The sequence below is a fragment of the Cyclopterus lumpus genome, chromosome 18 (assembly GCF_009769545.1).
Source record: "Cyclopterus lumpus isolate fCycLum1 chromosome 18, fCycLum1.pri, whole genome shotgun sequence".
In the NCBI taxonomy this organism is placed as follows: domain Eukaryota; kingdom Metazoa; phylum Chordata; class Actinopteri; order Perciformes; family Cyclopteridae; genus Cyclopterus; species Cyclopterus lumpus.
Window position 1 is genome coordinate 15,014,733 of NC_046983.1, and position 69,297 is coordinate 15,084,029.

Here is a 69,297-nt window from a genome sequence, read left to right on the forward strand (position 1 = left end):
AGGCCCCCTGTGACTTTAACCTCAAGGACTGTGAGTTTTGTCATCTGTACTGCTGAATTATCATCATTAATATCACGTAAATAGATCAACAGTTACTAAATATTTCCCACAGTTAATGTTGGCGGCTACATTCAAGCTGTGCTGGACAGAAACCTGGCTGAGAACATCTCCCGGGTCCTCTACCCCAACGACAACGTAGGTTGACTCATTATTGGAACCGGATCCCTTTTCTGGGGAGGGGGGATCAGAGGGAGAGCAAGAACATGAAATGTTGCTCATAATCTCTCATTGCAGCTTTAACTCGACTCAAATCATTTATTTCTCCAGAGTTTCAAGAATAAAACATGTCCGTATCGCGTGTATTCTCTGAGATGAGAGTTTTCCATGTCGTCGGTGTTCTTCAGTTCTTTGAAGGGAAGGAGCTGCGTCTGAAGCAGGAGTACTTCGTGGTAGCGGCGACTCTTCAGGACATCATCCGGCGATTCAAAGCCTCCAAGTTTGGCTCCACCGAGTTTGTACGACTAGACCTTTCTACGCTGCCGGACAAGGTGAGAGCTCCATAAAAGATGAGGACTGCAGGGCTCCTCTGGGAATGTATTTGGTCGTGTGTGTGAACTATTATTATCTTTAAATCAGATTGCAGTGTTGCAGCTTGAATCCCGTTTTTTCTGCTATTTGTCTGCCATCACTCTTTAAAGCCCGATCCTGTTTTCTTTACCTCCGTCTGGTCTGCAGGTGGCCATCCAGCTGAACGACACCCATCCTGCTTTGGCCATCCCCGAGCTGATGAGGATCCTGGTGGACGTCGAGAAACTGACTTGGGAGAAGGTGTGTGTCATCCCAGCAGTGCAGTAACACACAGGCCTCAGTGTGCTTCAAACAGCTGCTGAGTGCACACTCTGGTGCTGCTGCACTTTGGCAGAATTGTCCTGTCGCGAGTTGTAGAGCAACTCCGTCTCTTTGCATCCTTTAATGCTGCAGAAACGATGACGCAGCAGCACGTCGACAAAGCTGCAGTCGCACACTGACGAGTAAACTTCTGGTGTCGTGAAAAAAAATATTGATTAAAATATAAATATTTTTATTTATTTTGCGAATACTTTTTATTTGGTTAAATGAGACGCGCAATTAAGTCAAGAAGTGTAGAAAAAAACAATTAAAATGTACATGAATATATCAACATCACTGTTGTAGAGTACAACAAGTACTACCGGTAGTTAAGTTATATTTCCATGTCAAAATACACAGAAACATATGTGTGTGATGTCAGCTGTCCTGGTCCTGTCCTCTGTGTCCAGGCCTGGGACATCGTGGTTCGTACCTGTGCCTACACCAACCACACCGTCCTGCCTGAAGCCCTGGAGCGCTGGCCCGTCGACCTCTTTCAAAACCTGCTGCCTCGTCACCTGGAGCTCATCTACGAGATCAACAGGAGGCACATGGAGGTAGGAGGGGAGCCAGATGTACAATTCTGAGCATTTGAGGCATTTAGATGACAATTTCTATGAAAACTCTATTGCGATTTAGAATCTTGTTTGCCAAGTTACCCACATTAAGATCCAAGGCTGCTCTCTCAGTGCACCCTTACGACCCCAACCTGACTTGAGACCCGGAGCTGTTATTTTTGCTTTGTCAACTATTATTGACTGTAAACTCACCAGGCATAAGGGCTACAGTATGTTTTACTCTTACACCATATTATAGCCTATCTATTTGCAGCACTTGACACACATGGACATAAATGATTGTCCCAGTCAAATGACATAATAAACGTAATAAGCAAACCTGACCTCGACCCAGATGTATTTCTCTAAAAGAAAGTGAATGTTGGACTTAAACTCAACTCTGTGTGCTCGACATTGAAATGGGCAACTGATTGTAGCATGGTGGTTGTTTCCGTCATAAGTCCTTGGGGGATTATCTCCACACGGCTCTCAACATGGCGACGGCTGAGCCAGGCTAGGAGCTAACGGTGCAAACGATCTCAACAGAGCTAACACATGATCAGCTGTCTGAGCGCAGTGCCAGTGGAGCGCCGCACTAAGAGGCAGTGACGTTACTCCTCTATATCTTTACTCGGACAATAGTTGTTTGATGCTCTATTACTGCTCTGAATGTAGAATTTAGCACCAGTAAATAGATTTGTTTAGATGGAGGGGCACACAGGCTTGTGTCCACTAAAAGGTTTAACTAAAAGCCAATATCATAATTCTCTCTGAGATGTCTCTCTCCTCCCCTCCAGCGCATCGGCAAGCTTTTCCCTGGAGATCTGGACCGCCTGCGCCGCATGTCCCTGATCGAGGAAGGGGACGTCAAGAAAATCAATATGGCCCACCTGTGCATTGTGGGATCTCACGCCGTCAACGGAGTGGCCCGCATCCACTCTGAAATCATCAAAGACACGGTGTAGGGAAACCAGTTCACCCTCATGTCTTCTCTGGCTTGTGCTGGCGAATTGTTACTGTGAAGACGCCTCAGCCATGTTTGTGTTTGACGCTTTCTAAGAACTGACTAAAGGCTGAAGAGTGTCACCAAAACGTGTTGGTCTTCCTCTGTCGCTCTCCTCCTCCTCAGGTTCAAGGATTTCTACGAAGCAGACCCTGACAAGTTTCAGAACAAGACCAATGGCATCACGCCCCGGCGCTGGCTGGTCATGTGCAACCCCGGCCTGGCTGAGGTCATCGCAGAGGTGTGTTTGTTGTTGTTCATACAGACTGAATGCAGAGAAGTGAGAGGACAGTTAATATTCTGCCGCTACAATGTCAGAATGAAATATTTACACTGCAGAGCCACTTGTCCCAAATGTCCTCATGTGACCTTTTTATTTAGCGGATTGGTGAGGACTACATCCGTGACCTCGACCAGCTGAAGAACCTTCTGGACTTTGTGGACGATGACGCCTTCATTCGGGATGTTGCCAAAGTCAAACAAGTGAGGGCTTAAAGAACGCTGACGGCTGTGTCGTCTTCTCCCCGTTTGGTTTCTAATCGCATCTCGCTGTGCAACCTCAACTTTTAGGAGAACAAGATGAAGTTTTCTGCCCACCTGGAAGAGCACTACAAGGTGAAGATCAACCCCGACTCCATGTTTGATGTCCAGGTGAAGAGGATCCACGAGTACAAAAGGCAGCTGCTCAACTGCCTGCACATCATCACGCTGTACAACAGTGGGTGCTTTTCTTTTCTTTTTAACTGGCAGCTTCGTTCAAAATGGATTCCGAGTTCAGACAAAAAAAGCTTTTGTTTGTTTTTAATCAGGAATCAAGAAGGAACCCACCAAGTCATGGACCCCCAGGACCGTCATGATTGGAGGAAAGGTGAGTGGCTGAAGTGTTCATTACATAGTTTTTCTATTTTGAGATGTGCTTGTCTTCTGTTTCCATTACAGATGTTGAGTTAGTACTCTGTACCTTGTGTATGATCTTGTAGACTGAAACAGGCGCAGGAAGCTTGAGTGCATATTCCTTCCATTTGAATTGCCTCTTTCCATTTAGCTAGTTATTGTAACAAGTTTGCACCATTGCTAATACCTTTACAATGTGCACATTTAAAATATCATCGTTGTGATTCCTGTCATCCATTTAGTCTTCTGTGATCATTCTAGATATATAGCTCTTATTCTGTACTGATTTTAGAGTTTTTGCAATGGCATTTTCTGTAAAAAAAACAAGAATAAAGTAATTCCACACAACTGTTCACTTCACATCCTGAAACATTACACATGGGTTGTACTCCAGCCTGGTTTTAATGTAGTGTTCCTCAAGCTGAAGTCCTCTGTGTTTTCAGGCGGCTCCCGGTTACCACACTGCCAAGATGATCATCAAGCTGATCACATCAATTGGAGACATCGTCAATAATGACCCTGTGGTGGGTGATCGCCTCAAAGTCATCTACCTGGAGAACTATCGGGTGACTCTGGCTGAAAAGGGTAATGCATACTGTTAATTTGTCATTTGGAACTGGCCTTTTTGGAACATATTATGGGCTTGGAATCTGCAAGCCAAGGACCTGTAATCGTATATATGTGTAACCTGGTTAGAGAGAAAAACTGGATTTCTGAATCTCCTGTTTGCAGTCATCCCTGCATCTGACCTGTCGGAGCAGATCTCCACAGCAGGTACTGAGGCCTCTGGCACCGGGAACATGAAGTTCATGCTGAACGGAGCCCTCACCATCGGCACCATGGATGGAGCCAACGTGGAAATGGCGGAGGAAGCTGGAGAGGAGAACCTCTTCATCTTCGGCATGAGGGTGCCCGACGTGAAGGCTATGGATGAGAAGGGGTGAGAGTCATAACTGAGTGTTATAATACCTGTTAAAATGTATGTTCATGAATGAATTACTGAACGGGCCTAAAGTGGCCTCCCCCTGGCCTTTTCCCTACAAAATGTCACTCAAAGGGACACAAAAGGACAACAAAAGGCCTTAACAACGATACAGTCTGTGTCTCCGATGTAGAAGAGGTGGTGGGATCGTTAGCATGTCTGTGTCCCATTGTCTCATAATCCGCCCTTGTGTCTTTTGGCCTCAGCTATGACGCCGAGTCGTATTACAACCGTATCCCCGAGCTGAAGCAGGCAATGGACCAGATATCTGGAGGCCTCTTCAGCCCCAGCCAGCCGGACCTTTTCACAGACATCGTCAACATGCTGATGCACCACGACAGGTGAGTGCACGCTGCTGACGCTCAGCCTGCCTTTTATGGCCACGGTCAGGCAGTGTCATCAACGTACTGTCAAAAGATTGAGACTGTTCCACTGTAGTGCTACACAACGCTGATGTGAAGCTATCCTCTGTGCTTAACGTCCCAAATGAATGTTGGTTTCTCGTGGAAGGCTTCATTGCGTCTCTTGAACCGTCTGTGCTGCAGGTTCAAGGTGTTTGCAGACTATGAGGCCTACATCACATGTCAAGACAAAGTCAGCGCACTCTACAAGGTCAGCACCAGTCATTTGTCCAGCAATGATGACTTCTTCTATTTGTTGTTTTAACGACATACATGTAACATGTCTTTGCTTTACATCCATATTAAATATGCACCGTTATACTGTAGTATATTGCACTTTACTATATTATACTGTCGTCTGTGTATTCTACTGTTTATTGGTTATGGTTATGTGGTATACTGTATTATAATGTAGCTCAGGTTAATCCACATATTCAAAGTTAGTGTATATAGTACTTGTAAGTGTCTGGTAGTATACTATATTTTACTGTTAATACCTGGAAAAATAGTGGTATATCAAAGTTTCATCTTATTTTACAATGTAACCCCCTCACACCTCCTCCTCTCCTCCTCCCTAAAGAACCCTAAAGAGTGGACCAAGATGGTGATTCACAACATCGCCGGCTGTGGTAAATTCTCCAGTGACCGCACCATTACCCAGTATGCCAGGGAGATCTGGGGCATGGAGCCCAACTTGGAGAAGATCCCTGCTCCTGATGATCCTCGCTAAACCACCTCACTGTAGCTCACCATGTGGTCCAAGCACTGGAGAACCACCCCCCTGTAGCTTTTTCACTGTGTACTGTGGCGTTATTTCTTTACATTATTGACCTCCTATAGCACCTTTATTACTTCCAGTTCATGTTGCAGTAACGTGTATCGAACTAATCCAGAATCTGAATTCTGTATTTTCCCTCTATGTACCAGCACTGCTGGGTAAAAACCTCCGTCACCTTGGAATCGTGAAAACATTGAAGACATACTTCCTGATTTTGTAACAGCGCCCACTAGTCCTCTATTCCAAAGTTTCCACACCACTGAAGTTTGGAAATTCAAAGCCAAAACATCATCCAGGAGCTGAGAGAAATCTTGTGAGCATGATGGCAAAATCAGAAACTATGTCTTTAACTTAACAGGGATTCAAACCACAATTCTACCATGTGGCTCCCAAAACCTTGCAAACCCGCCAATAAACCTCAGCACTGTTATGGTCCTGAACCAACCTGCCTACGTCTTCCATGGAAGCTCAGTGGTTGACTGCACCGCGGCCTCGGAGCAGCACTACGGCTGGACGGTGTCTCCATAGTCACCACAGAACAACATTGAATTAATGTTTCGTCTTTAAAAAAAAGTGTGTGTGTGTGTGTCTCCGTGTGTCTCCGTGTGTGTGTGTGTGTGTGTGTGTGTGTGTGTGTGTGTGTGTGTGTGTGTGTCTGTGTCCCCGTGTGTGTGTGTGTGTGTGTGTCGGTTTAGCTGTGATGTCCTCAGCATGTTGTGTCCCATTCTGCTGTGTCCTCTTCATAAAAGTGACCTGTGTTAGAAGATAACCAAGCCTTCTCTGCCTAAAAACCCAAAGTGACTGAATTAATCTTTGCAAGAAGTGTGTATTCTGTAGTTAGTTGTGTGTTTAGCATATGTGAGTCCATGACACTGGCGATCAGCTTGATCGGTGTATTGTAAGAGCATGCTGTCCTGCTACTGTCTGACTGTGGTGCTGCAGGAAAGAACCCCTCACTACGCTGAACCTCGCATTTAACTTTGACCGTTTTCATTCAGTCAATAAAAGAGAACTACATCAACAGCTCAGACCACTTTCTGTCCACTTTTGCACCTGAAGCACAGACACAGTTTTCCATGTGAAATGAAGGGTTCGGTCCACATTCCTGGCCCCAAAATGAAAGGCTCCACGTTCCTCCGATGCCTGCACCATAAGGCCTGTGCTGTGGTTTTAGGTGATGTAAGTTGACCTGATTATTCTGGTTTTTTTGGGGAACGTCAACCTGATGTTTCAAAGCTGACTGATGGATTCTGTCCTGTGACTATCAGGTAGTGAGGCACTTTGTACTGACTGCCAGCAGAGGGGGATGTAGGTCCTCTATAGTTTTTAATAATTGAAATATACAGTTTATTTTGAAATCACCACCAGAACAAAGGAATGCTGTATATCTTCCTCTTTCTGCAGAAATACAGTGAATTAAGGATGCTGATAAATCAAACGGAAGACAATTGCTAATTACTTGGCAAATTACTTTAATTGTCTCTTTCTGTTTTTGTATGCAGCCAAAAGTTTGTTCTATCAATCCAGAATCGAATCCTCTTCATCTAACCCTAAAAAGTTACTTTACAAAAAAGATAGACGACATACGCTCTTCATTTACTAATCCATCTTCCTCAACTACACATCCAGTAACTTCACCTTCTTCCCCCTTGTTTTCCTCTTTTATCCCCCTGTCTCCTAATCAAGTTCTTACCTTGGTAACCTCTGCCCGCCCAACCACCTGCCCCCTTGACCCCATCCCTTCTCACCTTCTCCAGTCCATTGCTCCTGACCTTCTTCCCTTTCTCACCCATCTCATTAACACCTCCCTCTCAACCGGCTGTTTCCCTAACTCTCTGAAGGAGGCAAGAGTCAACCCTCTCCTGAAGAAACCCACTCTCGACCCATCTGAAGTCAACAACTACAGACCTGTCTCTCTCCTTCCCTTCCTCTCCAAAACTCTAGAGCGAGCTATCTTTAACCAAGTCTCCTCCTTTCTTCACTGTAACAACCTTCTAGACCCCCACCAGTCTGGATTCAAGACAGGCCACTCAACAGAGACTGCCCTCCTTGCTGTCTCTGAGCAGCTTCACACTGCTAGAGCAGCCTCTCTCTCCTCTGTCCTCATCCTTCTAGACCTTTCCGCTGCCTTTGACACAGTGAACCACCAGATCCTCATGTCCTCCCTCCAGGACCTGGGTATCTCAGGCACCGCGCTCTCACTCTTCTCATCCTATCTCACCGACCGCTCTTACCGGGTAACCTGGAGAGGATCTGTGTCTGAGCCTTGTCCTCTGACTACCGGGGTCCCTCAAGGTTCAGTCCTTGGTCCTCTTCTCTTCTCTCTGTACACCAACTCTCTTGGCTCTGTCATTCGCTCGCATGGCTTCACCTACCACAGCTATGCTGACGACACCCAACTGATCCTCTCGTTTCCCCAATCTGAAGCACGGGTAGCAGCACGAATCTCTGCCTGTCTGACCGACATCTCTCAGTGGATGTCCGCACACCACCTGAAAATTAACCCGGACAAGACTGAACTTCTCCTCCTTCCAGGAAAAGGCTCTCCCACCCACGACCTGACTATTAACTTCAACGACTCAGTGCTGGTTCCGACTCCGACTGCCAGGAACCTCGGAGTGACGCTCGACAGTCAACTCTCCCTGACTGCCAACATTGCCGCAATAACACGCTCCTGTAGGTACATGCTGTACAACATCAGGAGAATACGACCCCTTCTCACTCAGAAGGCGGCACAGGTTCTGGTCCAGGCTCTGGTCATCTCACGGCTGGACTATTGCAACTCCCTCTTGGCAGGTCTTCCTGCTAATGCCATTCGACCTCTACAGCTCATCCAGAATGCAGCTGCTCGACTGGTCTTCAACCGACCGAAATTTACCCACACTACTCCGCTCCTCCGCGACCTTCACTGGTTACCGGTGGCCGCCCGCATCCGCTTCAAAACACTGGTACTTGCGTACCGTGCTGCGAACAGATCGGGTCCGGTCTACATCCAGGACATGGTCAAACCGTACACCCCAGCCCGTTCACTTCGCTCGGCTTCTGCCAATCTGCTTGTAGCTCCTTCACTTCGAGCTAAATCACGACTGTTTGCTGTGCTGGCTCCTCATTGGTGGAACGAGCTCCCCATTGACATCAGGACAGCAGAAAGTCTCTACATCTTCCGTCGCAAACTAAAAACACATCTTTTTCGACTATACCTTGAATAGGTAGCACTTAAATGCCGTAGTAGCACTTAAATGTCCCTTACCGATAGCACTTTAGTAGCACTTAAATGGCACTTATGGATAGTACTTTGTAGTTTAACTTTATTGAAGAAATTGTACTTGCTTGATTCTTGTTGTTCTGAGTTTGGACTCACGGTTTAATGCACTTATTGTAAGTCGCTTTGGATAAAAGCGTCAGCTAAATGACATGTAATGTAATGTAATGTAATGTAATGTAATGTATGGTTTTGTCTGCCACGTTCTTTGTACATTTGGCCAACAAAAAGAGAGATGACTGAATGGTCTGATGAAAGTATATGAATCATAAGCGATGGCCTTCACAGTCTTAAGATGTCGAATCAACAGGAGAGATTTTGGACAGCCCCCGTCAACAAAGCATCGAATTAGTGAACTTCTTTTGGTAGAAAGCTCCAGTCGAGATTCACACAGTTTGAACATCCGAGAGAAGAATCAGTTCAGCTGTTCTGGAGCCTCGTGATGGAACAAAGCCTTATGCTATGTTATGAAAACCAAACTCAAGAAGTTAGTTAATGAAGTTCACGTCACTGAAACTACCCACAACCTATTTTACAGCTTTGACAGAAAACAATCGGAACTCAAGGGCCACTCACCACATTTCTTCAAGCACTTAACATCTGGTGCCTGTATCGTGGGTGCCGCTTAATCAGTTGTCATGGAAATGGTTCAGTCATAAGACAGCAAACAGATGCTGAAGGTCACAAGATGTGACTGAAAGCTCCAGAGGAAGTAGTGTGAGGACCTTGAGTGAAAGGGTTTCTTTAATGACAAGCGTGCTATCATATTCCTCTGCTCATGTACCCTGTGTGTGTAAATGGATCTATACTCTCTTTTCTGGTCTTCTGACCACTTTAACACTACTTGTCATCATTCACTCATTTACATTCATTCACACACTGATGGGAGGAGCTAAGGTTCCACCTGTCCATCAGGAGTAGCTAACATTCATACACTGATGGGAGGAGCTAAGGTTCCACCTGTCCATCAGGAGTAGCTAACATTCATACACTGATGGGAGGAGCTAAGGTTCCACCTGTCCATCAGGAGTAGCTAACATTCACACACTGATGGGAGGAGCTAAGGTTCCACCTGTCCATCAGGAGTAGCTAACATTCATACACTGATGGGAGGAGCTAAGGTTCCACCTGTCCATCAGGAGTAGCTAACATTCATACACTGATGGGAGGAGCTAAGGTTCCACCTGTCCATCAGGAGTAGCTAACATTCACACACTGATGGGAGGAGCTAAGGTTCCACCTGTCCATCAGGAGTAGCTAACATTCATACACTGATGGGAGGAGCTAAGGTTCCACCTGTCCATCAGCAGTAGCTAACATTCACACACTGATGGGAGGAGCTAAGGTTCCACCTGTCCATCAGGAGTAACTAACATTCACACTGTAGAACAGCTACAGGAGACATTTTGGGGTTAAGTGTCTTGCCCAAGGACACATGGATCGAACCACCGTTCCTCTGATTGAAGGACGACCCTGCTCACCACTGAGCCACAGTGTGTGTGTGTGTGTGTGTGTGTGTGTGTGTGTGTCAGTCATCATAGATTATGTGACTCCACACTTGGCCTCAGACCTGTACCCTTTGGCCCCTCCCACACCCACATGATTGACAATTGTCCATCACAAGCGGTCCCCTCCTCCCATCCATCATATTAAAGCTCCGTTCCCCCCTTTGTGGTCTCAGTTTCCTCAACCTGATCCCCCATTTCCTCACACTCTGGGATGGACTGCAGTGCTTATGGTAAGACAAATGTATTTTAAAATCTCTTTAGTCAACTTCCTGACGCATTTATTGTTCGTTCCAATCTGCTCATTCTCTGGTAAATATTGAACTTATTAGACGTTATGGCAACAACTTACTTTCACCACCCTTTCTTAAGCAGTATATGAACGTCATGACTGGTGGATGATACACTGTAATGTAGTTGTGAACAAATAATAAATTATTCATACTTACGTTTAATATTATTTAATGATGTGTTGTTGCTCTTTTAAAACCTGTTACGCATGTACATACAAATGTATGGTCTATGGTAAAATAGAGTTTGACAAAAATATTGAACCCAATGTCACTTGTCCTGGAGAGTAAAGAAGTATTTCTAAATAAATATATACTTCATAAGAAATACATATAATAAACTAGAGCGGCATCTCTTTCAGAAAATGTGCGTGGCTGTTGTGTGCTGTGATGTACTTACGGATGACTTCTAAACTCACTGACCTGAAAGGAATAGTTTGGACTTTGTGTAGTTGTATGAGGTACTTCTCCACAGTCAGTGTAGTACTACTAGCTGGAGTACAGACAGGAGTACACAGCACTGCTGTAGATGGGGACAGCAGCACAACAGGATTAAGCATATGCTATATTTACAATATTTTCACCTTTTCACTTCATACAACCGCACGTCAAAATGCTCAGTGTGTAATATGAACACTTGTATGGAGTTTAAATAATAACTCACAATGTGTTCATGTCATCATTATGAGCCTATGTTGATCAGTGAGGTAGAGTTTGTACTATATGCAATGGATGACAGATAAATACAATGTATATCTGTAGGATACTGTTTTAAGAATAACACTTGATGAGAAAAGAGGAGATAAATATTGTAAAAAATGTCTGCATGTCTAATAAGTGTGTGGTGTGACTATGAAATAAGGGTCCTGATATTGTGTCGGTGTCCCAGAGCTGGATACCCTGGAGGTCCCACCTCTCACCCCGACCAGTAAGGAGGTCCTCAGCCAGGCGGTGAAGGCCAGTTTCGCTGGATTTGCCCAGGAGAGAATCAACCATCACTTCCCACAGGGTACAGCCTGATCCATCAAAACAGCTTCCATCATGGAAAGTGATAGAGCTATGTGTGGTACATTGGGAGCTGTTGATTTATTCATATTTGCCTGTGTCCAGAGCCTACCCTGTGGTCTGAGTGGGAGGTGAACTACTGGCTGGACTGGTGCCAGGCTGAGTTTGGTCTCCACTGCTTGGGTTCAGACCTGAGAGGCCTGCAGGGCAGTGAGCTGTGTGGCCTGGAAAGAGATGCTTTCCTGGGCCTCATGTCTGACTGCACGGCAGGAGAGATCCTGTGGGAGCATCTGGAGACCATGAGGAGAGGTGAAGGCATCTTTCAATCAACAGACGGATGCCCACGTCGTCCTTGAAATGTGCCATGCGACTGCTTTGCTCATTGAGCTATAACCCTACTTTGATAAAGTTCTTTTGTTCAAGTATTGTTATCATATTCCTCTTAGTCATTGTCAGTGATCATGGAGTAATAACACAATATTCTTCTGTTTGAATTTGATTCTCCAGAGAATGAATATGACTGCACAATACCATCTTACTGCGAGCTTCTAATCAACAAAGGTAATGTAATAACGTCTTCTTCAACCTCAGGCTGTAGGAATTACCATAACATCCACCACTATGAGCACATGTCATTACTGCATTGTTAATTATTGTGGATGATCTGTGTTTCCTCAGAGTGCTGCTCAGACTTTATTCAGGAGCATCCAGACAAACACAGCTACCATGTTCCGTACCATCCCAGTGAGAGGACGGACCTTCTCCCGCTGCAGCCTGTAACGGATCAGGACTACTATCTGATCAAGACCCAAGGTCCCAGCAGGAACATTTGTTTTCACTATTCAGATGTGTTGAAAGGATTTGTTTGAGTCTCTTCAAAAAATAGCTCCAGAAGACTTTAAATCACAGCGGTTTGTAATCCAATATGGCCGCCAGGATCAATATGGATCCTCACCTGAGAGCCCTCCATCCTCATTCACCTCATTAACCTGCTCTCTCTGGTGTTTCTGCTGCTGTGTACTTGCAGAGACCGACTCAGAAGTGGACATTGCTCACAGTGACGACTCGGACATCGTGGGCTCGCTATCGTGGACCGCTCCACTCCAAGATCTGGAGCCAGTGACGGGGGAGACCATGTCTGGGGATGTCTTCACCTTGCCACTCCCACACAAGAGCTTCAGAGAGTATGTGGGCAACAAAACAGATCTGGGCAGAGCCGTGATACCAGCAGCTATCCTTGCCGGATACACTGGTACGTTTTTATATCTTTTATGGACTTATATCAGTTGTAAATCAATGCAGCAGTTCTTCAATCTATTTCTCCCACTATGTTTTAATAGGAAGTGGTCCCATTCAGCTCTGGCAGTTTCTGCTGGAGCTTCTCACAGACCGCAGCTGTCAGTCATGTATCAGCTGGACAGGAGATGGGTGGGAGTTCAAGCTGACGGACCCTGATGAGGTACTTAACACCTGAAGGTTTGAGCAATACGGGACGTAAAATATCATCGGCCAAGTCAAGCATCGCTTATCCACGAGACCACAGGCTAGCCCATCTCTGTCAAATGTTTTCAACAACTCTAAAAGTTTCACATTATGTCTAGTTTATTATAACACATGTAAATGTTGGCTGCTGGTTTGGGTTGCAGTAGTTAGCTACTCTTCAAGTACTGCGTCGCAAACCCTTGTGGAGAGGTTGTAAAATACATGCGCTGCCTGCTGACAAGAAAAACTTGGAAGTATAACAGTATAACGGATGTGTTCAGTCAGCTAGCTAACATTTCTCTCTGCTTTAAGCCTTTGTGCTAAGCTATGCTAAGCTAGGCTAGGTTAAACAAACCTTTTGGCGTGTTTCTTTAAAGGAGCAATGTGCAAGATCGGCAGTATTTCACCTCTACTCCTGGGTCCATTTATCATTACACACAGTCACCAGTTATACAATTACAAATGTAAAAGCCAACTACTAACTAACAGCAGTGCAAGAATATGCAACATTCAACCAAACTGCTAAAACAATTACACTGCTATCTTATAATCTTCACATGCTGCATTGGCCTAGTTAACATAAACCATCTTTGTGTTTGCTGCAACGCTACATGAGTGTACGTCATACACTTTATGAACTGTGTACATTTTGACGGTTTGTTTCTTTCATTGAACCTATGGGTCAGAAAAGAGAAAACACTTTTTTATTTTTTGCTGAGGTTTTAACTGGCTTAATTCAAGCTAAATGCTAATTGGAAACTGCAAACTAAAGGTCCGTCTCCCAGAGACGAAACAAATATTTGAGTCGTCTCGTTTCTGACACTTTGGATTGAACCCAATTAACAATCTATCAAAACGTACACAGACCCTATACCTTCAACATGATTGACAAGCCCTCTATAAATCTAGTTCAATCCTGGCTCTTTTATTGGTCTAGCTCGACACGTTTGTGTCACTTGGTTACACACTTGATGGTGTCCATCATTTTACAATGCTTCGACATGAAATCTGTGGCATAAAATATTGTTCATCCTCATTCTATAGCGGTAACGAGTGGTGTGTGTAGCTCAATAAGTTGAGATGTAGCGCTGTCTCTAGGTGGCCCTGCTGTGGGGTCAGAGGAAGAACAAACCCAAGATGAACTATGAGAAGCTGAGTCGCGGCCTGCGATACTACTACGACAAGAACATCATCCGCAAGACGGCCGGCAAACGCTATGTCTACCGCTTTGTCTGCAACCTGCAAGGCCTGCTGGGATATGAGCCCGGGGAGCTGCACGCCATGTTGGACAGCGGTAACAAGAATCGCTAGCGAGCTCAACAAACACTGGCAACAGAGACACTATTGATATAGGATCCTTCAGTTGATACCTTTTTACCAGTTTCCTTGTTTATGAGAACTGACCATCAGAGGCTCACAAGGTGATACACAGAGTGTGTGTTGAGGGAGGGGGAGGGAAGGATGATGTTGGGGTTTTCTCCTAATATAAGTTCTGAGCCTTAATGGATGAAAGCACTTTATCTTGATTGTTATTCCTGTCAAACAATTAAACTCACCAAATAAATCCATGTCCTTTCCTCCTCTGTGATTACACAATACTGGGTTTGGTTTATCAATGAACTGGAAGCCACCAGTTGTTATTTCCAGTGAGAAACTAAGCAGACAGGACAGACATGTGTCTGTTGAACACAGAACCAGCTCAAGAGAATCCCTGCCAAGAGGTGTTTTTTAACAGACATCAGCTGGTGGCTGGACTAATGGAACCTAATTGATGTATTCGCACTCACTCACCGACTCCTTCGGCCTTTCACTTCACCACAAATGTGAAGTGGGCAGTGTGTGGGTGACTGGACTCGTTGGCTCCTGCAGAGAAATCAAGCGGCCAAATCCAACATCTCTGACCTCACAAGGCTTGTTTTATTTGATTTATTGCCTTCTTAATTCCTAAACCAGCAGGGGATCCATTTCTGCTCCTGTGGATTTAAGAATGACTCCTTTCAGTTCAACCCTGCAAAGTGGATTTATGGTGTATACTCATGTAAATAGAACACACGAGTCTTGAAGAAATGTGTCTATTCAGGTTATGTAATTTAGTGTGACAGGAAACATAAACTTGTTCATCTTCTAATGGTTGGTAGGATGTTTAATTTTTTTTAAATAGTCCTAGTATTGTGGAAAATGTACTGTGGAAAAAAAGGTTCCACTATACAGCATCAGGTCCAGTGTCAGGCACCTCTGAATAAGTCTAGAAAACCAGATATCATATGACAGCAAGTTTTCTGTGGATCAAATATTTTTAAATTGTTTAAGTCAAATGTATCACAAGTCACAAGGCCTACTCGCATAACTCTGTGGAGAAAACAATGTGTAATGTTTAATAGTGATTAATTGGATGGAATAATAATGCCTCAGATAGCAGAATTATGTCCCCCTTTTTGGTCAGAGTATTTGATTGATTGATTGCCGTCAGTTGGACTGCAGACGTGATTTTGCTGGACAATGAGTAACATGCTCTAGAGAAATTATTCCGATTGTATAAATAATGCTTGTTTATTAATAAATTAAAGGCCTAATTGCAGTGGCGTTGGAAGTTAACCTGGAGGTGGGCTTTATGAAAGAATGAAATGAACACCACGGGACCTATTGAATTTAATAAATGTAATGAATGTAATATAACAGGCTACAAATGTCCCAATCCCAGTTTTAGAATAGTAGAGAAACAATGCTGAGCACAGACAGGTGTGTGTAAAGGGATGGCACGGGGTGGAACCGCCCCCCTGCCCCTCAGCTCCATAGGGCTACAGTACCAGATCCTGTTGTGCATCGCCACTTTTCACATAATACCGCTGACATTAGAACACAGAAGACAATGGGTTCAATTTTCAGGCTCTTGTGCAGTGCCCTAAGCCAATTTTGAACACCTATACTGTGTTTTAATAGAGTCAAATAAAAAATATAATTATTCTCTTACGTATCTGTCTATTTCTGTTATCTGACCGAGTATGAAATTGATATTTTATCAAGTATTAAACTACGACATAACCTTCTTAAAATCCTTGTTTAATAATCCTCATCAAGCTCTGTTTCACCGTACAGACCGAAACACCAAGCCAGCGTAATAAGTAATAAATCGTAAAGAAATCTTAACGATTTATTACTTTTTGGAGGCCATTTTGGATCAGAAGGGGCTGAAACCGAGACAAAAAGATGCGTTTACAAAGCAGAATAAGGTGGATGGAATAAAATTACTTTCCATGATTCTATTTAGTTTTCCGTCTGCTACTGTTGTTACTCACAGCCCTCGGGGGGGAAACTGCTGCGGGATAAATTACAAGGTTAATGTCATATTCTCCAACCCTGGAGAGAGACAAGCCGTCCCAGCCAGCGGGTAAACTCCCCCATGTTGGCTCTTCCATTAGCGGGCCTCGGGAGGGTAAGTGGTGGAAGTAATCTTCACACACTCGATGCTCTCGCTCCGGTTCTGTTCCCCTGCTCACTGAGCGACAAGATCAAATCAGCATTCAACCCCGCTGTAAATGTGTGGATGCAAATGATATGTCGACACCTCAACACAACAAGTTCTTTCTTTGTGTCCAACGTTACCCGGAGGTGAAACAAGGTGTTCTCCCACATGTATAACATCATCCGACCAGGGTTCATCACTGACTCCAGATCAGGGAGGCCGCTCACATCCAACGTCAACTTTGAAGTCCAAGTTCCTTATCAAAAGAATACCAATCATCACTTACCATGGAGAGAGAACTGTGGACTGTTCAGAGCTAAATCCCACTGAAAGGTTACACTCTCCCAGTTTAGTCATAACCCATGTTTATTAATGGTTTATTCACAAAGACAAATCAAATGGATTTCAGCTGGCAAACACAGTAAACACACACTCATGCTCAGCTGCACGCCTAATGCTTTGTCGCGCGTGCGCACACACACACACACACACACATACTTATATCTGTCTCGAGCCCTTTACCTTAACTTTGACCATCATAGCCAACCCTTACCTAGAGCTTGACGATGTGGACAAAGATTTTATCACCATATGTTTCTTTTGATTGATATCAATAATTATCACTATATATATTTAATGATCATAATAATGCTTATTGTACAGCTCTAATAGTATTCTCCTTCGACAGAACTCAAGAAACCAAAAGATTAATTGGGTCATTGATTACATTTGATTCATTGTTGGCCATCTCTGCTGCATGCTACTTTTGAGCATGAGAACCAGAGACTTACACTGGAAGTAGACTAAAATAATCAAACTAATTATGGAATATTTGACTGTATAAAAAAAGGTTAATTAATAACAAGCAGTAGAGGGCAGCAGTATGCTATTGCGGCTGCTAGTCTGCCAAATCCAAAGAAAAAGAAGATGGCTTTCCGTTTTCGGTCATTGCTAACTTTAAGGGGATAGAATAGTTCATAATGCAGCGGATAACTTTATCTTAAATAAATCTAATTCACTTCTCCTCGTTCTTGTGAAATATTTTAATGTGTATTTTTTCGAGAGCGTTTTATCTCCCAACCCTTACTCGAACCTAAAGCTTTAAACCACATCTGGACCCAAACAGGTCTTTGAACTGAGGACCGGCCAAAATGTCCTGACTTTACAAACATGTCCCCACTCTGAAGGTCTAAAACTCTTCATTGGTCCTCACAAAGATAGCTGTACATGTACACATACTGTACACATACACACAAGCATGTTCAGTGTTTACTCACTGACCTCTTATTGGTTGAAACAAATATAGTGAAAAAAACACATGGAACATGTTTCTAACCAAGATAATCCTAGTGTTTTAATGATTATATTTTGTTGTACGGAAGATTTCACCTCCACTAAATAATGATATCAATGATTTCACTTCTGTGCAGTCTGTGTTATTGATCCCCAGAGGAGAGAAAAACAATCACAAATGTGTGTTCGCCCAAAAAGACAAAGCACACAGCTGTGATGTGTGACCCTGACAACCACACAGCCACGTGGGGGGTCCGCCGGCTCTTAATAACTCCTCATGGAGACCTCTGTGCTTCATGGGCTTCACTAGACACACACACACACACACACACACACACAGAGAATACATGTTTTGTGCTTTACTACAATGATTTGTATTGTAAATATATTCATTTAATCTACATTCACATTGTTCACTTGGCTACGGACCTGTTCATCTGTTGTGAGGGGCTGTTCAATGCAGCTCAAGATTCACACACATGGACCTCTTGTTGGGCTTTCATGGGACTGAACCCTGCTGATGATCAGTGGAGCTCCCTCTGTTATGGTTTGTCTCTGACCCCAAGCGCACGACAACAGGAAGGTTCTAGTCTTAGCCGAACACACGGCGTAGTTTATTTGAGCACAAAAGAAACACAAAAAAACTCCTCTTCTCCAGGGGAAGGGAAATAAGGTAATCCACTTGATGGTCGAACAGAAAATAATCTATACAAAAAAATCCAAGAAAATACTCAGCAAAGACATGAGGGAAACCAGCACAGACCCGAGGAGGGCAAGTCCACAGACATCATGGCACGAACTCGCAAAGTCAGCACAGACAGTCCTGATCTTTATTCCACGTAGACAACGAGCTGACGAGCTGCAGCTGTGAGACGAGCTGAGTGGCTTCAGGTGTGAGTTGGAGCTCACCTGGCTTGTCCCCGCCTCCAAGCCCGTAGCTCCCTGGCAGCGCTCTGAGGTACCGGGTGTCACTGTGTGAACGGGCTGAGGAGGGAGTCCGGCTGGCTGAGTCCTGACACCCTCTAATGTTTCACAGCCCCTGAACACGATTAGGACCAAAATAAGACTTGGAATAAGGTTCTTCTTCCGGTGAGTAATGTACAGTAATGATTCTGCTCTGGAACATTCAGAAAGGAATGGCCAGATGTGCAGCAGAGATTCCTTGTGTTGCCATCCATCCTGTTCCTCTGAAGGTGGGGGGAAGACATTGTGATGGTGAATATTATTCAATTAATTGTGCAGCCCTGTAACTGAGTTTCTGGAATGTTATTGTGCTGTTGTAGTTAGGCTCATTGGAGACTACGCCAAGGAATCCCATATCGTTTATTTGACCGTTAATGTTATTCATTATGTGATGTGCATGGACTAATACAGGCAGTGGTGGTATGTAACTAAGTATATTAACTCAAATACACATACAAGGTTCATATTTACTTGACTACATCCATTTTCTCTGACTTTACTTATCCTCCACTACATCTCAGAGGTAAATCTTCACTCTTTTCCTCCCCCTTCCTGTCCAGTGAAAAGCTTGTATCTCCAGATGTGTTGACGTTGAATGTTTGCGATTCTCTCACTTCAATTCAATTCAATTCAGTTTATTTTGTATAGCCCAATATCACAAATTACAAATTTGCCTCAGAGGGCTTTACACTCTGTACACATACAACATCCCTGACCTCACTTCAGATCAGGAAAAATTCCCCAAAAATAACCTTTCACAGGGAAAAAAGGGAAGAACCCTTCAGGAGAGCAACAGAGGAGGATCCCTCTCCCCGGATGGACAGATGTCATGTGTACAGAATGAACAGAGTTACATAAACACATTACATGAATATGACAATGTATGAATGGAACTCCAATCTATGAAACAGAAGGAGGTAGAGAGTAGGGGGGGCGGGGCATCAGCAGGGCCAACGCGGGAGGCCGGCTCACCAGGCATCAGACACCGCCAGGTCCAATGGACCCTATGAGATGTGAAGTCACAACGACTCTGGGGAGGAAGCAGAGTTAATAAGGTGCAATGGAGAGATGTAAATTCATCCATAAGGAGAGAGAGGAGGAGATAGGTGCTCAGTGTATCCTAAAACATCCCCCAGCAGCCTATAAGCCTATAGCAGCATATCAAGGGGCTCGACCAGGGCAAACCTGATTCAGCCCTAACTATAAGCTCTATTAAAGAGGAAAGTCTTAAGTCTACTCTTAAATGAGGTGACTGTGTCTGCCTCCCAGACTGAAAGTGGAAGCTGGTTCCATAAAAGATGAGCTTGATAACTGAAGGCTCTTGCTCCCATCCTACTTTTTAGGACTCTAGGAACCACGAGTAGCCCCGCATTTAGTGAGCGCAGCTCTCTAGTGGGGCAATATGGTACTACAAGCTCCTTAAGATATGATGGTGCATCACCAATCAAGGCTTTGTAGGTGAGGAGAAGAATTTTGAATGTGATTCTTGATTTTACAGGGAGCCAGTGCAGAGCAGCTAATACAGGAGTCATGTGATCTCTTTTCTTAGTTTTTGTGAGTACACGAGCTGCAGCATTCTGGATCAACTGGAGGGATGTAAGAGACTTATTAGAGCAGCCTGATAATAAATAGTAGCAGTAATCTAGTCTGGAAGTAACAAACGCGTGAAGCAGCTTTTCTGCATCTTTTTGGGACAAGATGTGCCTGATTTTTTAAATGTTACGTAGATGAAAAAATGTTGTCCTTGAGGTTTCATCCATATCTTTGGCAGAGGTCGCTAAGGTAGTCAAAAAGCTCCTTGGTCCCAAGGCGCCAGGGGTGGATGAGATCCGCCCTGAGATGCTGAAAGCGCTGGACATTGTTGGGCTGTCTTGGTTGACACGCCTTTTCAGTGTCGCATGGGGGTCGGGAACAGTGCCCATGGACTGGCAGACCGGGGTGGTGGTTCCCATCTTCAAGAAGGGGGACAGGAGAGTGTGCTCGAATTATCGTGGTATCACACTGCTCAGCCTCCCGGGAAAAGCTTATGCCAGGGTGCATGAAAGGAGGCTCCGACCGCTTGTCGAACCTCGGATTCAAGACGAACAGTGCGGATTCCGTCCCGTTCGTGGAACAGTGGACCAGCTCTTTACCCTCGCAAGATTACTGGAGGGGTCCTGGGAGTTTTCCCAACCAGTTTACATGTGCTTTGTAGACCTGGAGAAAGCTTTCGACCGGGTCTCTCGGGGGTTTTTGTGGGGGGTGCTGCGGGAGTATTGGGTGACGGACCCGTTGGCACGGGCCATCCGGTCTCTGTACGCCTGCAGTAGGAGCTGTGTTCGTCTCCTTGGTAGTAAGTCAGACACGTTCCCGGTGGGTGTTGGCCTCCGCCAGGGCTGCCCTTTATCACCGGTCCTGTTCGTGACCTTCATGGACAGGATATCTAGGCGCAGCCAGGGGGCGGAGAGGATCCGGTTCGGGAGTCTCGGGATCGCCTCTCTGCTGTTTGCGGATGATGTGGTCCTGTTTGCCTCCTCGGACTGTGACCTCCAGCATTCACTGGGGCGTTTTGCAGCCGAGTGCGAAGCGGCAGGGATGAGAGTTAGCACCTCCAAATCTGAGGCCATGGTGCCCTGCCGGAAACCGGCGGCTTGCTCCCTCCAGGTGGGGACAAACTGCCTACCCCAAGCGAAGGAGTTCAAGTCTCAGGGGGTCTTGTTCACGAGTGAGGGTAAGGTGGAGCGGGAGATCGAAAACAGGCGCTGTACCGGTCCGTCTTGGTGAAGAGGGAGCTGAGCGTGTCCTCGGGGAAGACCGAGGACACGCTGGAGGGATTATATCTCCCGGCTGGCCTTGGAACGCCTCGGGATCCCCCAGAATGAGCTGGAAAGTGTTGTGGGTGAGAGGGAAGCCTGGGTCGGCCTGCTGAACCTGCTGCCACCGCGACCCGACCCCGGATAAGCGGCTGATAATGGATGGATGGAGATTTGCTTAACGTGGGAGTTAAAGGACAAGTCCTGATCAAAGATAACGCAGAGATGTTGGATGCTAGGGCAATGCCATCTACAGAAACCACATCACCAGATAATTGATCTCTGAGGTGTTCAGGGCCCAGTAAAATAACTTCAGTTTTGTCTGAGTTTAACATCAGGAAGTTGCAGGTCATCCATGTTTTCATGTCTTTAAGACATTCTTGAATTTCAGCGAGCTGGTTGGTCTCCTCTCGTTTGATCGATAGATATAATTGAGTATCATCTGCATAGCAATGAAAGTTTATGCAGTGTTTCCTGATAATGTTGCCCAAAGAAAGCATATAAGGTAAATAAAATTGGTCCAAGCACAGAACCTTGTGGAACTCCGTGATTAACTTTGGTGGTTATTGAGGCTTCATCGTTTATAAATACAAATTGAGATCGGTCTGATAAATAGGATTTAAACCAACTTAGTGCGGTACCTGAAATGCCAATCGACTGATCCAATCTCTGTAATAGGATGTCATGATCAATGGTGTCGAACGCAGCACTAAGGTCTAATAATACCAGGACGGAGATGAGTCCTTTATCTGATGCAATTAGGAGGTCATTAGTAATTTTCACCAGTGCTGTCTCTGTGCTGTGGTGTTTTCTAAATCCTGACTGAAACTCCTCAAATAAACTATTCTGATGTAGAAAGTCACACAACTGATTTGCGACTACTTTCTCAACGATTTTAGAGAGGAAGGGAAGGTTAGAGATTGGTCTGTAGTTAGCCAACACCTCTGGATTAAGAGTGGGCTTTTTCAGGAGAGGTTTAATTGCAGCTACTTTGAAGGAATGTGGTACATGGCCTGTTAGCAAAGACACATTAACAATATCCAGCAGAGAGGTGCCAATTAAAGGCAACACGTCTTTAAGCAGCCTCGTTGGGATGGGGTCTAAGAGACAGGTAGACGGTTTAGAAGTAGAAACCGCTGGCTACAGTGCTAAAGAGAACCCTGGGGTTGTTCTTATTTTTCTCTATTACTGATGAGTAATAGGCTGCTCTGGCATTACGGAGAGCCTTTTTATATGTTTTAAGACTATCTCGCCAAACTAAGCGTGATTCTTCCAGATTGGTGGAACGCCATATACTTTCGAGCTTTCGTGAAGTTTGCTTTAGGGTCTGAGGGTTCTACCAGGGAGCAAACCTCCTTTGCCTCACTGTCTTTTTCTTCAGTGGGGCTATCGAGTCTAGTGTCATTCTCAGTGAGCCTGGAGCACTATCGACAAGATGATCAATCTGGGACGGACTAAAGTTAGCACAGGAGTCCTCCGTCACATTGAGACGTGGTATTGAATCAAATGCAGAAGAAATCTCTTCTTTAAATTTAGCTACAACACTGTCAGTTAGACATCTGGTGTAGAAACTTTTGACTAACGGTGTATACTCCGGGAGTATGAACTCAAAAGTTATGAGGTAATGGTCTGACAGAAGAGAGTTCTGTGGGAAGACCTCCAAATGCTCAATGTCAATGCCATATGCAAGAACAAGGTGGAGGGTGTGGCCAAAGCAGTGAGTGGGTTTCTGTACTCTCTGACAGAAGCCAATCGAGTCCAACAATGAGATAAATGCAGTACTAAGGCAATCATTATCAACATCCACATGAATATTAAAATCTCCTACAATAATAACCTTATCAGTTTTAAGGACTAAACTTGATAAAAACTCTGAAAATTCAGATATAAATTCTGAATATGGACCTGGTGGCCGGTACAGTATAACATATAGGATTGGCTGTAATGTTTTCCAGGTTGGATGTGAAAGACTAAGAACAAGGCTTTCAAATGAGTTGTAGTTTAGTTTAGGTTTAGGATTCATTAATAGGCTTGAGTCAAAGATGGCTGCTACTCCACCTCCACTTCTTAAGACTACTTAACTTCCCTCTTGGATCAGCTGGTCACAAAGTGGAGGTTCTGGTGAAATCTAGAGGCTGCAGTTATGTCTATTTGTCAAGCAGAAGCCTGGAGAGTTGCAGTAGAGGGAGTTATCTTCATGGCCCACCGAGGCATGCATGCAGGTCCAGGCTGTAGCTAAACAGGGGTCTCTGGAAGCTCCCGGGATCCGCAACCCTCAAAGTCATCCAAGAAGTTCATAAAACCAGCCGGTTCTTGTTACTCCCTTTTAGTTTGGTTTACATCAACTATTTTATTGTCCATAAACTGAATATGACTCACTCCTCTCTGATCTCCTCCATGCTGCTCACAGGTGTGTCTCATCCATCTCCTCACTTTCACCTTCTTTTCCTGTCAGAGTGTAAAGGGCTATGATGTGCATTTCTTTCTTTTCTCCCTTTCTGTTGCAATATGCTGCTTCTCATTCTGGCTTTTACGCTTTCTGAAATATTAATTCATCAGAGTGGAGAATGCAATGATGATGTTAAGTGGCAAAGACAAAACATGTGTCCAATACTCACAGACTTGAGATGACTTACAGGAAACAACCAACACGGACAACATACAGCATCCACGTGTTTTATTGCCACCAGAACATTGCATTCATATCAATTCTGTTGATTTACAGAGATCACTAGTATTCTTTCTACATCTTAGAAGTACAAGGCCTGTTTCAAAAGGAGAAACTCTGAAGTGATGCGAATGTGATATATTGAGAGTGTGTGTGTGTGTGTGTGTGTGTGTCATTGTGATTTCTGCTTCTCCCACTGTTCTGGTGTGAGGGTCTTCTGTTCAAAAGCGTGGATCTCTTTCAGCTCCTCTGCTAGGCACGTATTCACCATCCTGTTACGACACAACACACAGGGTTGGAGTGCGCACTACATGTGCTTATGTCATCAATCTAGTTGATCTTCATATGTAAGGTGGGTTAGATAGAGACACAAGGTGTGTATGTTCTGGTTGATTCTTTTTCAAACATAAATTAAATTAGATGGGTAAAAACTATATCTTGGCAAAATGATGAAGTGTATAGTTTTAGTTTTTAACTTTTCTAACAGCATATAAACCAAACAGCTCATCTCTACATACACTACACCTTTAGATACTGTATGAGGATCTTTCCAAACTATTTGAGCTGTTGTAGGGAATATGATGGTATGTTTGTTTGTGTAACTTAGCCAGTCTAACTTGTTCTTTGGCAATCTTGTAGTTGGATATCTACGCAAAAAAAAAAGAAAAAGGAGGAAGCCTCACTGAGAATTATTTTGTATCATTTAATGGTGAGGTTCTAGGTTCTACATTTTAGTTTTTGGCAAGAAATTGGATTAATAATACATTTACAAAAAACAGTAATCAAATGGTAAGTGTATGTTGAAGTACATGGGATTTAATCTATGACATTGAATTTCTGGTGTTGTGACACACCGATTTATAGAGCCTTCTAGCAACAGAGGCCTCGACATTTACAGAAAGCACAGCATGGCGGCCTTGATTCAGCTTTGGTTAATAAGGTTCCACTGTCACACTTCCTTTTTTCATCATCCGTTTAAGTTGTTACTCCTAAATAACTTACCTGGTACAATATGAGTTATGACTACTGTCCCTGCTTGTCATTTGTTTGAAACTAAACTGACAATACAGATTTGAGAGCAAAGTCCCATCATGCACTATGTTACTACAGTGTGTACTACCTGTGTCTCTGCAACAGCGGCTTGCCCTCGAACTGGGTCGACACCACCAGGACTTTGTAGCTGGCAGCACATCTGTTGGATGACGTGTCCTCCACATCCTGCAGAGACACATGGAAGAGTGTGTGATGATGTGCTCTGTTCTTCTACTAAATCTGACTGGTTCTAGTGGGAGGGACTCATTTGTGATTGGTTTAGGTAACTAACATCCGGGGCTGCGTCATTCAGTCATTTCAGTAACAAAAAAGGAGAGCAGTTTCCGGGTTGACATGATTTCACATTTGCTTAAAGCTAAGCTGGTTCGACCATGTGTTATGAGTCCAGAGGCTGCTCAGCACCGAGTATCGCACAGGTTGACCAACCTCCACTCAAAAAACATTCAATTCAGTGGCGCTATAGTTGTTGGCCTAATATTACGGCAACATTTACATCAAATATCAGTTTGACATGCGTTTCTGCTCATTGCAGCACACACGTGCATTAACGTTGAGCTAGAGCATGTAACTAGGTTAATACAAATAATAAGCAGAAACCTACCACGAGTACAGCCGCCAGCTCCTTGATTAGTTTGTCCCGGATGTGATCCGCTGTAATAGCCATGTCTGCGTTAACAAAACATATGCTGTAAGGTTAGTAGAGCTGTATCATTCGGGCTAAATCTGTTCAGATTTCTAGTCAGATCACATAGACTGTAGACAAACTGACACCGAAAGTACTGTAGTATTGTTCAAGTTTAAAATGTCTATATCACAGTTCACATATCCACAGTGTCGTTTTAATTTAGAAGTTTATCATTACCAAAGGTTGTGTATTATACGGTGTTCTCCCTAATTTCAGTCACCGTGCTTGAAGGGGTGGGCATCAGTGGCTGCATAACTGACCGAGGATTGACCAATCAGACGCTGTCTGTACACGTTATGGGCGGGCAACATCTTTTTTAAGTAGCGAATCACAAGAGTGGGGGTCTTTGCAGAAAGACGAACTAAATGTTGATAGTGATTCATATTAACGAAAATATTAATTAAAAAATGACACCGTTTTAAATGTATCACTATTGATTCATTGTTATACATGATGTGAGCGTTTTATTGGCCTCGCAGTGGGACCCACTGATTCCTTTTCAAACATATTTTATCAGGCAGCGTCGAAGACAACTAAGACATACAGTGTTTACACGCTAACTCATTTCATTTGTTGGAAGTCAGCTATGAACTAAAACTACGCGTCAACATGTTTGAAGCATATGCATTCGGTACAATGTTTGTAATAACTTAATAGGCCAATATTTTATCATATTTGTTATCTTTTTAGTTTTTGTTCATGGTGTTACTAGCTGAAGATGTACATTAGTCAGCTAACGTTATGCTAACGTTACTTAGCTGATTCCATGGAGGGGCTCTATTTATCGTTAAAGCAGGAGCTGCATAACAATACCGCTCTTAATTCCTTCTGCAATGGTTGTCGAGGTAGAACACTTCTTTGGTGTGTACATGTTGTACTGCACCAATCCTAAATTCAAAGGCCGGATTTATATCGGCTTCACGGTGAACCCGGAGCGCAGGATCCAACAGCACAACGCCGGACGGCACCGAGGGGGAGCCAAGAGGACCAGTGGGAGAGGACCGTGGTAAGCCCTCGTGAAACTGCTCTGCTCCGCGATGAGCAGCGTGTGATCACAGCATCACTTCCATTCTGCTTCTGCTTGTCTTTTCAGGGAGATGGTCCTCATAATTCATGGCTTCCCCTCGGATATTGCTGCCCTTCGTGTAAGTATGTTTTTGGATTGTGACTGGACAATATTTGGTCAAACGTGGAGAGCCAACATAATTCACCTGTTTGTTTGTCACGGTGTGAACTTCAGGTGCTTAACGGATCAATGGACAGTTACTGTCGTGTATTTACAATCAAAACAAAACTCTGCTTCCCAACTAGTTTAGAACGAGTGTGACAAACAGATCATTGGTTGTTGAATGAGAAACAAACTTTATGAGCTGATGTTTTCCTTTTGAAATACATAATCAACAAACATCACATGAATCGCTTCACAGTTAATTACAAAGATCACAAAACACAATAGATTCTGTGTTGCTGTTTTCTCATATGCAAACATTATTTTCCTCAAATGCTGCCACTGTATATTTGTTCGTCAGAAACAGTCAGGAATGGACGACGGGACCTTTGGGCCAACGTTAGATCTCGAGAGTTTAGTTCTGTCGCTCAATGGCTCTTGGAAATATTTGGTCCAAATGAAGTTCATCTCTTCTCCTCTACATCCAATTACACAAACACACACTCTCACTCACACACACACACACGCACGCACGCACGCACGCACACACACACACACACACACACACACACACACACACACACACACACACACACACACACACACACACACACACACACACACACACACACACACAGCTTTTTGGAACAGACAAATGTAAAGAAACAGTTTTATTTGGTTACTCCACAGTCTACATTACAGTGATTGGGTCAGGGACTCAACAGGGTTTCTTGTTGCGTTCCGGACTTCAAGTCACCTGGAATTCTTATCAAATTATTAATCTAATAGTGCAAACTATGTCCCTTGAACATTAAATTCATAGTGTTCCTTTTTTCACTGCTGATTTACCATATAATATGAATTTGTTTGAAGAAAAACAATCTAACCCATTATTTCGATTTTTCGATTTGATTAAAAAGACCTCATCATTCTATTTGTCAGTTTGAGTGGGCGTGGCAGCACCCCCAGTCCTCCCGGCGTCTCTCCCACGTCCCCCAGCGCTCCAGGAAAGAGTCGAGCCTGCAGTTCCACTGGCGCGTCGTCTCCAACATGCTGCGAGCGGCGCCCTGGAGCCGCCTGCCTCTGACGGCACGCTGGCTCAAACAGGAGTACAAGATGGACTTTGAGCCCGGCCTGCAGCCGCCGCTGCACGTCCCCATCGCCTTTGGGAGTGTGAGAGCCAAGAAGAAGCTGCAGTCTGCAGGAGAGGAAGTGGAGGAGGAGCAGGAGGAGGAGACATCCAGGTGTTTTCTCTGCAAAGAGCTGGTCAAGGTGGAGTTTTCAGATTGTTTAGTTATTAATTGTGTAATTACAAATAGCCTTTATTTCAATACATTCCCTTAGTTTCGGGCAGCATGGTGAACATCTTCTTACAGCTCTTCTTCTCCGCAGGCGTCCGAAAAGCTGAGCTGTTTCCACCCGTCCTGTGGAATGAGTGGTCATGTGATCTGCCTCGCAAAACACTTCCTGAAGTCGGAGCCGTCCCACCTCCTGCCTGTGGAGGGTGAATGTCCGGCCTGTCGTCGCTCTGTGCTGTGGGGGAGTCTCATCCGCCACAAACACTGCTGCTCTGGAGACCTGGAGGAGATCACAGCGTCTGCGTCCCAGGTTGTAGACGATATACACATATCTGTTTAATAAGTCGATATGTGATATTGAAATGTGTCTCTACCTGGATAGATAGAAGTATTACCAGTGAATGTAGGTTCTGTTTTACTAATTGCTCCTCTGATCTCCCACAGAGCCACTGGGCAGATGAGCTGCAGCTGTGAGTGGAGCCGGCACACCTTTTATTTCCTTGTTAAATGACTGTGTCAGAGAGAATGTGTATTGGATGTGCCTTTCTGTTCACAAAGTATCATGTATGTGTAAAACATTCCATGTTTGTGGGAAAAACACTTGTAATGTGTGTCTTACAAATAAAGCGAGGTTATTCTATAGAGTGAATCAAACATCCTTTTCTGTCTATTAACATACTTATAGTATGACTTTTATTAATATGCTATAGTATGGCTTCTTCTTTTGACTTCTTATCTCGACTTACGACATGACTTATGATTTTTAAAAAAAATCATAGTTTTTAAGATGACATTTTAAGGACTTTGTACTACACTACATACTATACTGACATTTTTATATTTGTGATACTCTATACTATGACTTTTTAAAAGATATTTTCAACATGCTACTATGCCATATTTTAGATAATATACTATGACTTCTTCCAACATGTGAACATCCCCCACCTGCCTCTGAGACACAGTCCAGTGGAGCAGCATAATGGAAGAGTGTGTGTTTATCTTATGTTACCATCTCTTCTTCACGGTCCAGCAGAACAACACAATTGGCAAAAAAAAAAGGCAAAACTTTTATAACACAGCTTTTATTTTCCCTAAATGTTAGTTGCAATCCCAAAGGAATCATCTATAAAGCATAAGATAGATAATGATCATCATAAAGTAATCAATAATCTGCTGATCCCCCTCCTCTCTTCCTTCTGTTTCATGGATTGTGGAGGTCTGGATCGTGGTCCATGCCTACTACTAATTATTCATAATGTCTGTCATATTCATGTAATGTGTTTATGTAACTCTGTTCATCTGGTCACATGACATCTATTGCTTCTGTCCATCCGGGGAGAGGGATCCTCCTCTGTTGCTCTCCTGAAGGGTTCTTCACTTTTTTTCCCCCTGAAAGGGTTTTTTCTATTATTTGGCAGTTTTTGGGAGAATTTAATTTAATTAATCTGAACAAAAATATTTTCAGAAAAGCATTAATGTGTATATATTTGTGTGGACGCGTTAGGTTCATGTGTTGCCTCTATGGAGGTGCAGGAATGATGGGTTTTTGTTGGCATCGTTCCGGTTCTCTCGACAAAAAGCCAATGCGGTTTTTCTATTTCTGTAACTGAACACTATTTTTTTAAGACGCGTAAAAGCTTCAACATTCTCAAGTGGGATATTATCTTGAATATATGGTTACATGCAAAGTGTGAGAACATTGTAATTTAACTAGAAATACTGAAATTCTTTCTTAAGCTCCTCCTCAGATCATTAAACCTCCGAAGTTCATGATTTTTCTCTCTTTTCAACCACTTGAGTGTAGTGGAACACCTTTCTAAAGTTGCTATGAATATTATGTCAAAAAATACATAAGTTACATATTTTCCAAATCCAGCAGATCAGAGCAGCATTAGCATTCCGTCGTGTTCTTGTCCATCTGCTGAACGTCTTTTAGCTCTGGTTTGGTCTCCATTAACTCTGCCAAATGCTCCTCCATGTTCAGCACATCGGCTCAAACTGTGTCTGGACAGGCAGGGTTTCACATTACACATCGTCATTTGATCCATTGTTAATATAAAAACATTGATTTAAATGAGTAAGGGGCTGAAAAGGGGTCTTTGTCCACGTTGCCTCCTCACTGCTGGACCGGGGGTGCATGCACAGTGATCACCGGCTGACGGGACAGAACAGGAAGAAGAAGACATTTAAGACGTGGAATGCTTGATTAAAAGTTACTGTCACAAACATGTTGGACTGCATCTTTCTCTTCCTTGTGTGGTTGCTATATATTTAGGCATTAGTAGTAAAGCCTGTTGTCCAGCGGTATCCATGATAGAACCACATGTGGACACAGCTGTATTGCTAGAACAACGTCAGCCTTTACTCACCATTTTGGGAGCTGGCGAGCAGCAGTTGACCACCTTGCAGCAGTAGGCGGCCAGAGTGACGGAGATGGCCAACAGAGCCACCTGGATGACCACAACCTCAGCAAAGAAATGGGAGTGGGTGTTCTGTGATAGGGATACGATTGGCAGAAATTATGTTTGGACAGAATATAGAAAGACAAAAAGAAAATAATGAAAAGCGTGAACAGACATGATAAGGTTGCTCAACATGGACACAAAAATATTCATTTTAAAGATACAGATATTGTAAGTGATGAAAGCACTTACAATTAATCTGCTGTCTTATGTGAAGTGACATTTGAACTGCCTCCACCTGTTACTCTACAACTGCTTTAATCTCGTCATCTTAAAGTGCTTTAACACTGACATCATTCACCCATTCATACACTGATGGGAGGAGCTAAGGTCACTAACAGTCATACACTGATGGGAGGAGCTAAGGTAACTAACATTCATACACTGATGGGAGGAGCTAAGCTAACTAACATTTATACACTGATGGGAGGAGCTAAGGTAACTAACATTTATACACTGATGGGAGGAGCTAAGGTCACTAACAGTCATACACTGATGGGAGGAGCTAAGGTAACTAACATTCATACACTGATGGGAGGAGCTAAGGTCACTAACAGTCACACACTGATGGGAGGAGCTAAGGTCATTACATTCACACACTGATGGGAGGAGCTAAGGTCACTAACAGTCAAACACTGATGGGAGGAGCTAAGGTCACTAACATTCATACACTGATGGGAGGAGCTAAGGTCACTAACAGTCACACACTGATGGGAGGAGCTAAGGCTCAACACGCATCAGACACCGCCAGGTCCAATGGACCCTATGAGATGTGAATTCACAAAGACTCCGGGGAGGAAGCAGAGTTAATAAGGTGCAATGGAGAGATGTCAATTCATCCATAAGGAGAGAGAGAAGAGGAGATAGGTGCTCAGTGTATCCTAAAACATCCCCCAGCAGCCTATAAGCCTATAGCAGCATATCTAGGGGCTGGACCAGGGCAAACCTGATTCAGCCCTACTTTTTAAGACACTAGGAACCACAAGTAGCCCCGCGTGAGCGCAGCTCTCTAGTGGGGCAATATGGTACTACAAGCTCTTTAAGATATGATGGTGCATCACCAATCAAGGCTTTGTAGGTGAGGAGAAGAATTTTAAATGTGATTCTTGATTTTACAGGGAGCCAGTGCAGAGCAGCTAATACAGGAGTAATGTGATCTCTTTTCTTAGTTTTTGTGAGTACACGAGCTGCAGCATTCTGGATCAACTGGAGGGACTTAAGAGACTTATTAGAGCAGCCTGATAATAAGGAGTTGCAGTAATCTAGTCTGGAAGTAACAAACGCGTGAACCAGCTTTTCTGCATCCTTTTGAGACAAGATGTGCCTGATTTTTGAAATGTTACGTAGATGAAAAAATGCAATCCTTGAGATTTGCTTAACGTGGGAGTTAAAGGACAAGTCTTGGTCAAAGATAACGCCGAGATTCTTTACAGTGGTGTTGGATGCCAGGGCAATGCCATCTACAGAAACCACATCACCAGATAATTGATCTCTGAGGTGTTCAGGGCCAGTAAAATAACTTCAGTTTTGTCTGAGTTTAACATCAGGAAGTTGCAGGTCATCCATGTTTTTATGTCTTTAAGACATTCTTGAATTTTAGCGAGCTGGTTGGTCTCCTCTGGTTTGATCGATAGATATAATTGAGTATCATCTGCATAGCAATGAAAGTTTATGGAGTGTTTCCTGATAATGTTATCCAAAGGAAGCATATATAAAGTAAATAAAATAGGTCCAAGCACAGAACCTTGTGGAACTCCGTGATTAACGTTGGTGGTCATTGAGGCTTCATCGTTTACAAATACAAATTGAGATCGATCTGATAAATAATTATTAATTAAACCAACTTAGTGCGGTACCTGAAATGCCAATCGACTGATCCAGTCTCTGTAATAGGATGTCATGATCAATGGTGTCGAAGGCAGCACTAAGGTCTAATAATACCAGTACAGAGATGAGTCCTTTATCAGCACTAAGGTCTAACAAGACCAGTACAGAGATGAGTCCTTTATCAGCACTAAGGTCTAATAATACCAGTACAGAGATGAGTCCTTTATCTGATGCAATTAGGAGGTCATTTGTAATTTTCACCAGTGCTGTCTCTTTGCTGTGGTGTTTTCTAAATCCTGACTGAAACTCCTCAAATAAACTATTCTGATGTAGAAAGTCACACAACTGATTTGCGACTACTTTCTCAAGGATCTTAGAGAGGAAGGGAAGGTTAGAGATCAGTCTGTAGTTAGCCAACACCTCTGGATTATGTTGAGTTGTAGTGGATTTTATATACACTTGCACATGTAGATAAGGTTATTTTTTAAATTAATACATAAAGAAAGTTATGATAATTAATTTGAGCAATATTCTGAGGAATGTATTATAAAGCACAAGAGAGGATCACTGTTTTATTATTCTGTTTGTTGATGACAAATGTAATGATTAACTGTATGATGCATGAGAATGAATGGATGTTTTATTGTTTAGTTAAAAGGGATGCCGATTGAAACCTGAGATGTTGCTTTTATTCTGAAGGCAGGATAATAGGTTTTATTCTGAAGGGGAACTTCCTGTCCTTGACCGGAAGTGTGAGCTTTGACCCCGCCACAGTTTATCGATTGGCTTAGTGAACAGAATGGTGGCATTCTTTGAACTGGCCAATGGAACTAACCCTCAGGTGTGAACCTTATGTCTTATTCTCTGGTCAGCAGCATGCTGTGTCTCTGAAAGGTATTTGCATGAATATCTCCACTAACCAATGGGAGCTTAGCTCAGCGAATGGACTGCGAATAAAACTAATTGTGAGACGCGAATTTGGTCTCTTACGGGATGACGCCAGACAGAAACTGTTGGCTAAGTCAGGAGACTGTGGAAGCGAAGCCTTGTGAGCGCGTCCAGGACGGGACTGTATGTATACTGATGACTCTTGTTTGTTATGATTAAATAATGATTATTATATATCTCTGGCTTAGGAGCTTCTTCTTCCAAGCACCAGGCAGCTCGAGATTCTCAGAACTTTTACAATTAAGAGTGGGCTTTTTCAGGAGAGGTTTAATTACAGCTACTTTGAAGGAATGTGGTACATGGCCTGTTAGCAAAGACACATTAACAATATCCAACAGAGAGGTGCCAATTAAAGGCAACACGTCTTTAAGCAGCCTCGTTGGGATGGGGTCCAAGAGACAGGTAGACGGTTTAGAAGTAGAAACAATTGAGAACAATTGGTCTAGGTTAATGGGAGAAAAGATATCCAAATATACACCAGGGTATACAGCCGTTTCCAAGGCAACACCACTTGATGACAGATCGGCAGTAGTTGAGGGCAAGAGATCATCAATCTTGCCTCTAATAGTTAAAATCTTTTCATTGAAGAAGTTCATGAAGTCATTACTACTGAGGTCTATAGGAATACACGGCTCCACAGAGCTGTGACTCTCTGTCAGCCTGGCTACAGTGCTAAAGAGAACCCTGGGGTTGTTCTTATTTTTCTCTATTACTGATGAGTAATAGGCTGCTCTGGCATTACGGAGAGCCTTTTTATATGTTTTAAGGCTGTCTCGCCAAACTAAGCGTGATTCTTCCAGATTGGTGGAACGCCATATACTTTCGAGCTTTCGTGATGTTTGCTTTAGTTCGCGGGTCTGAGGGTTATACCAGGGAGCAAACCTCCTTTGCCTCACTGTCTTTTTCTTCAGTGGGGCTATCGAGTCTAGTGTCATTCTCAGTGAGCCTGTAGCACTATCGACAAGATGATCAATCTGGGACGGACTAATGTTAGCACAGGAGTCCTCCGTCACATTGAGACGTGGTATTGAAGGGATGTCTGATGCGACTACACCAAGACTTACATTTATAGTCAGGTTTGTTTCCCCCCTTCAAAACGGCATTTCATAAGAGCTTGTTTCCATGTCAATTTTGTGGCACATGATAGAGCACAAGTCATCAACATAGTATGAAAATAAGGTGCTTCTTTGTTGACTTGCCTTTTTAAACATGGTGAGCTCATTTCAACCTCTCCTAGTGAGTTTGTAGAGATTACAATGTTCATGGCCAGGATCTCTCAGGCAGTATCTGTCGGTCTACTGCTTTTACATCTGCAGTTGTGCTACCGGCTATTGGTAAGTTGTATTTCCGTAGTCAGATGAAACCTACTATTGGGGACACATCTCATTCTCTACAAACGCGCCGAGAGAGCCACTATGCGAGCAGCGGAAAGGAAATGGCGAAAATCCAAACATGCCAGCGACCTGCTTGCCTATCAATCTCTTCTCTTCTCCTTCTCTGCGTCCATCTCTGCAGCCAAAAGTTTGTTCTATCAATCCAGAATCGAATCCTCTTTATCTAACCCTAAAAAGCTCTTCTCAATTTTTTCCAACCTCCTTGACCCCCTGGTCCCCCCCCTCCCTCCACCCTTCTACCAAGCCACTTTGTTGACTACTTTACAAAAAAGATAGACGACATACGCTCTTCATTTACTAATCCATCTTCCATAACTACACCTCCAGTAACTTCACCTTCTTCCCCCTTGTTTTCCTCTTTTATCCCCCTGTCTCCCAATCAAGTTCTTACCTTGGTAACCTCTGCCCGCCCAACCACCTGCCCCCTTGACCCCATCCCTTCTCACCTTCTCCAGTCCATTGCTCCAGACCTTCTTCCCTTTCTCACCCAACTTATGAACACCTCCCTCTCAACCGGCTGTTTCCCTAACTCTCTGAAGGAGGCAAGAGTCAACCCTCTCCTGAAGAAACCCACTCTCGACCCATCTGAAGTCAACAACTACAGACCTGTCTCTCTCCTTCCCTTCCTCTCCAAAACTCTAGAGCGAGCTATCTTTAACCAAGTCTCCTCCTTTCTTCACTGTAACAACCTTCTAGACCCCCACCAGTCTGGATTCAAGACAGGCCACTCAACAGAGACTGCCCTACTTGCTGTCTCTGAGCAGCTTCACACTGCTAGAGCAGCCTCTCTCTCCTCTGTCCTCATCCTTCTAGACCTTTCCGCTGCCTTTGACACAGTGAACCACCAGATCCTCTTGTCCTCCCTCCAGGACCTGGGTATCTCAGGCACCGCGCTCTCACTCTTCTCATCCTACCTCACCAACCACTCTTACCGGGTAACCTGGAGAGGATCTGTGTCTGAGCCTTGTCCTCTGACTACTGGGGTCCCTCAGGGTTCAGTCCTTGGTCCTCTTCTCTTCTCTCTGTACACCAACTCTCTTGGCTCTGTCATTCGCTCGCATGGCTTCACCTACCACAGCTATGCTGACGACACCCAACTGATCCTCTCGTTTCCCCAATCTGAAACACGGGTAGCAGCACGAATCTCTGCCTGTCTGACCGACATCTCTCAGAGGATGTCCGCTCACCACCTGAAAATTAACCCGGACAAGACTGAACTTCTCCTTCCAGGAAAATGCTCTCCCACCCACGACCTAACTATTAACTTCAACAACTCAGTGCTGGTTCCGACTCCGACTGCCAGGAACCTCGGAGTGACGCTCGACAGTCAACTCTCCCTGACTGCCAACATTGCCGCAATAACACGCTCCTGTAGGTACATGCTGTACAACATCAGGAGAATCCGACCCCTTCTCACTCAGAAGGCGGCACAGGTTCTGGTCCAGGCTCTGATCATCTCACGGCTGGACTATTGCAACTCCCTCTTGGCAGGTCTACCTGCTAATGCCATTCGACCTCTACAGCTCATCCAGAATGCAGCTGCTCGACTGGTCTTCAACCTACCGAAATTTACCCACACTACTCCGCTCCTCCGCGACCTTCACTGGTTACCGGTGGCTGCCCGCATCCGCTTCAAAACATTGGTACTTGCGTACCGTGCTGCGAACAGATCGGGTCCGGTCTACATCCAGGACATGGTCAAACCGTACACCCCAGCCCGTTCACTTCGCTCGGCTTCTGCCAATCTGCTTGTAGCTCCTTCACTTCGAGCTAAACACTCAACAAAATCACAACTGTTTGCTGTGCTGGCTCCTCATTGGTGGAACGAGCTCCCCATTGACATCAGGACAGCAGAAAGTCTCTACATCTTCCGTCGCAAACAAAAAACACATTTTTTTCGACTAAACCTTGAATAGGTAGCACTTAAATGCCGTAGGAGCACTTAAATGTCCCTTACCAATAGCACTTTGTTGTTTAGCACTTTAGTAGTACTTAAATGGCACTTACGGATAGTACTTTGTAGTTTAACTTTATTGAAGAAATTGTACTTGCTTGATTCTTGTTGTTCTGAGTTTGGACTCATGGTTTAATGCACTTATTGTAAGTCGCTTTGGATAAAAGCGTCAGCTAAATGACATGTAATGTAATGTAATGTATTGAATCAAATGCAGAAGGAATCACTTCTTTAAATTTAGCTACAGCACTGTCAGTTAGACATCTGGTGTAGAAACTTTTGACTAATGGTGTATACTCCGGGAGTATAAACTCAAAAGTTATGAGGTAATGGTCTGACAGAAGAGGGTTCTGTGGGAAGACCTCCAAATGCTCAATGTCAATGCCATATGCAAGAACAAGGTGGAGGGTGTGGCCAAAGCAGTGAGTGGGTTTCTGTACTCTCTGACAGAAGCCAATCGAGTCCAACAATGAGATAAATGCAGTACTAAGGCAATCATTATCAATATCCACATGAATATTAAAATCTCCTACAATAATAACCTTATCAGTTTTAAGGACTAAACTTGATAAAAACTACGATATAAATTCAGAATATGGACCTGGTGGCCGGTACAGTATAACAAATAGGATTGGCTGTAATGTTTTACAGGTTGGATGTGAAAGACTAAGAACAAGGCTTTCAAATGAGTTGTAGTTTAGTTTAGGTTTAGGATTCATTAATAGGCTTGAGTCAAAGATGGCTGCTACTCCACCTCCTCGGCCGGTGCCTCGAGGAATGTGAGTATTAATATGACTTGGAGGAGTTGATTCATTTAGGCTGACATATTCTTCATGGCTCAGCCAGGTTTCAGTAAGACACAATAAATCAATGTGATTGTTTGATATTAAATCATTTACTAATACAGCTTTAGATGACAGAGATCTAATATTTAGGAGTCCACATTTAATTCTCTTCTTTTGTTGCACTGTGGCAGTAGTGATGTTAACCTGTATGAGGTTATTTTGTATGACTCCTCTTCTGGTTACTTTTGATTTAATTAATTTAAGTGGCCGTGGGACAGACACAGTCTCTATAGAGTTAAGGTTAAGGGTGGGTAACTGCTCCAATGGAAGTGCAGAGAAGGGTGGAAGACTACAACTCTGCTTCTGCTTCCTGATCTGAACTCTGGGTCATGGATTAAGTCCGTTAATCAACTTGGCCATGTTTGCAGAAATGAGACGCGCTCCATCCCAAGTGGGATGAATGCCGTCTCGACTCATCAGATCAGGCTTTCCCCAGAAAGTCTTCCAGTTATCTATGTAGCCCACATTGTTTGCTGGGCACCACCTGGACAACCAGCGGTTGAATGACGACATGCGGCTATACATGTCATCATTGATCAATTGTTAGAATAGTATTCTCAAGACTCGAATGCCACTAATTCTCTAACAAGAAAATGAACACAACATTGCAAACATTATAACACTAAATGATAGTTTCTAACTCTCTTTATGTGCTAGATATGAACAGGTAATGTAATCCAACTCTGAAACATGAAATCATTCTGCTTATAACGAACAGTTATAGCTCACCTCAATGTCACGGCAGATTTCTTCTAAACGAGTGGTGTTGGATTCATAGTAATTAGACCAGCAGGAGTAGGCCAAAACATCCATTTTAATCAGAGAACAGATCAAGTTGAAGACAGAGGCGCCACAGGCCACAATCTGCATCCCCAAACAGGCCCGCAGCTGAAACACAGAAGACTGATGTTTTATTTTTCGCTTGGTTCTACAAGACATTTACAGACTGGACAACACAGGAGACAACGGACTTGACATTTAAATCCTGAAATTAAAATTGAAAGGCAAATCATGTACTCATTGTACGAGGTAAATTGTCTAACAACTGTTATGAAGTGTCACAGCTTGATTAACCGGCTTCAGTCTCCTCTGCGGTGTATTAAGTTGTTGCTTCTCTCCACTGTTTCTTCCCTAAATGAAGCTGTCTGTCGACACATATGGACAAGTCAGCCGGGGTCAGTGGACTTGTGTAACAACCAGCTCAACTTTACCCAGTGTCTCATCTGACTTCTTCGAGAGGAAGTGACTGAAGTGACTTTTTTTGTGGCAGGAAAAGTCCATTAGTACAAAATAGTCTTCATTTCTCATGACAAGGCACGTGATACCGATGAAGGGTTAGGGTTAGGGAGGCCCGCCTCAGCATCTGGGTATCATTTGATGCTCAGAGCAACTGATGCTGTGTAAAGAGGGTGAAACAAACACAGGAAGTTCACCCAGGAGACTCCTGTTCATGTCCAGTGTGAAACAAGTCAATGTTGACTTACTTTACAGTAGTTTTCTTTAACTAACTCACGCCAGTGACATAACAAACCAACTCATTGTACGTTACAAACATACTTATTTGAACCCAAACCATGATCTTTTCCAAGTAGTTTTGTTGCATAAGCAAACCTACAAACTAAATAAGCCTACGTTGAAAGTTTATCTTGAAAAGACACGATGCACAATGAGTGAAAAGTCCATGACGCATCCAACAGTGACACTAGATCGGTATCTAATGCATCCTCTGAGGCGTGGGACCACTGACGAGTATTTGACGAGTTGGGAGTGAGGCAGAGGGAGTTTCTGAAGGCAGAAGCCGGGATCCGTATTTGGTAGTTGTTACTGTACATACTGATAGAGGATTGGTGACCATGCTGCTGTCTCCTCTCACGCCGGGTAACTCACCGTTGGCAGATGGAGGTTCCCTGCTGCGACCGCCACACTCCCAGCTATTGTCAGCTGTAAAGAGAACACAGTCACACAAACCCAACAGCATGAAAGAAGTGCCTGACTACAGCCAGGAGAGCCAATGAATTAAAAACAATAAGAGTAGAAGTGAGTAAATAAAATCTGCTTTGAAGGTATATTTTATATCTCGTTTGATTTTGTGGATAAAATAAAATAATAGCAGTGAAGTTCCATGTGAACCGTACATGAATGCCACAATGACATTGTTTGAGCTCGAGCTTGGACATGACAACTTTACCTTTGAGAGGAGTTTGACAGATTTTGGATGCGGTTTCTTTTTAATTTGATCCATACCAGACTAATATCAGCCTCTGATTTGATCGTTCTCCAACAAGTCCAACGACTTTATGGAAGTACAATAATGAATTGTCATCACCTCATGTGTAATAAGTGAGTGAAGAACGTGCTCACCAGCAGAGAGGAAATGAAGAACGGTATGTCAGTCTGCTCGTGGCTCAGGCCTTTGGACAGAAACACCGCCACACAGGTGATCTGAAACACGCTCATGCCAATCTGAGTGATCTGGGGACAGCAGAGAGGACACTTTATGTTGAGGTCACGGAGCTCGTGCACAGCTGTGACGAGACACGCGGACGGACACACACACTGTACCCCCAGAGCTTTGGGTTCCGCCTCCAGGTACTTCTCCTTCCTGTGGACGTTCCTCTGGAAGCTGACTGCGACCAGAGGGCTCGGAGCTGGACCGATGCCTTCCTCCACAGCCGCTGCTTCATCTGCAACAACCAACTCTTACTTTCACGTCCTATATTAAACTGACATGCGGAAGACGCACGAGACGCGTGCGCGTCGCGCATTGCAGACGCGTGCGCGGCGGAAATCAGCTTCCGTATCTCAAGCAGAAAACAACATCTGGAGTTCATCACTGCACAAACTACACAGATCTCCAAGTCCTCCTTTCCTCACGTTCGACTTAAACATGGCGAACGACTATGAACAAAGCATGTTTTACCTGCCATGGTCACGATCTCCGCGGCGACTTCCCGTTTGGACAAGTTGTTGAGTTGTCTTGCAAATGTTTTGCAAAAACTTTTGGGCGTTCGAGTCCCGCCCATAGATGGAGCCGGACAGGTCCCGCCCCGCGTGCGTCTGTCTGTCTGTCTGTCTGTCTGTCTGTCTGTCTGTCTGTCTGTCTGTCTGTCTGTCTGCCTGTCTGTCTGTCTGTCTGTCTGTCTGTCTGTCTGTCTGTCTGTCTGTCTGTCTGTCTGTATGTCTGTCTGTCTGTCTGTCTGTATGTCTGTCTGCCTGTCTGTCTGCCTGTCTGTCTGTCTGTCTGTCTGTCTGTCTGCCTGTCTGTCTGTCTGCCTGTCTGTCTGTCTGTCTGTCTGTCTGTATGTCTGTCTGCCTGTATGTCTGTCTGCCTGTCTGTCTGTCTGTCTGACTGACTGACTATCTGTCTGTGTGTCTGTCTGTCTGTCTGTCTGTCCGTCTGACTGCATGTCTGTCTGCCTGTCTGTCTGTCTGTATGTCTGTCTGCCTGATGTCTGTCTGCCTATCTGTCTGTCTGTCTGTCTGTGTGTCTGTCTGTCTGCCTGTCTGACTGCATGTCTGTCTGTCTGATGTCTGTCTGCCTATCTGTCTGTCTGTCTGTATGTCTGTCTGTCTGTGTGTCTGTCTGTCTGTCTGCATGTCTGTCTGCATGTCTGCCTGTCTGTCTGTCTGTCTGCATGTCTGTCTGCATGTCTGCCTGTCTGTCTGCCTGTCTGACTGCATGTCTGTTTGTCCGTCCGTCTGTCTGTCTGATGTCTGACTGTATGTCTGTCTGCCTGTCTGTCTGTCCGTCCGTCTGATGTCTGACTGTATGTCTGTCTGTCTGACTGACTATCTGTCTGTGTGTCTGTCTGTCTGTCTGTCCGTCTGACTGCATGTCTGTCTGTCTGCCTGTCTGTCTGTCTGTCTGTCTGACTGCATGTCTGTCTGACTGCATGTCTGTCTGTCCGTCTGTCTGCCTGTCTGTCTGTCTGACTGACTATCTGTCTGTCTGTCTTTATGTCTGCCTGCCTGTCTGTCTGTGTGTCTGTCTGTCTGTCTGACTGCATGTCTGTCTGTCCGTCCGTCTGTCTGTCTGATGTCTGACTGTCCGTCTGTCTGTCTGTCTGTCTGTCTGTCCGTCTGACTGTATGTCAGTCTGACTGTATGTCTGTCTGTCTGTCTGTCTGACTGACTATCTGTCTGTCTGTCTGTCTGTCCGTCTGACTGTATGTCTGTCTGTCTGTATGTCTGTCTGCCTGCCTGTCTGTCTGTCTGTCTGTCTGTCTGTCTGCCTGCCTGCCTGTCTGTCTGCCTGTCTGTATGTCTGTCTGCCTGTCTGTCTGCCTGTCTGACTGCATGTCTGTCTGTCTGTCCGTCCGTCTGTCTGATGTCTGTCTGCCTATCTGTCTGTCTGTCTGTATGTCTGTCTGTCTGTGTGTCTGCATGTCTGTCTGCATGTCTGCCTGTCTGTCTGTCTGCCTGTCTGACTGCATGTCTGTTTGTCCGTCCGTCTGTCTGTCTGATGTCTGACTGTATGTCTGTCTGCCTGTCTGTCTGTCCGTCCGTCTGATGTCTGACTGTATGTCTGTCTGTCTGTCTGTCTGACTGACTATCTGTCTGTGTGTCTGTCTGTCTGTCTGTCCGTCTGACTGCATGTCTGTCTGTCTGCCTGTCTGTCTGTCTGTCTGTCTGTCTGACTGCATGTCTGTCTGACTGCATGTCTGTCTGTCCGTCTGTCTGCCTGTCTGTCTGTCTGACTGACTATCTGTCTGTCTGTCTGTATGTCTGCCTGTCTGCCTGCCTGTCTGTCTGTGTGTCTGTCTGTCCGTCCGTCTGTCTGTCTGTATGTCTGCCTGTCTGCCTGCCTGTCTGTCTGTGTGTCTGTATGTATGTCTGTCTGTCTGTCTGTCTGACTGACTGTCTGTCTGTCTGTCCGTCTGACTGTATGTCTGTCTGTCTGTATGTCTGTCTGTCTGCCTGCCTGTCTGTCTGTCTGTCTGTCTGCCTGCCTGTCTGCCTGTCTGTATGTCTGTCTGTATGTCTGTCTGCCTGCCTGTCTGCCTGTCTGTATGTCTGTCTGTATGTCTGTCTGCCTGTCTGACTGTATGTCCGTCTGTCTGACTGACTATCTGCATGTCTATCTGTCTGTCCGTTTGTCTGACTGTATGTCTGTCTGCATGTCTGACTGTATGTCCGTCTGTCCGTCCGTCTGTCTGTCTGACTATCTGTCTGTCCGTCTGCCTGACTGCCTGTCTGTCTGTCTGTCTGTCTGTCTGTCTGTATGTATGTCTGTCTGTCTGTCTGTCTGACTATCTGTCTGTCCGTCTGCCTGACTGCATGTATGTCTGCCTGTCTGTCTGTCTGTCTGTCTGACTATCTGTCTGTCCGTCTGCCTGACTGCATGTCTGTCTGTCTGTCCGTCCGTCCGTCTGTCTGTCTGTCTGTATGTCTGACTATCTGTCTGTCTGTCTGTCTGACTGTATGTCTGTTTGTCTGTCTGTCTGTCTGACTGTGTCTGTCTGCACAAGGTTCATATATGTTGTGCATTATAAAAAAAGACAAATAGTTAGCTAATCACTATATAATTACGTAACATTTCAAAAATCAGGCACATCTTGTCCCAAAAAGATGCAGAAAAGCTGGTTCACGCGTTTGTTACTTCCAGACTAGATTACTGCAACTCCTTATTATCAGGCTGCTCTAATAAGTCTCTTAAATCCCTCCAGTTGATCCAGAATGCTGCAGCTCGTGTACTCACAAAAACTAAGAAAAGAGATCACATGACTCCTGTATTAGCTGCTCTGCACTGGCTCCCTGTAAAATCAAGAATCACATTTAAAATTCTTCTCCTCACCTACAAAGCCTTGATTGGTGATGCACCATCATATCTTAAGGAGCTTGTAGTACCATATTGCCCCACTAGAGAGCTGCGCTCACTAAATGCGGGGCTACTTGTGGTTCCTAGAGTCCTAAAAAGTAGGATGGGAGCCAGAGCCTTCAGTTATCAAGCTCCTCTTTTATGGAACCAGATTCCACTTTCAGTCCTGGAGGCAGACACAGTCACCTCATTTAAGAATAGACTTAAGACTTTCCTGTTTGATAGTGCTTATAGTTAGGGCTGAATCAGGTTTGCCCTGGTCCAGCCCCTTGATATGCTTCTATAGGCTTATAGGCTGCTGGGGGATGTTTTAGGATACACTGAGCACCTATCTCCTCTTCTCTCTCTCCTTATGGATGAATTTACATCTCTCCATTGCACCTTATTAACTCTGCTTCCTCCCCGGAGTCCTTGTGACTTCACGTCTCATAGGGTCCATTGGACCTGGAGGTGTCTGATGCTGGTGAGCCGGCCTCCTGCCTTGGCCCTGCTGATGCCCCGCCCCCCCTCCTCTCTACCTCCTTCTGTTTCATGGATTGGAGTTCCATTCATACATTGTCATATTCATGTAATGTGTTTATGTAACTCTGTAACTCTGTTCATTCTGTACACATGACATCTATTCATCTATCCATCCGGGGAGAGGGATCCTCCTCTGTTGCTCTCCTGAAGGTTTCTTCACTTTTTTCCCTGTGAAATGTTATTTTTGGGGAGTGTTTCCTGATCCGATGTGAGGTCAAAGGTCAGGGATGTCGTATGTGTACAGATTGTAAAGCCCTCTCAAATTTGTAATATTGGGCTATACAAAATAAACTGAATTGAAATTGAATTTTCAGAAAACCTGCAGATTCAGTTCTTACAAACCTTCTCACTTACCTTGAGTGGTATCTGACATACAGATAGATTTGATTTGTTCAGGTTTTGAGATATCTGCCTTTGAAATTTCTGCTTCCCAAAATAATGAAAGTACAAAAAACCCATGAAAAACTTAGCAGCAGCTAGTTTTTCCCCAGACACAATGTGCTGGTTCCACGGTGTACACTTCAAACAGTCCTCCATGGAGCTACTCTCTTTTTACTTAATCATAGAAATAGACTATTTGCCAACAGCTACATATGTGGATCACACAGGGTGACCGGGACATGGATTATGGAAAATACCAACCACTATTCCATAATTAAATGCTTTGAGAAGCGTTAATGAAATGACATTCACAAAGTCTTAGCAGCAAATCTATCAAAACCTGAGTACATCAAACTAAAACCACCAGACGGGCTGAATACCACTAGAGGGAGGAAGTCCATCTCTGTGTGGGCGAAATGACATGGGGAGCTTTGGGGATGCAAAAAAAAATATCACATTTTATTTTATTTGAATAGCCAAATATCACAAATGTGCCTAATATTTGCAGCATATAGATCATGTGTCATGAAGCTCCGCAGAAGCTACTAGATGGACATTGCGTTTATCATAAAGACTGGAAACAGCTGGAATAGTCGTATTTCCCCTTTTATTTTGGGCAGTAAACTGTGTGAGTAGTTAGCGAGGAAAGAGATCAATGTGTTACTCATTGTGAGTCTAATCAGGACCAGACTGACCCACAGAGACAGGCCATCTCTTTACATGAAGATACGTATGACAGAGACAATCAAGTTGGAACAGCAATCAGTGCAAATATTGACTATGTTTTAATAATCCCTGCCGAACATTCCTGTAATTTTCCCTTTGCGATAATCAATAATGCAGCACACACTCGGTATGATCACCTGTAACATTATGGATATAACTTCCCTTCTTTAAAAAAAATACAATCCCTAGAAGACGAGCACAAAATATTTGATTCTAAAAAAACAAAAACGGAACAAAACATTTCCACATAATCTTTAAACAATGAAGGAAAAACTTAAATTTACTTAATCGTGTATTTCCTTAGACAAGCTGAATATAATTGAGATAGAACCAACGATAAAATCTGGCTTACTTGTGTAATGTTGGGTTAGACTGAAATGCAAGTCTTCAAAAGTGCATCATTATCACAGTATTGTACACTAATAAACTGATAACCTGCACTCATTCTAAACACACATTTTAGTCAGTTTTTACTTTATGCATTTAGGATGTCAGCCTGTAAAGAATGTCATTATTAGCATCGTCATTTTCAGTGTTCCAATATAGAAATGACATTTCAGAGGATTGTCCAGCCTGATGAGAATACATGAGTAACTTTGTCTAATTGGCATAAAAACAAAAATTACAAAATATTGTCAAGTTAAATCGAAAAGATGTTGTCTTATATTGAAAAAAACTCCTATGTATGGAGCGTGCCACTGGAATGATAATACAAAAGCTGCTTTAAAATGTATTTATTAAATAGTCTCTCTTGTTTTTTTGTGCTATAATTCAAACTAAAGATGTTGAAGCCTGTTTTAACATTTTAAATTGTGATCAACGTATTTAACATTTCTGATGTCTTGTTTTGAACCAGTGTATTTGTTCTTAATTATTTTTTAAATAAAACATCGGAGTTGTTCAATTAAACACAACTCTTTTTTTTAAGAATGAAAAAACTAATGAATTGTGAAAAAGAATGATACACCAAAAAAAAAAAATTGTAATGAATTTTGAGAGTCCATTTTAAAATCAAATGAGTCATTCAGCAATTATAAAGATATAAAAGAGGGATTCATTTGCTAATGTTATGAACTAATTTTTTTTAAACTTTCATTTCATGAATTTGATTAATTTATTTTATAATAGCATGATTATAAATCACCACTTTCGAGACTTACAATTATTCCAGTGGCACGCTCCAGCCTCCACACTTGGAACCTCTGGTTAATAACAGCACGTTAAGTCAACCAAGGCATAACAGAACAGAAAAATGGCATGCTAGATTTTAGTGGATGGACTCTTTAGCCACGGAGAAAGATCCCCGCCACACAGACTTTGGTTTATAATAGGAGTGACCTCTGAACTGTGAGGCGGCCCGGCCCCCCTCACAGGGACTGGTAGCCATCGGTCCTCTTCCTGCGGCCCAGCAGGTAGGCCACCACCACTACGACAATGAGCACCAGCAACGTCACTCCAACCGCGATGGCAACGCGGTAGTCAGGCCGGTCTGTAGGACAGGGCTCAGCTGGAACACACACACACACACACACACACACACACACAAATCAGACACACTTCTTCTACAATAAAACCCATACTTAATAAACCCGATGAAACAGTAAATTGCCTGCATCTAGTATCATTAACACGCAAATAAAACATTGAAAATAGTAACATCAGTAATTAACATATTATTTGTTAATTATTTTGTTATATTGTACTTTTAAGTGCACTGGCTTGATCTTATAGCCATATTTAATATGTACCTTGGATATTTAGCTTCTACATAGAAAACACATGATCAGTTCGTAACACCTTGTTTTAATGTAAACTGCACAACACAGCAGGAGCTATTCTGCCTAGCGACAAATACATTTTGCTGCTACTTGTATATCGCCGTATTGCAGAGCACCGTCCAAGGAGCAGCTTCATGTATTGATAAGAAGCTCCCACTGAGCCCAAAAGCTCCCTGGCTCATTGTTCTTCATGAACACACTTACGAGAGCCAAAGCCGCCGCTCTTGGTCAGATTGAAGGCCTGCATCGTGTCCTGATCCACATCAAGGTACAGTCCATTCCCCATTTCGAGAGGCTCATGCCTGCAGGAGTAGGAGTGTCCGGCCTTTGCAGGGAAGAGATGCAACGACTTGTTGTTGGCAGTGTACCGGGTTTGGCCTGCAACAACAACAACAACAACAACACAAAGCAATGTTCAGGTGCTTTCAGGGCCTTATGACGACAAATGCCGATGATCAGATATGGAACTAAACCGGTTACGCTGCATTGCATTGGAAGTAGGTTGGTTGTTACCGGCATCACATGATTACCAGTAACTCCACAGATTATGTTGATGTTATCGAACAGACACACAAACAAGGAAGCTGTTGGCTCTCGGGTTCCTCTTGACTTTGTTCATATTGGACAGCGTGGCACAAGCCCCGCCTCTAAAGCGCACGGATATATTGCAGTGACCCAATTCATCTGAAGTTGAATCAATATAATGGTAGTACATCATAACTAGACACTGGAATAAAATTGGAGTATTTCCAAACTTACCTCCTGGGGTTAAGGGGTAGGAGAGGTTGAAAGACAGCGCATCAACGTAGACGGTATTATCAGCGCTCTGAGGACAGGAAATAGGACACTTTACATTCCAAGTGGTTATCCAATGGAAGTGGTTGTTCAAGGAGCTACATGGAGCATACATCCTGGATGGTGGAGGTCTGGATCGTGGTCCATGCCTTATACTAATTATTCATTAATTTCTGTCATATTCATTGAATGTGTTTATGTAACTCTGTTCATTCTGTACACATGACATCTATTGCTTCTGTCCATCCGGGGAGAGGGATCCTCCTCTGTTGCTCTCCTGAAGGTTTCTTCCCCTTTTTCCCCTCAAAGGGGTTTTTCTGGGAGTGTTTCCTGATCCGATGTGAGGTCAAAGGTCAGGGATGTCGTATGTGTACAGATTGTAAAGCCCTCTGAGGGGAATTTGTAATTTGTGATTTTGGGTAATACAAAATAAACTTAATTGAAAATTGAATTCAATCCTCACTGTCATTAATTATGAGATATTGGTTTGGATTTCCACGAACTAATAAGACGATTCATTGAGTGTATTATAGTTGGCTGGATTCCTTCACAGCAAACAGTTTTACTGCACATAGTTACGGTAGTTTACTGCACACAGAGATAAATAAACTGGACTTACTTACTGTTCAGATTGTAGTTTGATTAAAGTTTGACTTGTAATGCCACTAAGTAGATTGACATGCTGTACAGCAAATCTTCGTAGAGTGGATTTGTTTTAAACTTGTTTTCAAATACATCTGCTTCGTCTGTGCAGAGCAGGTTTGTTTGATGAGATGGTATCAAGTTGAATACCTGAACGCCTTCGATCCTCTTTGTTTTGCTGTGTTTTGCTGTCTGACACTATTTTGTTTTTTTAGCTATTGTGTTATTCATAGCACTTGTTCTTTATTTCTTTTGAAAGCTCAAACTTAATAGCAGTTAAGTGTTTTCAGTAAAACTAAAATGACGGCCTCAAAATGTCATCACTTCAAAGTGGAAGTTTCTGCCCAATTTGCAGAGATTCCCTGGGGGCTTTCTTGTGAGATCGCATTCACAGGAATGGGTTGGACTGACAGTGACCTTGACCCTTGACCCTTGACCAGAACTGAATCAGTTAAACTTTCAGTCCAAGTAGACATTTGTGCCAAAAGAGACAATGAATCCAAGACCTCTGGGTCCTGGTACAGAAGTATGAAAATACAAAGATCATAATGTGACAAAAATATGATGAAACATAATGTTTCTCAACTGTATGTTGTGCAGTTACATTTTTATTAAACAATCAATTAGTTTTTCATTTTGAATCTAATAATTAATTATCTGTTTGTGTCCTTTAATAAGCACCATAAGTTTGAGCCAAACCAACGCTTGGGGTGAGGTATTACACTAGTAAAACTTCTAGTTCTCTGAATGCTAAGGAATAAATGACTATATAAAAATAAACGAGTTGTTCTTAACTTGTATTACTTGCAATTGGTAACAACTAAAACTAAATAGTTCCGATAAAGGTTTAGAAAGGGATCAAACTTAGAGGGCACATCGATGATTGGATCTATTGGATTTATCAGCAAATATTATGATAACCGATTAATCATTTCTCCAGCAAAACGGCTAGATATGAACTAGTTCCTGATCTTTCGTTGTGAGGTTGTTCTGCTTTTCTCGGTTCTATATCATGGTAAAGTGCACATCTCTGGGTTTGGGATTGTTGGTTGGACAAAAGAAGATGCGCTGTGGAGTGAGGCACTCCCTGTCACATGCTCCTGGAACAGGCTTGTCAACTACACTTCCCTTTTTTCAACAACTCTTCTCTATGAAGTTACCAGTCAAACAATGTCTTCTTTCATCAATAGACTGAACTAATTAACTGTGGCACAGTATTTGATTACTCAAGATTTTTAGTAGAGTGCTAAATCAGTGTGAGCAGGTCCAAGATACGGTACTGACCTCGTGACCTCATAACCGCCCCCATGTGCAGCTCTCAACGCAACACTCCAATACTCAACTACTGTAGGACATAACAAGTACCTTGTTGAACAGGAAGGTGATGTGGCCCTCTTGGAAGACAAGGGTAAGATTGGCCGTGGTTCCTTTACAGCCTCCTAATGCTTTCGTCTTCTTTGGCTGAACAATGAAGGTTCCATTGGCCTGGATGATAAAGGGAGAGAATCAGACAACTGGATGGCCACTTTGTGTCAGAATGTTCAACAACGTACCAACAATATTACTGGGTCAAGTAGAATTAGCAATTGTCATTTGGCACAAATACAACACGCATCCACCCTCCCAGTCAATCAAATGCACCACAATGAAGAAATTAAAATGCCACGAAAATAGTTTTTCAATTCCTGAGAATAAGATACTGACAATTGCTTTGCTGAAAGCTGAGTCAGAGGCTTGTGCAGAAACTTCTATGTTGATACATTTTAGAAATGGTTTAATAAATCCCTTAGTTTTTGGATATGAACCAGCTATATTTAGCTAGGTTCACCAACTTTGCTGGGGCTCTAGTGAAATGTACCTTTGGTGTTGCCAGTCGGATCTGTAGTGCCATCTGAGCCACCAGGCAAGTCACATTTGTGTCCGACATCACTGTGTAGTTTCCTACAGTAATGTTGACGGAGGGAGTAGGTTTGGGAGGGGGAGGGGTGGTGGGCTTGGGGGTAGTCGTGGGGGTAGGCTTGGGGGTAGTCTTGGGGGTAGTCGTGGGGGTAGTCGTGGGGGTAGGCTTGGGGGTAGGCTTGGGGGTAGGCTTGGGGGTAGGCTTGGGGGTAGGCTTGGGGGTAGGCTTGGGGGTAGGCTTGGGGGTAGGCTTGGGGGTAGGCTTGGGGGTAGTCGTGGGGGTAGTCTTGGGGGTAGTCGTGGGGGTAGGCTTGGGGGTAGGCTTGGGGGTAGGCTTGGGGGTAGGCTTGGGGGTAGTCGTGGGGGTAGGCTTGGGGGTAGGCTTGGGGGTAGTCGTGGGGGTAGTCGTGGGGGTAGGCTTGGGGGTAGGCTTGGGGGTAGGCTTGGGGGTAGTCGTGGGGGTAGTCGTGGGGGTAGTCGTGGGGGTAGTCTTGGGGGTAGTCGTGGGGGTAGTCGTGGGGGTAGTCGTGGGGGTAGTCGTGGGAGTAGTCGTGGGGGTAGTCTTGGGGGTAGTCTTGGGGGTAGTCTTGGGGGTAGTCTTAGTAGCACTGTAAAACTCCTCCGCGGAGTTCATGGTTGCAGAAGGTAAGGAATTATTTTCATCTTCAGCCAATGACAGCGCTAGAGTCAGAAGGACCGAGGGAGAAACACATTTATTTCAAGGTTCATACATATACCAAAAACAAGCTGGAAGCACAACCTCCGACATATTGTCGGCTTTAAAAAGTTGTCATGGCTAACCAGTTGGCAAGCAATTGCCTATTGAGACATCTAGCAGGCTCAGAGCAACATTATCATTCCTTTGGATTTGTGCCACCTGATGAATGCATTTCCAATTTTCTCCATTCAGTTTTAGTTTGGTCTCCATCAACTTCTGAGAAAAATACTTCCCTCTTCAGGCAGACTTGTTCTTCACCAGCTAGTCCCTGATGTGGTCTTTCTACAGTGGGTTCATAAAACCACTATCTGCTGCTGCTGGAAATGTTGATGCTATGCTAATATTCAGGCTGTAAAACCAAAACAATGAGCTGAGACGGGCTCAAACACACACAGAGGGGACCTTCACTTAGATAATAATGATCTGGAGGTGTATCAATACAAGTGAACCCTTTCACAATACACAGTTATGGAACCCATTGAGAATGTGAACACTACTGAATAGAGCAGCTTTAATGTTGGCTGACCTTTGAACCGTGAGCAGACAATTTCCAATCTAATCAGCAGACATCTGCCTCACATGTGATAACGTCACTGGTATCACCACATCGAGGACACAAGTCCGCACCGCGCAGCTTCTCTGCGACTTCAAGCACTATTTATTAGAGTTCAGATACAACAGCTGGTTGGCTTTCACAAGTGTAATATTACTGATCATGCTCAGCTTGAGCCAGATAAATACAACAGCAAATACAAACTGACCCCCAGTCAGTGCTCAGCATTAAGCAAACATTGCATCATATAAATGTACCTGAAAACATCATTCGAGACCATATGATTTATGTATCTTTGAGTGACAGACTTGACTTACATTGCACGTACAACCCCAAAAGGTAATGACGTTAAATATAATGCTAATATCCACCGGAGTGTGGGCTTCAACTCAAGTTTCAGATTCCTCCTGTCTTCTAAAAAAGAAGTGAGCAGACACGTGACTCCGAGCTGGAACACTCTCGAAAGACTTCTGTTCCCTAAACAATGCAGGAAGTCACCCTCATAGTGAAAACAACATGTCCTGTCTCTTTTCCACGGAGAGTAGATAATAACTCGATGAAGGCAATACACGCGCACGACACTTATTTACGTCGTGGAGAGAAACACGGGCTTTGTCCACAATATCCATAAACATCTCTAATAAATGTCCCGCACGTGTTGCATTCGTTTGGGGAGTTGGAGTCCTACCTGAGGCCGCCCAGCAGGCCATGAAGGCCATGAAGGCGAACACAACAGCCGTCTTCATCTCTTTGACAGGTGCTGACTGGCTGACGGAACCTGGTTCACTGCTGCCCTTTTGCGACTGAAGCTCAATGTGCGACAACAGCGCTGCGTCTTCACAGATAAATAAACTGCCGCGTCAAGCTCACGGAGCCCCACGACGTCACCGGAAACGGCTCATTTAGAAAAGTAAAAGTGTCGTGAATTGTCAGAGAAACACATTTTATAAGTTACAGTCGGGGATATGGGGAAGCCAGCCAAATGGCCTGAACAAGATAGTATTCTTGAGACATTTTGTTATACAAATATTTAACTACCCAAATCTATTTCCTTTTTTTTTATTCATGCCAGTGCTCAATAAATACTATTTGTAAATAATATATTTCAAATGAAATCAATGTGGCTTTTCGGAATTGGATGTATGTTGGTGGTGTGAAATATGACCCTAATTTAAGGGTTACTTACCCCAAAAAGGGATTAAAGGATTAAAGAGTCTTAAGTGGTTTAACACTTAATGCGATCACACTACTTCCTCATTTGTCCCTTTTTAAATGAGGAAGTACATTACATTGCAAATGTAAACTCAATTGACGAATTTTTTAATTACAATATATTTTTCATATATAACACAATGCCTTTTTAAATAAAGACCCAGCTTATTGTTTTCAAGAAAGTTGCTCGTTCAGGAGGGAACACCAACCCGTTGATTATAGCAATAATAATAACAGTAACTACTACAATCTGGAGGAGAGCCTTTAGAGCGGTTAGTCCTGTTAGTAAAAGGCACTGGTGGCTTTTGTTTTATTTTGAAAGCACTAACCGGAAGCGCAAGCATTGACTGAAGTGCTGATGGCTCGTTTTAAACTTGCGAACTGCTAACACCAACTCAGGAAACGAAAGTTACCCGACAGCAGTAGGGGGGCGGCGGCCCCAAGAGGAGCGAAAGGTCGCGTGTTATTTTCCACCGGACCGAAACGAAACCTAAACGGCGTCAAACTGGAATGACTGCTCCAACACACACACACACACACACACACACGCACACACGCGCGCACACACGCACGCACACACACGCACACACACACGCACACACACCAGACCGGCTCCGTGACTTTCTTCATGTGATTACTTTCCCGTGTCATTGAGGAGTACATTTCTCATGGCCACGCACAGAACGCACACTGCAAGACGTAGCGCCAGTAGCTCTCGGCCTATTAGTTATACTGTAGTAGTATACTAGTGGTAGTAATACTTGTAGTGGTAGAAGTATTAGTACCATAATACTCGTAACATGTATAGTTGAAGTAGTAATAAGTCATTATTGTAGTATAGAACTGATGATAATAGCAGTAGTGATACTAGTTAGAGTAGCTTCATATATAATGGTAGTAGTTATAGTTATAGTAGATATAGGAGTATAGGTAGTTGCAGTGCTAGTGACACTTAAAGTAGGAAAAGGCCAATGAATGTACTAGAACTATTGGCAGTAGACATATACATGTAGTTTATTGATATGACAAGGCTTAATGTTGCCATGAACATCTGCAGTCGACAGACCACTGAGGACATTTCCTGACATCATGTGACACAAAAAAGAGGAAACAAGTTTTTCCCAAACACACGCACACACACACACACACACACACACACACACACACACACACACACACACACACACACACTCATAAGCAGGTGGTTAACAGTGACAGTGTTTAATGAGCTCGTCTGACATATGCAGCCGTATGGTCAGTCAGGCCGGTTGTCCCCTCAACCTCGTGACTGAGTGAATAGCAGACGCTTGTTAGTGTGAGTGTTTTCAACTGTTTCTTAATATCAGTCTGAGAAAAAACCTGTGCAACTTGTTCCATTAAAAAAACAATACAAAAAACTAATTTAGATCCATTCAGGCTACTATGTAGTTTGCATATTGAAATGTGAAATGAAGAAAACTGCTAACCATTTGGTAACATTGATTGGTTATTAGAGCTAAGTTACCAAACTCATGAGGTCTCACAACAAATTCAATATAAATACGAATATCAGGCAAGGAGTAACTAGTGAACGACACCATTCAATTGCATAGTTTGTTGTAGCTTATGCATGCTGGTGACCAAAAGTTACAATATGTCACCCTCTGCTGCTCAGTTTTTCTTTTTATATATATATATATAAATGTGTCTCTTAAATCCCTCTTCGTTATGGAAATTAAATAATGACTCGCTAGAATACTATTTTAATACATACAGATAATTTATTGTTCTGATATGTTTAGTTTAAGGCCCAATTTGTGCATACATATAGACCAAAATGGCAGCCACACCACCAAAGATTGCCAAGAGAAGTCATCAGAGAATATTGTCTGGAAGACAAGAAGTTCATGTTCAGCTGTTAATTAGTTGAGTTCATTAATAATGTGTAAACATTGCAGTAAGTTGAATCCTGACAAGCTCGAAACACAATCATTATTACAAATAACACATACAAAACACTTATGCTGCTGTTCTGCACTAATATGAAACACAAATATAATATGAAAAATACATTTGGTCTCCGTCTGAACTACGGCAGCTCTGTGTTTTCAATTTCCCCATTGGTTTAATTTCCCGGGAAAACGGTTATGATAATGAGGGCACTCTCTGCCAATCCCGAGGCCGTAAACCCAATTGTGCCCGCCTCCAGTGACGACAAATAAGAGGAAACTGTACAATACCATAAAAGGAAAATACTCCCGCATGCGCAGTGGCCTGAGTTTTGTTTGAAGTGAACTGCTGCCTGGGACTGCCCTACAAGCTGCAAAGTCGCCAAGCATTTGCTTTTAACAGTATATATTTTCACATTTCCGCCATATTCTTGTCGCGCCTCTATGCATCGTAAAGACGATGTTAGGCCACCACTACCCAAATGCCGACAAGTCGCAACAACTGGTCAACTATGTGGAGGATTATCTGGAATGTGTGGAGTCTCTGCCTTTGGACATACAAAGAAATGTTTCTCTGCTTCGAGAAATTGATGCAAAGTATCAAGGTACTGTGTTTACGTGTTTCTATCCTTCATTACAACTGCGGGTGTACAATTGGCGAACGGGAACTGCAGTCTGTGCAGGGTGTGTTGAAATGGTGGAGCAGGCGCGAGCCTTGCGTTCCCATTTTGCAAAAACCCGAGCGCCCCTTGTTCAAATATGTCACGTTGCTTCGATAAACAGTGATGTTGCGAAGCGGAATGTGTGTGAATGCGGAGGCGAGCCCCTCTGTGGAGGAGCCGGGCAGCCAGCCGGCAGTTAGCATACCCGGGGTCCACTCCGGAACGTTTGCTCGGTGACACCAAACTCAATGAGGAAATCGGGATATTGGTTATTTCTTACACTCAGCAGGAGTCCACATGCATTACATCCAGATACGAGGTCCGCATTGAGTACTGGGTGTCCGATAGCAAATTCGGCTTTAACAGAATCCCCAAATAAGCACCAGAAGATAATCAAATCTAAACTTTTCTAACAGGTACACACAGCCGCCCACCGCGGAGGATTATTGTGCGAATAGGAGGGCGAACAACGACTAAACTCGGGCGTTTATTTGAATACAACGCTGCTTGGTGTGCACACGGTCCGCCGGAGCCCGGACGTGGAGAAGACAATACACGGTGTTCATCGAGGTGTGAATCATTGCCCGAGAACCATGGTGAACATGCACTGCCGTGTTTTTAAACGAGAGGAACAACAAAACGATCCTCATGGAGGCGTTCTGTTGCGGCGGCTCACAGCCACGCTCCGTTACCGACACGCTCCGTTACCGACACGCTCCGTTACCGACATGTGCCCACACCAGGAAGGCGCGTTGCATTTGGACATTTAGACGCTCGATTTAACGCCTCCGAGCGGCGGCGCAGCGTCTGCACCTCCGCTCCGCTCCGTCGAGTGAGAGTCGCAGAGCCGGATAGCTGCTCCTCTAGGCAACCCCTTTCCACATCTGACTGACGTCATATCCTGTAAGCAGGAACTCACTGCGGCTGAGCGCTCCTCCTCCTGCTGTTGCCAATGGTAACGCTGCATTCGTGTTCCTCGATGCCCGTTTGAAAAGTCAGATGCATGCTGGACTTTAATTGGGCATAAACTCCTGCTGGTCCATCCAAAAGGAGCCCCTTTCATTACATGAACATCCTTCTGTCAAGGAACATTAAGAAACACTTATTTCTCATGGTGTTATTTGTATTTATTTATTTGTGAAGTATCACCTGTGTCATTAATTAGTAAAAGTACTTTGTATTCTACTTTGCAGAGGTGCTGAAGGAGGTTGATGACGTGTTTGAGAAGTACAAAGGTGAGCAGGACGCAGCTCAGAGGAAGCGCCTGCAGATCCAGCTGCAGAGAGCACTCATCGTCAGCCAGGAGCTGGGCGACGAGAAGATCCACGTGGTGACCCAGATGACGGAGCTGGTGGAGAACCGCTCCCGCCAGATGGACTCGCACTCCCTCTGCCTCCAGGAGCCCAGCGAGGCAGAGCGGCCCACGATGGAGCGCCGCACCAGCATCCAGGACTCCCCGGCACCCGAGCGCACGTCGGCCCGTCGGCCGCGACGCCAGCGCAACAGCGAGAGCCGTGACTCCAGCCACCCGTCAGCCAACGGCTCCCTGGTGGACGACCCGGTGGAGGAGCTGTCCATCCCTCCGCCCCGGGAGAAGAAGTCCAAGTCTGCGAAGAAGAAAAAGCGCAAGGCCAAACAGGAGCGGGACGCCTCGCCGGTCGACTTCGCCATCGACCCCAACGAGCCCACCTACTGCCTCTGCGAGCAGGTGTCGTACGGCGAGATGATCGGCTGCGACAACGACCAGTGCCCCATCGAGTGGTTCCACTTCTCCTGCGTGGGGCTGACCTACAAGCCCAAGGGCAAGTGGTACTGCCCCAAATGCAGAGGGGACCACGAAAAGACCATGGACAAAAGCCTTGACAAAAACAGAAAAGACCGCAGGTCCAGGTAGTGACCCGTCTTCAGCCGCCCCTCACTCGTCTGGAAGATGTCTTCAGCCTGAGGGCTGAGACCATCAGCCGTAGTTGATAACAGTACTCGTGATGTTGTAAGAGCACAATCGAACACCATTAGTAGCAGCGCTTCTCATTAATCAAGGACAAGTTGTGATTGAACTTGTGCTGTTACATCACTGATTGTTCCCTCTGGCTATAACTGTGCTGTAGTCTTTAGGCAGTCCAGCTGCTGCAGGAACCATCAGCCTGAAGCTGCCATCTTCCTCAAGTGTTTCGCTTTATTTTGTATTTTGATTTACTTCAAGAAAAAAAAGAAAGCATCTTTTGGTTTTCTGTTCCCTTTTCATTCTGGACAAGGTCCTATTTAAACACAAGGTGATCCTGCTAAGGAAAAGAACGTTTCATCAGTTATGGCCAATCAAAACTTCCCCCGACCCGACCCTCCCCCTTATTTTAACTTTCTTAATAGCACGTAATTAATTTGAAATCAGTGTCTCTATACAACAACGGCTCGTAGAGAATAACCTCCAGATGTAATATGTTTACAAGAGATTGATATTTAATAGAGGAGATGAATGTTGATGGGACACTGGAATAGGACGTCATGTTTGTGGACTCAATGTTTTCACTATCACTATTGTGTAAATGTCTTTTTATATTCATTAAAACAAAGTATAGTCATTGGGTCACCGTTCAGTTGTCTTTTCTCTGCACGGCCTGAACCAATCAGGACCGTCTGCTGCGCCATTAGCCAAAATGGTTGTTCATATCAATATTCTTTATTTAGCCCCATGAGCCGTGTTTACTAGATAGCTGAAAGAGACATTCATCATTGTCATATTATGTATGTATAAGGACCAACCGGCTGATCTAATCCTAAGTATTGTGATGAGTTGTTCCTCTTAACAACTTAGCTCAACTCATTGAAGAAGTTCACTAGTGTCTAATATGCTCATATTTAGTAGTTATCACTGCTAGAGAGGCGACACATTCTAATGACATGATTCTTGATTCAGAGGCCTCTAAATAAGAATCACAGAGAAATCTAGCATTTTGCATTATAGAGTCAGCTCACCCAAATTGCAATAAACCTAGAAGTCACTTCAGCTCTCTGCATTTTTCTTTTTTTACTTAAAAAATAGACTCAATTCCATTTACCTCTTTTAGTCCAACCCTTCACTGCATTGAATTCCCTTTCTGGAAAGTGCTTTCACACCTTAATGTGAAAGAGCCTTGAGGAAACAGTTGTTTTTAGCCCTAGAGTGTGTTTGCCACCTGACAGCAGGACGGCTGCTTCCTCCCTCGGTCATGTGAAGCCTAGACGTCTATCCACAGGTTTCCATGGCCACAGATGCTCCTGGAGTTTCTCTTGAAGGCTGTCAGGGCAAACACTAAATATTATAAATGTAAAAGCATTTTCACATCCACACATTTAAAACTGAGTACAGAATCCCTTATTGGGTTTGTTATGCTAGCTGTGGGCACACGCAGCTGTTTTCTGTGTATGTATCACTCTGAAGAGGTACAGCAGCATACAAACAAATGGAGCTATAAGTGCAAGTCAGACAGGAAGGCCATACGCGTCAGCCCGCCATCTATTCCTCACATTCCTGCCAATCATTCCTTACGCATGCTCACTCATTGTTTACTTGCTGTCATTGTTCTGCGCCGTCAATCATGACACCAGCTGCGCAGATCAGCTGATCCCCTCTATCCAATAAGCACACGGAAACAATGACACGGTTAGCCAATCATCTTGGTGCTGTCTCATTTAAATATGACTGTCTCTCATTCATGCTAAAGTAACGCACCCCTCCACCTCCCCATCGCAGCCCAGTCTTCACGGATCCATCAGCTTCATCAACTCATCATTCTATCAGCTCATCACCACCAGGTCTGGACTCCACGGGGATCTATCTCATTGCTGATCGGGGCGTCGGCCCTCAATTACAAATCTCCCCGCAGAGTCCAAGCGCCACAGACTCTGAGACTTCATCATTTCATATCATCTGTTAACAATAAAAATGCATCCTTTCTTTATCTAACTGGTCTCTCCCTGATTGAACTGCTATGATACAGGGCTGAGAAGAACTAGAGACAGGTGTCTTAGTTTGATACTTCCAGACTAGATAACTGCAACTCCTTATTATCAGGCTGCTCTAATAAGTTTCTTAAGTCCCTCCAGTTGATCCAGAATGCTGCAGCTCGTGTACTCACAAAAACTAAGAAAAGAGATCACATGACTCCTGTATTAGCTGCTCTGCACTGGCTCCCTGTAAAATCAAGAATCACATTTAAAATTCTTCTCCTCACCTACAAAGCCTTGATTGGTGATGCACTATCATATCTTAAGGAGCTTGTAGTACCATATTGCCCCACTAGAGAGCTGCGCTCACTAAATGCGGGGCTACTTGTGGTTCCTAGAGTCCTAAAAAGTAGGATGGGAGCAAGAGCCTTCAGTTATCAAGCTCCTCTTTTATGGAACCAGCTTCCACTTTCAGTCCGGGAGGCAGACACAGTCACCTCATTCAAGAATAGACTTAAGACTTTCCTCTTTAATAGTGCTTATAGTTAGGGCTGAATCAGGTTTGCCCTGGTCCAGCCCCTTGATATGCTGCTATAGGCTTATAGGCTGCTGGGGGATGTTTTAGGATACACTGAGCACCTATCTCCTCTTCTCTCTCTCCTTATGGATGAATTTACATCTCTCCATTGCACCTTATTAACTCTGCTTCCTCCCCGGAGTCGTTGTGACTTCACGTCTCATAGGGTCCATTGGACCTGGAGGTGTCTGATGCTGGTCCTGGCTCCTTGCTCCTGATTCCTGAATCCAGCCTCTGGCCTCCTTCCTAATTGGCCCTGCCTCCTTCTCTGTGCCTCCTGCCTCAAGGGTCTGGCCTCCTTCGCGATGCCTCCTGCCGTGGCCCTGCTGATCCCTCTCCTCTCTTCCTCCTTCTGTTTCATGGATTGTGGATGTCTGGATTATGGTCCATGCCTACTACTAATTATTCATACATTCTGTCATATTCATTGAATGTATTGTAACTCTGTAACTCTGTTCATCTGGTCACATGACATCTATTCATCTATCCATCCAGGGAGAGGGATCCTCCTCTGTTGCTCTCCTGAAGGTTTCTTCCCTTTTTTCCCTGTCAAAGGTTATTTTTGGGGAGTTTTTCCTGATCCGATGTGAGGTCAAAGGTCAGGGATGTCGTATGTGTTCAGATTGTAAAGCCCTCTGAGGATATTTTGGAATTTATGATTTTGGGCTATACAAAATAAACTGAATTCGGTCCAGGATGGAATTTGGATTCATAAGTAAGCTCAGAATGAAGATTAGGTTAGTGTAAAAGAGTACCAGCACTAAGATCTCCCTCTCCCAGTAAAATGTCAATGTTGTTGTCACGGAGAAGACGATGCGGGCCAACGTGTGTTTCCAGTCTCTCTGTGCGGCGTCCCATCAGGCTGAAGGTCTCGGAGCAACTCTTTGACCTTTGAGTCGAGATCCCACGGGACCAGATGAGCTCTGCAACGCCACATTTGGGTTTATTAACTTACTTTTACATTTTTTTATTTATTCAGTTCAGTTCATGTCAACATATGTATTTTAACGACATTTTTGTTTTTTGAAGATCAGTTTTTTTCCCCCAGTAACTTTGTCCCAATCTTTGCAGACTTTTCCCTTGTATTTCACAGATTAACCCTCACCTGGTCTCTGAAAGGCCCGGGTGAGTCCGCCCGTCCTCCAGAAGACGGCCCTCATGCTGAGGACAGGGAATAACTGTCTCCTTAGGTAGCTCCGCTTTATCAAATCATACACCAGACGAGCCTGGGAGGTCCGACATGACAGGGGGCTTGGTGAGCTCTGTCATTCACAACCTCGCTAACAGAAAACAGGAATTTAATAACGTGTCAACAGACTTTTTGTTATATGTCTGTGCCATAGACTGTGGAAGACGTGTTCACTGTGACGTCACCCATTGGTTTGAAGCATTTAGTTCAACATTTCGGTTGTCGCCATATTGGGTTTGTCAGAAGTGACAAAAGATGCTAATAATAATAATAATAATACTTTTTTTCAAGTTTTATTTCTTTCCTAGTTAGTGGGACGCTGCCTTGGTCTTTTGTTTGTTCTTATTTTTCTTTAAGTTGTTTGCGGTGCCTGTCATGGCCCCCCGTCTGTTAACGCCTCCTTCCTGCCTAACCAGCTGTCACGGGTTAAACTGAATATTTATACTGTCCCAATAAAGTTTATATTGTCATAAGAATGCTGCCTTTTGAGCATACTTGCATACTTTACGGTGTTTGAACCGGGTCTCTGTGGAAACAGGCTGCTACAATAAAAAGAAAACACTTCAGATGTCTAAATATCAGCCTATATGTTACTGGTTAAGATTAAACTAAGATGGCACACAGCATACATTCAAAAGTTTCAGGTTTGCCTTGTAAAAATAACGTGAAGTTATTGAAGCAGAACAGAATTGGAGCCTCGTTAGTAAAGACAGTTTAGGTCTCCAAAATGGGCATTTGGGCCTATCGGGCACCATCTGTACCAGACTATATATCTCACTTTTATATTACTAATGGGGTTCAATACATGCAAATACAGCATTAAAAAAAAGAAACATCATTATATTATTTTGTTTTTATTTTCCTGGTTATACCTGGTTAAAACGCATAAAAAAGGGGGCTGTGGGCGGCAACAAGCAACTAAAGTGTTACAATTAAGTTTCATGAACTGAGAACAAACTCCCAGACCAACACCATGGAAGAGACCTGTCAATCACCTTGTAGCCCCGCCCTAAAGCATCCCCTGCTTTATGGTCTGTGTGACTCTAAATGACCATAATTTACTAAATGAACATCACGCTGTATTGAAGAAGACTTGAAACTAGAGATTGAGACCATAAACTCATGTTTACAATGTTTACTGGGGGAATAAATCAAGAGAAGTAGAGTCATTGTCTCATAGACTCCATATACAACAGTATCCAATAACATGTGTATGTGAAGCACAGGACAAGTAGAACATACTAATACAATCAGATGGCCAGAGTGCAAGCTTAAAGCACTTCCTCATTGGCTTCACTTTCCAGAACCAGTTTTCTGATTGAATCAGAGTACAAAAGATAAAACGAAGACCAAACACTGAACTCAAAATTAACAGATATATTTATATCCAAAAGGGTGAGACCTGGAATGCATAGGAAGGGGCGTCCACGCTGCACAAGCCCCGCCCAGCTCTGATGCAGCGGCACACAGCTGCCAGCAGAGGGAGCCAGACTCCATCACAGGAGGACGCTCCTGATGCTAAACACATTCTGAAATATCATGCAGTAAGTGTTTGTGCCACATTCTCTTCTCTCCAGGGTGTCAATAAATCAAAATGATAACTACTCACTGATACATACAGTTTGGTATCAGATTTGGGACAGACATAATACATTTAATTAGGAGCAAATTATTTCGTGTCACGGGGTCATGACATTTCTTTAGCCTCACCTTCTGTCTGGAACCTGCTTCATAATAAAAAAAAGACATGGGAATCTCTCTTTCTACAAAAGTACAGAGTCAGAAGTAATACCAGATTGAAATGTCGCATTTATGATTTACGGATTTAATTAAATGTTTTCCCAACAGTGTGCAATTAATACACGCAGGTAGAATCGCCATTCATTAAGTTGTTAGTGTTTATTAAACTTTCTTGTTTCAGATATCATCTGATTGGTCAGTGGGCAGGATGTGATGAAGGTTGGGTTGAATTAAACCCAACTCGAGTACAAAGTGGAAATGTGGAGGATAAAGTTGAAATGTTGAGAAGAAAAGTCTAACTTTCAATATTAATGTCAAGCATTAAAAAAAAAAAGGCGCAAATCTCATTTATTCTTTAAAGTCAAGATACTATTAAATTTTTTTGTTTTCATTAAGAAATTTAACACTGAGAATTTTAGAGAAATAGCAATCTAGCGTATGTGTACATACTGACATTTCATTATATTCGACATTTGGAAAGACCCCACTCATGAACAAAATATATGTAATTTTTCTTCTCAGCTTTCTTCCAACAATATCTTTTGAATTATTTGCACATCTTTGAAACCCTGCACCCCTTCCTCTACTTCAGAAACATGCACTTGTTTTACTTGTTTCACTCCATCCTCCTTTCACGTCTCCAGTACTCCCTTGGCATAACTGGCACTGCCTTTTACTGGTTCACCTCATATCTTTCAGACCGACATCAATTTATTGCCATAAACAACTGTACATCCTCAACCTCCCCAGTCACCCACGGTGTCCCCCAAGGTGCTGTGCTTGGTCCCCTCATCTACATCCTTCCCCTTGGACAAATCATCCGTAGTCATGGTCTTGACTTCCACTGTTACGCTGACGACACCCAACTTTACTTCTCCTCCAAGACCATCAGTCACCCACTCCACTTGTCTCTCTGATATAAAATGATGGATGCAACAGAACTTTCTGAAACTCAACTGCAATAAATCTGAAATACTCATCATTGGCCGTAACTCCCTTACCAGCTCAGCCCAGACCTTCTCTCTCAATATTGATGGCTCCATCGTCACCCCCTCCACCCAGGTCCGCAACCTCGGTATCATCCTTGACCCCACCCTCTCTTTCCTACCCCACGCCAACCACATCACCAAAACTGCCTTCTTTCATCTCAGGAACATTGCACGCCTCCGGCCCTCCCTGGTCCTCCTGACCACTGAAATTCTTATTCATAACCTCCAGACTTGACTACTGCAACAGCATCCTCTTCGGATCTCCCAACAAAATTCTCAACAAACTTCAGTATGTTCAGAACTCTGCTGCTCGAATGCTCACCTCCACCCGCCGGTATGACCACATCACCCCGGTCCTACGCAACCTTCACTGGCTCCCGGTCAAATTCAGGATAGACTTTAAAATATTACTCACCACCTACAAAGTCCTAAACAACCTGCCCCCTCCCTAGCTTTCAGACCTCCTCCCCTTCCAAGCCCTACCCCGTTGTCCTCCGGTGCAAACACTCTGAAGACCATCAGGACCAAGCGCCGGACCTGGGGTGACAGGGCCTTCTCAGCTGCTGCACCCCCCTCTGGAACGCCCTCCCCATTCACATCCGTCATGCTCCAAGCCCATCATCATTCAAACAAGCCCTCAAACCCACGTCTTCAAACTCACCTTTACCTGCTGACCACTGCACTCTACCCTCCACTACACGACTCATTCCTCAGAGCTTCTCAAGTTTTCTTTTTTACCTGAAATGTTCTGTTTGTTTGTTTTGTTTGCTCTTCGTCTTTCTATATAGTTTTGTTCTATATGTCTATGCCTTATGCAAAGCGTCTTTGTGTGTTTTGAAAAGCGTTATATCAATTCGATGTATTATTATTAGTATTATTATTGTTTTAGGATTTTCTTTTTGATAAATAACTACTTTTTGTTCTTTGTACAAGACCCAATGTGGACACAAACACAGTCTCACAGGGTGGGTGATGCACGGCGGACCCTGCAGTGGGGTTCTGGTGTTAGTGTTCCTGCAGAAGAGCAGCAGGGTCTCCGACATCTCCAAAGCTGGTATGGAGGAGAAGAAACATCAAAGAAGTGAACAAGAAAACAAACACATACTGCTGGCCTATTTTCATTTCAACTAATCTGGCAAGTAGAACAATGTCTTATTTCATTTTTGATCCAAATCTTACTGGAGCCGTAGCACCGCCATGTACGGTCGGTTCACTTTTGACCAGCTCTCCACTGGACTTATGAGCTTCACACTGAATTATTATTACCAAAGGGGGTCCAGAGCCTGTTCTCGGAGTGTGCTGCCTCCAGATAGAGAGGGCAGAGACAAGAGAGACAAGCCTGGACCAACAGCTGCTTCCTGACGTGGGTTTCGGTGGTCAGACAGCAGCACACAAGCCCCGCCCCTCATGTCCACGGAATTCCATTGCATAACAATCTGGTTGTGTTTGGCCCATTGCAATCCAACGTTAACTGAATGTGTGTGTTCAGAGACCAAATATACAGCAGCGTTTCCAACAGCTGGGGGACATGGAGGCTGAGATCCCCATGCACAGCGCCAAGCTGTTGGCTAGAGTGGCATAGAGCACACAGTCTATGGAGTGTTGCCTGGGTGATGAATCATACTTTGCTAGTTGGCAGTCTGGACAAGTTTGAAGTCTTGACAATTAGCAAAACCCACTTGCCTGGATGCAGAGAGACAACTATAAAGTCTGGCAAAGGAGGAAGCATAAACAGGAAACAGCTCCAGGCTGTAACATTTCTGTTTCTTCGCTATATACTAAATTCTTTTGTAAGAGTGGAATTTAAAATGACATCTTTAATTTAGCTCTACTGACCTGCAGTGGAAGTCGGTGGTCGCAGACCGGTTGAGGAGGACGTTTGGAAGGAGAGGGGTTGAGATCAAGGTGTTCCTCAGGCGCTCATTTAACCCGTCCAGCAGGATCATCAGGGGCCTCTCTGCACCTACCAGACCCAACAGAGTGGAACTCGTGGATCCACTGGGGGAGGCAATGGAGGAGACCAGACACCATTGGTTTCACTTTAAAATAATCCTGGTCGGTCAGGTGAGATATAAGGAAGCTGTGTTCACTCTGGATTTTTTCCCAATCAAACCCAATGTAATTTGTGTGACTGGCAGTGGGACATTCGGGACACTTTTTGGATAATGATTTATGTATGACATTTGGTCTATGATTGGCCTAGAAACCTCAATAACCCAAGGGGCTAAGAAACTGAGATTGTTACAGTAATTTCCTCTTGGCCTATGGATTAACTGGTATGCATGGCAGTGGGAAATTCCAGATACTTTTTGTATAATGATTTATAACATTCTTTTTTTCTTTCAGAAATGACACCCCCGAAAGCTCCGAGCTGCTGCTTGAGGGTTCATGGGGCCTTGTCCCATGAACCCTCAAGCCATCACATATGGAGGCAAACCTACAGGAGCGAAGGATCCTGCTCGGCCTGTCAACGGGTTAAGTTAATATTCGCTTAGAGCCTTTTCCAGTCTTGGGATGTAAATATAAAAGCTCAAGACTGGACAAACATCTTATTCATGGCCATGCAGAGCTTGACCAAGAGGGCAAACCCCACCGTACCAATGTCGACAGGGCTGGACATGGAGCTGCAGGAGGAGGACGAGCAGGCCATGCAAGAGGAGGAGGAGATGGTGGAGGAGGGGCCTTGCAGCAACCCACGAAGTGCTGACATGTTGGAGGAAAACAGGCTTCTAAAGTTGCGTCTGGCAAAGTCCGTCATTTCCCTCAAATGCAACCAGCACCTTAAAGCTCCTCCGTTCCACCTCTCTTAAAAACGGTGAGTGCAGCTGGCTGGAAGGTGAGAAGCAACATACTGGTTGTCATAATAATAACTGTACCCTGTTTAGTTGTTTTTCTCATCTGAAGCTGGCAGCCGGGCAGTTGAAGAGGAGAAGGTGGAGGAGGAAGGAGACGATAGTGGAGAGGCAGACACCACCGAGACCAGAGCTCGCTCCTATTGAAGGGTCAGAGGTCGAGGACCAGGCTCTTGAAGCAGGGACAATATGAAGCATGTTCAGAGGCAGCAGGAGAGGCTTTTTTTTTAAAATGTATTTTTTATTGGAAATATTGACAGGTACATAACACAGTAAACATGTACTTTAACTGATATTTCCATTGTTTTTCATCTTTTGTTAACATATACAAACAGACATGTAAAAAATCTAAATGTATGAATTGCATCAGGTCACCAAACCACATAGACGTCTTGGGTGGGTTTGTTGATTTCCAATGCAACAATATTCTTCTACAAGCAAGAAGTGCCATGATGTTTTTATGGCTTTTTGTTATTGTACAGTGTTTTCTATCTGTGACACCAAATATAGCTGAAGCTGCATTGGGTCGGAGATCAATATTAAGAGCATCAGAAAGTGTTTTAAAGATCATAGACCAGTAAGATGTCAGAGCACGGCAGGACCAGAACATGGGAGTTAAGTTGGTGTAACGGCATCTGTTGCAACTAGCATCTGAGTTAGGGTATATATCTTAGCTAATCTTGCTTTTGAAAAATGAGCTTGATGCAGAACTATGAATTGTATTATGCCAAGTTTTGCACAAGAAGAACCGTCATTCACTCTTTGTAAAGCACAGTTCCACATATCTTCTTCTATGTCACCTTCCCAGTCCGCCTTTATAGGAGAGGCATTTAATCTTGACAGTCCATTGGTAGGGAGGAAAAGTACATTGTGTGTTTGAGACAAAAAGAAGAGGACACATGCCCTTACACAAGCTTTTAATATGTTGAACTGTATTTTAGGGTTTTTCTATGTTCTCCTTTATGGTTCATTTGTCAGGATTTTATATTATGCACAATGTTGATTGTTTGTTTCAAGAGTGTAAATATGTTTGTATATTGTTATTACAAATATTGGTGTTAAATAAATGGCTTCTTTTTTGCTAAAGTCAATCATGGTCCTCCTGCTTATTCACACAAAAAGGCTGGTTAGGTATTTAGTCCAAATGTTTCTTTCCGTATGAAGATGCCATTTTGATTACATTTCCATGGACTGATCGTGTGCCAAGTGTCCTAAGCCTAATAGCAGAAATGGTCCCAATTGGCAGTTGGACAGAATTCAGTCTTTTCTCTTTATTTTTAAAAAAACTTTAAATCAAGGTAGAGAAATGGAACCTTTTCATATTCAAAGAGGGGCTTGTGGATATGAAATGACCACAATGTGGTGCTTATAAGTGCAAGTTAAGGCCACCCCCAAATCTTATTACCCAAAGCAGAGTTAATTGGTTGTTTTCAAAATCCAAGAATGTTGCTATCGACTCTTGTTTGGTAGATTGAAGTCTATCAGTAGAAAGGAAGAAACAAGACATTGGCCATTTTACAATTTATTAATTTAACAGCCTGGCCTGGCCCATCCTCCTCCTGCTGGTCACAAGTCAGCCAACGTGGTTGTGTTGGTCACGCTAGCACGAAGAGCACGCCCAAGCTGATCCCACAAGTGTTCAAGTGGGTTCAGGTCAGGACTTTCGGCCATGTCTCTACTCCCAACTCATGTTTCCGTGTGCCATATCGTAGAACACAGCCTACGGTTCACAAGTGCTGAAAGGGTGAGGAACCGGGCTTCTTGGGACACCCACTTCGGTCCGTCTCTGACATCCCCCATAGAACGTGGCCTTCAGTTTGGAGATGGTACTAGGTCTCACTCCAAATAATGCCGCAACTTGCTTTGCGTTACACCTCCTTGAAGTTGGCCTATCGAACGGGCTTTATCAAGATCAGACAATCAGGAGCCTGATCGACATCACCTGGGGGTCAATGGGCCCTGCTACCGGACACTCAACACAAGAGTCAATAGCAGCAGAATAAGCTGTTTGGCGTTGGCACATTTTTTATGGGCTCATCCCACATGCATGTTCCTTACAAATGAGGCACCATTTAAAAAGTCAATTAACAGTTTTTCCAACCTTATCAAATGTATTGCCAAGAAGCATTGTTATAACAGAGAAATAATCTACCGAACTACTAATTTACAAACTTTTTGTTGGATGTTTTTTGTTCTTGGTTACTTTCCACCATTGCCTTAATTGGCTAACATCTGTATCCATAACAGCTCGTCTATTGGGAATGTGGCGGAATAATATCAGTTCACTTGTTGCTTTGGTCAGCACAGATATGCTGTTAGTTATAAGTAGTAGAACAATAATGTGGTCAACATGTAGTGTTTCAGCCAGGAGGTTTTCTGGTCTATAACCAGCATTTTAGAAATGGGAGTCATTAGTACTGATTCCCCCAATGACACATTTTTAACGAGCCTTTAAAAATACTTTGTATATTTGCTTACTGTTTGAATTGTACTTATATATTCTGTGCCCACCAGTTTCTAATTCCCCGT

At 43.9% G+C, this 69,297-nt stretch overlaps 7 protein-coding genes across 8 annotated transcripts in view; 4 read left to right on the plus strand and 3 right to left on the minus strand.

The window, feature by feature from the left end:
• Positions 1–6,531, plus strand: part of LOC117747771 (glycogen phosphorylase, muscle form) — an 11,633-nt gene extending 5,102 nt beyond the window's left edge. The window contains exons 6-20 of the mRNA XM_034557217.1: positions 1–30; positions 113–195; positions 405–548; positions 736–828; positions 1,299–1,445; positions 2,243–2,406; positions 2,575–2,689; positions 2,830–2,931; positions 3,019–3,166; positions 3,258–3,316; positions 3,786–3,927; positions 4,075–4,282; positions 4,531–4,665; positions 4,870–4,936; positions 5,306–6,531. The exon at positions 1–30 is cut by the window's left edge and continues 82 nt beyond it. Of these exons, the coding sequence (XP_034413108.1) occupies positions 1–30; positions 113–195; positions 405–548; positions 736–828; positions 1,299–1,445; positions 2,243–2,406; positions 2,575–2,689; positions 2,830–2,931; positions 3,019–3,166; positions 3,258–3,316; positions 3,786–3,927; positions 4,075–4,282; positions 4,531–4,665; positions 4,870–4,936; positions 5,306–5,455 (1,787 nt within the window). The 3' untranslated portion in view covers positions 5,456–6,531. The remainder of the gene's footprint in view (positions 31–112; positions 196–404; positions 549–735; positions 829–1,298; positions 1,446–2,242; positions 2,407–2,574; positions 2,690–2,829; positions 2,932–3,018; positions 3,167–3,257; positions 3,317–3,785; positions 3,928–4,074; positions 4,283–4,530; positions 4,666–4,869; positions 4,937–5,305) is intronic.
• Positions 6,532–10,484: 3,953 nt separating this feature from the next.
• Positions 10,485–14,358, plus strand: LOC117748169 (protein C-ets-2-like). The gene is made up of 8 exons (XM_034557806.1): positions 10,485–10,503; positions 11,450–11,569; positions 11,671–11,874; positions 12,244–12,378; positions 12,628–12,647; positions 12,739–12,817; positions 12,906–13,024; positions 14,146–14,358. Exons 1-8 carry the CDS (start codon positions 10,485–10,487, stop codon positions 14,356–14,358), a joined length of 909 nt encoding a protein of 302 aa, XP_034413697.1.
• A 9,862-nt stretch (positions 14,359–24,220) lies between these two features.
• On the minus strand, positions 24,221–26,248 carry zgc:112271 (uncharacterized protein LOC553698 homolog). Its single transcript, XM_034557161.1, has 4 exons — positions 26,142–26,248; positions 25,881–25,945; positions 25,347–25,444; positions 24,221–24,498 (listed from the first exon to the last, which is right to left on the minus strand). Exons 2-4 carry the CDS (start codon positions 25,941–25,943, stop codon positions 24,399–24,401), a joined length of 261 nt encoding a protein of 86 aa, XP_034413052.1. The 5' UTR covers positions 25,944–25,945; positions 26,142–26,248; the 3' UTR covers positions 24,221–24,398.
• On the plus strand, positions 25,613–29,079 carry slx1b (SLX1 homolog B, structure-specific endonuclease subunit). Its single transcript, XM_034557158.1, has 5 exons — positions 25,613–26,970; positions 27,058–27,109; positions 28,075–28,404; positions 28,525–28,740; positions 28,875–29,079. Exons 1-5 carry the CDS (start codon positions 26,798–26,800, stop codon positions 28,902–28,904), a joined length of 801 nt encoding a protein of 266 aa, XP_034413049.1. The 5' UTR covers positions 25,613–26,797; the 3' UTR covers positions 28,905–29,079.
• A 420-nt stretch (positions 29,080–29,499) lies between these two features.
• Positions 29,500–40,917, minus strand: LOC117747728. 2 transcript variants are annotated; one of them, XM_034557159.1, is made up of 7 exons: positions 40,784–40,917; positions 40,426–40,547; positions 40,225–40,335; positions 39,751–39,804; positions 38,593–38,751; positions 30,803–30,925; positions 29,500–30,588 (listed from the first exon to the last, which is right to left on the minus strand). In XM_034557159.1, exons 1-7 carry the CDS (start codon positions 40,884–40,886, stop codon positions 30,550–30,552), a joined length of 711 nt encoding a protein of 236 aa, XP_034413050.1. In that variant the 5' UTR covers positions 40,887–40,917; the 3' UTR covers positions 29,500–30,549. The 2 variants fall into 2 exon arrangements, with proteins under 2 accessions (XP_034413050.1, XP_034413051.1); XM_034557160.1 differs by having other exon boundaries at positions 30,231–30,588; positions 40,419–40,547.
• Positions 40,918–45,171: 4,254 nt separating this feature from the next.
• On the minus strand, positions 45,172–52,546 carry si:ch211-212k18.7 (macrosialin). The gene is made up of 6 exons (XM_034556989.1): positions 52,384–52,546; positions 50,384–51,105; positions 49,891–50,010; positions 47,848–47,914; positions 47,293–47,466; positions 45,172–46,817 (listed from the first exon to the last, which is right to left on the minus strand). The coding sequence occupies exons 1-6, from the start codon at positions 52,439–52,441 to the stop codon at positions 46,678–46,680; spliced, it is 1,281 nt and encodes a 426-aa protein (XP_034412880.1). The 5' UTR covers positions 52,442–52,546; the 3' UTR covers positions 45,172–46,677.
• A 2,493-nt stretch (positions 52,547–55,039) lies between these two features.
• Positions 55,040–58,082, plus strand: ing2 (inhibitor of growth family, member 2). The gene is made up of 2 exons (XM_034557848.1): positions 55,040–55,440; positions 56,691–58,082. The coding sequence occupies exons 1-2, from the start codon at positions 55,296–55,298 to the stop codon at positions 57,389–57,391; spliced, it is 846 nt and encodes a 281-aa protein (XP_034413739.1). The 5' UTR covers positions 55,040–55,295; the 3' UTR covers positions 57,392–58,082.
• Positions 58,083–69,297: the final 11,215 nt, after the last annotated feature.

What these genes read in the sequence shown, in the direction of transcription:
- LOC117748169 (XM_034557806.1), top strand. An exon ending in TCTGGAGACCATGAGGAGAG is followed by an intron (nt 11,875 to 12,243) that starts GTGAAGGCATCT and finishes GTGTTTCCTCAG; the next exon opens with AGTGCTGCTCAGACTTTATT. An exon ending in GACTCGGACATCGTGGGCTC is followed by an intron (nt 12,648 to 12,738) that starts GCTATCGTGGAC and finishes CTCCCACACAAG; the next exon opens with AGCTTCAGAGAGTATGTGGG.
- zgc:112271 (XM_034557161.1), bottom strand. Translation starts at nt 25,943, where the DNA reads ATGGCTATTACAGCGGATCACATCCGGGACAAACTAATCAAGGAGCTG. An exon ending in AGCTGGCGGCTGTACTCGTG is followed by an intron (nt 25,445 to 25,880) that starts GTAGGTTTCTGC and finishes GTGTCTCTGCAG; the next exon opens with GATGTGGAGGACACGTCATC. An exon ending in CCGCTGTTGCAGAGACACAG is followed by an intron (nt 24,499 to 25,346) that starts GTAGTACACACT and finishes GTGTCGTAACAG; the next exon opens with GATGGTGAATACGTGCCTAG.
- slx1b (XM_034557158.1), top strand. Translation starts at nt 26,798, where the DNA reads ATGGTTGTCGAGGTAGAACACTTCTTTGGTGTGTACATGTTGTACTGC. An exon ending in ACCAGTGGGAGAGGACCGTG is followed by an intron (nt 26,971 to 27,057) that starts GTAAGCCCTCGT and finishes TTGTCTTTTCAG; the next exon opens with GGAGATGGTCCTCATAATTC. An exon ending in TCTGCAAAGAGCTGGTCAAG is followed by an intron (nt 28,405 to 28,524) that starts GTGGAGTTTTCA and finishes TCTTCTCCGCAG; the next exon opens with GCGTCCGAAAAGCTGAGCTG.
- LOC117747728 (XM_034557159.1), bottom strand. Translation starts at nt 40,886, where the DNA reads ATGGGCGGGACTCGAACGCCCAAAAGTTTTTGCAAAACATTTGCAAGA. An exon ending in GGAGATCGTGACCATGGCAG is followed by an intron (nt 40,548 to 40,783) that starts GTAAAACATGCT and finishes TGGTTGTTGCAG; the next exon opens with ATGAAGCAGCGGCTGTGGAG. An exon ending in CGGAACCCAAAGCTCTGGGG is followed by an intron (nt 40,336 to 40,425) that starts GTACAGTGTGTG and finishes TGCTGTCCCCAG; the next exon opens with ATCACTCAGATTGGCATGAG.
- si:ch211-212k18.7 (XM_034556989.1), bottom strand. Translation starts at nt 52,441, where the DNA reads ATGAAGACGGCTGTTGTGTTCGCCTTCATGGCCTTCATGGCCTGCTGG. An exon ending in GGCCTGCTGGGCGGCCTCAG is followed by an intron (nt 51,106 to 52,383) that starts GTAGGACTCCAA and finishes TTCTGACTCTAG; the next exon opens with CGCTGTCATTGGCTGAAGAT. An exon ending in TCCGACTGGCAACACCAAAG is followed by an intron (nt 50,011 to 50,383) that starts GTACATTTCACT and finishes TTTATCATCCAG; the next exon opens with GCCAATGGAACCTTCATTGT.
- ing2 (XM_034557848.1), top strand. Translation starts at nt 55,296, where the DNA reads ATGTTAGGCCACCACTACCCAAATGCCGACAAGTCGCAACAACTGGTC. An exon ending in AATTGATGCAAAGTATCAAG is followed by an intron (nt 55,441 to 56,690) that starts GTACTGTGTTTA and finishes TCTACTTTGCAG; the next exon opens with AGGTGCTGAAGGAGGTTGAT.